Raw genomic sequence first — 60,589 nt, forward strand, 5'->3', positions numbered from 1 at the left:
GATATATGTTGTATATGTTATTTTTGTTGTCTAAACTCTCTTTTATAATATAGTAGAATTTACGCAATTTTTAAATATAATAAAAACAAAAAAAATAAGAGAAATAAATTAAAATGGACCCAATATATGTTATTTTTGTTGTCTAAACTCTCTTTTATAATATAGTAGAATTTACGCAATTTTTAAATATAATAAAAACAAAAAAAATAAGAGAAATAAATTAAAATGGACCCAATATATGTTATTTTTGTTGTCTAAACTCTCTTTTATAATATAGTAGAATTTACGCAATTTTTAAATATAATAAAAACAAAAAAAATAAGAGAAATAAATTAAAATGGACCCAATATATGTTATTTTTGTTGTCTAAACTCTCTTTTATAATATAGTAGAATTTACGCAATTTTTAAATATAATAAAAACAAAAAAAATAAGAGAAATAAATTAAAATGGACCCAATATATGTTATTTTTGTTGTCTAAACTCTCTTTTATAATATAGTAGAATTTACGCAATTTTTAAATATAATAAAAACAAAAAAAATAAGAGAAATAAATTAAAATGGACCCAATATATGTTATTTTTGTTGTCTAAACTCTCTTTTATAATATAGTAGAATTTACGCAATTTTTAAATATAATAAAAACAAAAAAAATAAGAGAAATAAATTAAAATGGACCCAATATATGTTATTTTTGTTGTCTAAACTCTCTTTTATAATATAGTAGAATTTACGCAATTTTTAAATATAATAAAAACAAAAAAAATAAGAGAAATAAATTAAAATGGACCCAATATATGTTATTTTTGTTGTCTAAACTCTCTTTTATAATATAGTAGAAATACTTTAAGAACATACGCAAAATCCTATCATGAAGATCAAATAAATATCAAGAGGTTCAAATTATCCTATGTTCAAGATACATCCTATTAATAGTCGTTGAATCATGAAGAAAATCCAAGGAGAATAATTAAGGAAACAAACACATTTGTATCCACTTTGTTTTATCAATAAAATTATATTTCTTCATATTTTATTTGTGATTGCAATTTATTTTATATCATTCTAAAATTTTATTGCAAATACATGTAAACTAGTTTTTATAACGAACAACAATATGCTAGTCTAATTTTACAAATGGAGTTTACCGAAGATGGTGTGAATGTTTTAGTTGTTTTCAATAAAACTCTCGACTCAAGCAAAATATATTTAAAAAATAAGTATATTAGCGAAGAAGCTATTCGGAAAATAACGAAGAAAATAATAGTAACAACAACTAAATAATATGATAACTAAACCAAATGAAACATTTGAATGATTACTAAAATTGAGGAATAAGATAATATGAGAGTAGTGATAATAATATTGAAAAAAGAACGAGACCAATGCTCGACTTACTAATCTTTTACTCTAATATTCGACCTTTGTATTTTCATATCTAGGTTCATGTGTTTGGTAAGTTGCAGATGAGCATCCGTCGTGTTTGAACACATCTCCGCTATAAGTCTTCAATCTATTTTTACCTCTTCTTACACCCAGTATAATCAACCTCTCACTCTTTTTCATTAAGCAATGTATGCATCTTCTCTTCCCCCAGACCATCTCAAACTCGTCTCCCTCATCTTGTCAACCACGAAGGTCGCTCTCATCTTGTCTCGGGTAACTTCGTTCCTAATCTTATTTTTTCTAATATGTCCACACATCCATCTCAACATCTTTATTTTCACTACTTTCATCTCCTGAATATGTGATTTCTTGACCGGCCCACACTTTGAACCATAAAAGTAATTGATATGACCATCACTTTATAAAACTTACATTTTTAATGTTTGATTGTACATTCTTATCACACAAGACACCGGAAGCGAGCTCCCATTTCATCCATCCTGCTCCAATACGATATGTAACATCATTGTTAATCTCTCAATTTTTTCGGATTATGAGTAACTAATTTTTATAACTAGATCAAATTACTTAATGTAGTGGTTTTGCTCCTTATTACTTTTTTCAATGATATTTTTACATAATTATAAAATATAATAAGATTATGTTAGTATATAGCAAATATATGTATCTGTGTATTTAAAAATTGTAGTTATTACTCCTCCCCAACCTCACTCATTTGTCGTCGCTAAAATAGTTGACCATTGAAAAATTGACATTGCTTCATTGGAGATCGTCATTTTCACATATATTTTACATATTGTTTACATACAATTAGTCTCTCATACAAATATTTGATGTCTTCACATAAAAATATATATAACTAATCACTTATACATCCAACTTTTACTTTGGCAGAAAACTTGTGTTTTTAATTTCTCTACTTCTAAAGTCTTTATACTAAATTATTTAATTAAATTTATGGTGGCACTTATAATTACATTAATTAACTTGGCTCTAGAGAGTTTGAAAACCTTAGTCCCTACTCAATTGATTATTGTACCATCCCAATGGATTCTCATGATCCCATTCACAAACTACTTAATTCAATATTTCATCCTAGCTAGAATAAGGTATAAATAAACTAACATGTTGCTAGAATATTAGGTTTATGGTCACAATTGATCACACGTGCATCCAAGTTCTGCTTTTGAAAACATACACATATGAAATAACATCAAATGATTAAAAGTTGTCTGTAAGTGTTTTAAAATGAATAAGTCAAAATGAGTTAAATTAATATAAATGAATAAATTATTAATTTTACTTCAGCTGAAATGAATTACGTTAAAATTGACTAAATGATACGTCATCTCCCAAGATATCCAACTTTAATCAAATTTAATTTATTATTTTCTTATAATTTGTTCAATTATAAAAAAAAAATTTATTTATTATAACTATAACTAACATATTTAAACGAAAAAAGGTTTAATTTATCTTTTTACAAGTTTTCTAGTGGATCAATTCATATTGATCTGTAGTAAAAGTATGATATGTTTGAATAAGTTAAACGAATCATATTATTATGAGTTCACTACATGCACTTAAAAGCTATCAAATGCATTGTAGCTAAACGTGAAATTTTTCGTTGTCAAACACTTTAGTCACATAATTTTTTCTTGTAGCATTCGTAGCAAGATGTAACGTGGCTAAAAGTTAGCTATAGACTTTACATGGTATGTGGCTAAGGACTAATGCTTATAATTACAAAAAAAATTGTGTTGTAGCTGTGATAATAAAAAATTCTTGCTACAAAATATGTACATGTAGAAAATAATTTTACTCTTTTGCCACAACTAATAAAATCTATAGCAATTTTATATTGTAGACACAATGTACTCTATTGTGGCAAAAGACTTGATTTATTTGCTATTAAAATTCAAAATTTGTGGCTATTTTATATTTTAAACTTGTCATTACAATACTTGTATTTAGCTACGCGTTAAAAAATCTTTAGCTATAAAACTAAAGTATTTGCCACAAATATTTTTGCTCAAGGCTAAGAATTCATTCCTTTTTCCGTAAAATACATAAATTTAAGTAAATATTTTTTAATTTGCTATGAAAGGTGAGAATCTATTGCCATATTTTTGGTAATATATATTGATTTAGCCATTACTAAAAATATTCATTGCTATAAATTAAAGAATACTGCCATTAGAGCCTGTCAATATGGGCTAGGCCCGTTGGGTCGGTCTAGCCTAACCCGAGATTTGATAGGATTGGGCTACGATTTTTGGAGCCCATTTAAGAAAAGAGCTTTTTAGCCCAACCTGAATAAGTCTGCCGATTTGTGGGGCTTGAAAAATATGGATATGGCCGGCCCGTGGGCCAAATAAAAATTAATTAAAAAAATAAAAATAAAATAGAGATTTAAAAATAACAAGAGTCTAAACTCAAAATCAATTTAAAGTTTGAAATATTACAATTTAAATACAAATTATGTTTATAAAATACGTATTACGTAAGATAAAAATTCCCTAAAATTTCTAGGAATCACTACATAGGTCATAGCCTAAGGAATATTGTCATAGTTTTTTGTGTTTTATTATGATCATTGGGAAATAATTTGGTTTATATTTTTATTTAGCTACTTATGCTTTTACTTGAAATCAAACTTAATAAATATTATAATAATAATTTTATTTGTGGATTTGATTAACAAGTAGAAACACCAACACCATGTAATGTTATCTTGTCAATATTTATGATAATATTTTTAAATTATAATTTAATTTAAAAAATTATAAAAAATATATTTTTACGTAAAGAGGGCTGGCCCTGCAATCCGTAGCCCAAGTACTTGTGGGCTGGGCCGACCATTTTCTAGCCCACACCAAAAATGGGTTAGCCCAGCCTGACCAGTCAAATTTTAAAGCATGTATGAGCTAGCCCGGATGGAGTGGATCAGCCATATTGACAGCTCTAACTGCCATAAACATTATTAGTAACAAGAATTTTTATAATTTAGCCAAAAGAAAATTTAAAATTGATTTCAACAATTTCATTACTACAAATTAAAGAATTTTTCGAAAGCTTTATTAGTTAGAAAAGTTACATAATGTAGCCACAAATCCATTTTGAGATTTCAAAATAATTATCAAGTTACATTTAATTGCATTTTACAATTTTGAGAACAATTACAAAATGTTAATCAAGCACTAGAAACATGAAAGTTTATTGAGAACACACAAGATTGATCAATCTCACACTGACTTATACACTAAACAAATTGCTATAACTTTGATGAATATTGAACTGTATATAAAAAAAATAAAATTAAAAATGACATTTTATTATAGAAAAATATGTTCATATATAATCTATGCAATAGGTAATAATCTAATAAATTGGACCAAGTCTTTGTTACGTACAATATTGTTAATCAAGCACTAGAAACATGAAAGTTCATTGAGAACATAAAAGATTGATAAATCTCATACTGACTTATCGACTAAACAAATTGCTATAACTTTGATGAATATTGAACTGTATATAAAAATAATAATTTAAAAATGACATTTTATTATAGAAAAATATGTTCATATATAATCTATGCAATAGGTAATAATCTAATAAAAAAAATTGTTCATCAAGTTGTAGATTCAGATATTGATTATTGAATAGTATCACTAATCACGATATGCTAATATTAAATATATGGTCTTCAAATGGATAGTTCAATTGCTAAGAAGTAAAAAGTCATGGCACATTATAGGCGAATAAGAAATATAAATTTTATGAGTTTAATATTTTTAAGGTTTTTAATATTTAACTTGATGTGTTTTTAAAATTTTAAGGTTATATCTACAATTTGATAGATTTTTTAAAAATTTTGAGCATAATAATATTATCTGCAACAAAAAATAATAATTCAAACAAGCCTAATATTGATATTTTATAGCTACTTCAACGAAACATCATATCACAAATTCAAATCTCAAACATTTTACAGGTCGTTGTCCAATTATGTTTTTTAACTTCATTATTAATTATGTGAAATGATTAATTTAAAAGTACATCAATTACATGAATTCTCAAAATTCCTTCTTTTTTCTTCTTCTCAAATAATAATGGAATCTTAGCTCATGTTTGTCCATATCAAAATAGTGTTTGATTATATATTGGAGTGACTTTTTCAAAAGGAAAAAAATATGATGAGTTTTAAATTTGAAAAAAAATATAGTTTAGATCAGTCTTTCAAGTGATTTTTTTAAAAAATCCCAAAATTTGGTAAAAAAAAAAATGAATCTTGAGTCTAACTCAATCTTAAAAGCTAGCTCATAAGGTAAAGATTGTTAAACACCATATTAGGAGACCACGGACCCCAATGTCCACTGATGTGGGACTTAACACTCTCCCACATGTAGGATTGAACATCTTAAACATGGACAATATAAGATTGGAGTCCAACATCGGGTGAAATAATGAATTGGATTGGACCTGACTCTAATACCATGTAAGGAAATAAATTTTGAGCCTAACTCGGACTCAAAAGCTAGTTCATGAGGAGAGGATTGCCCCGAGACTCTAATGCCCACCGTCCACCGATGTGAGAATCAACACTCCCCCACACTGCTTTTTAGACAAAAGGACAAAAATATGTCAAAGTAGTAAATTAGAATCGCTAACTTATGGCTATAAGCCCATTCAAACAAGTTCTAACTCAACCTCAATAATTAGCTCACAATTTTTATTTTTATTTTTATCAAAACCATATAAAGAGACCAAGGATCTTATTTCCCACTAATCTAGAGCTCAACAAAAATTTAATTGTTTTTCAAGATAAATTCATATCCAAATATAATTCAATTTCCAAATATATTTTTTTAGGATATATCAAGTTTTATGAGGCAAACATATAATAGAGGCCAGACCTTTGTGTGACAGGCCCATAGAGAAGTATGTACTTTAGTGGGCATTGATTTGGGCCCAAATCACTGGCCATCCTGAAGTACTACAAAAAGGCCATAAAGCAAAGAGAATATCTTTAGTTAATATTGTTCTTGACATATGTGATATTTGATGTGACCTTCACTGTTAAAATGCTTAATTCCTCTATAAATCCATTTTAATATCTTATCATTTTTAGCCAATCGATTAAAAAAATTCTATCTGTTATGTATTGTACTCGTCGTTGAAATATATTCTACGTATAACAATTGGATAATAAATGTAAACGGTATATACATCGATTATATACATATCGTACAATGATTATTCATTGGTTATATGCTGCACATTAACCAAAATTTATAAAGACTAAAGACTAAAAAAATGTTTTTTTACTGTGAACTTTGTTGAATCGCCATGTAGTATAAGAAATAGTAATTCAAAATATATATAGTTATAAAGTCCAAACCAACTCAGCTAGTATGGGTTGATCCACATAATAGATGGAGAGGTTATAACTTGAGTTCATAGAATTTAACAATTTTTTATTACTCTATTTTAAAAAAAAATAGAAATGTTAGATGAAGATGTTCTGAGTTCAAAAAATCATCAATTAAGTTCCATGTTTTCCATAAATCACTTTAATTTAATAATCTTGAAACATACCCTCATGTAAGTTGCATCATTTTTTGGAATGAGAACCAATAGGTGATATTTATTATGCATCTGCTCGTTAAAGGGGAGCTTTGGAGCAACGATAAAGTTGTTTCCGTATGACTTATAAGTCACGAGTTTGAGCGTCAGAAGCAACCACTAATACTTACAATTGACCTACTTACATTAGGGTAAGTTTACATCACTTTCTTTGAGGTACGACCCTTCTTCAGATCCCACTAACGTAGGATGCTTTGTGCATTTTTTGAGGTGACGGCTATATTATGTAAAGGTTCCTATATTTTACTTATCTATCCGATGGACTGTTATCTAAAGATGGGCTAATATATTAACTTAGAAGCAAAGATCTAAAAGTTCTCATTTATATCATGGCCCCAAAAATAAATAAATTAAAGAAGTGAATTAGTTGCATGGTAAACATCAAGCCCCTCAAAAGAAAATATAATATCTGCTAATTACACCTTGTTTGGACGGTTGTTACTTGTTGTATTGTATTGTATTACATTGTTAGTTTGAGTATAATGTTTGTTTTGACTATTACTTAAATTTTATTGTATTGTATCGTTTAAATCAATCGTCAAGTAACAACGAAAGCTAAAAGACCCGTTTTGTGTAACAACCAATTTAGTGTGATCGCGTTGTTACCTTAATATTTTCTTCTCATTATGTCTTTATTTATTATTTAATAATTTTGTTTTGACCTTTACCCTACCTTTTCTTAATAGTTTTACCTCGTACCCTAATTTTCTTATAGGTTTATCATTCAAATTATGAATGCATGACAATCTATAACGTCAACGAAGAACGATACAGTCTATCTAAGTGTTGTATTCATTAAAACAATACAATACGACACAATATAATAATACGATATGAAACATTACGAAACAATAGGTAACAACCCTCCAAACAAAATGTAAAAAAGACCAATCAAGTTATGAAAAGTCACCCAACCTATACTATATATAAACCTTGCACTTTACATTTGTGGTCCCTCAACTTTCTAATTTTGGTCATTATCAACATCTTTGCCTTGTTTTTTCCTCCTCTAAATGCTCTTAAGCTACTCAATCTCTAATCCAAGTAGACAACATGTTAATTAATACATCTTCTTACCAAACAAAAACTTATATATATGTGTCATTAATTAGTTAATGATGTTCAAATTAATCAAAATGGAGACTAGCACTATAGTATTTAGTATGAGTGTACTTGTTGTTTTATTGGGCTTGGTTGGATCCGACCCGGATCCACTCCAAGATTATTGTGTTGCTGATACCAAAAAAGGGACAAGAGAAAATTTCTATAATGGTGTGCCATGTATCAATCCACAAAATGTAGATATTTCCCATTTTGCAACATCAACATTGTCCAAGGCTGGTAAAATTGGCATAGTATTTGGTTTCAATGTGACACTTACTTCAATTTTCAATTTGCCAGGTACGTAGGGGTGTTAAATGGGTGGGTTGAGGTCAAAATAAACATAATTAATATGTGTAGGTCAAAAGTTACTTAAACTGAAATAAATTGGGTCAAAATGGGTTAAACAATAGGTTAAAACTAAACTCGTACAACTCTTTTCAAGATATTTTTTTTGTTTGTTTTTATATAATTTGTTTAATCATCCAGTATTTGCCTTTTTATGGTTTTATTTACAATCGGACCTTTCTGTAACAATGTCGTTTGTCTGGATCGATTTTTTTTTTATTGTTGTAGTGAAATATTGTTATATGAAACGTATAATATAATATAACATGAAAATCGATTCCAAAAGAGAATTGACCACTATAATGAAATGTTGTTATAGAAAGGTTAGAATATATCTAACAAAAAAATAAGAAGTTGCGGATGTGTTATGTATATGTATGTATACTACATGTATATTTTATGTATATTTAGTATAAGTGTACATAATTTATACACTTGTGCATATTTTGTAAACTAAATAGTTGAATGGTTCAAGCTCGTAATCATCTCAAATATTTTGATAAAGTTGCTCATGGATCAATTTGAGTTATATATCAGTCCCAATTTTCGATAGACTGAATTTGACGAATCAAAATGGGATAAATAAGTACGTGAACATGTTCTTAAACGAATCGGACAAGTCATACATTCCTGACCAGGTCAAATTACTTAAACAGATTGAACGTCTAATCATATATTCATGAGCGAATTTTGTAATCACTACAGGTATGAACACTCAAGGACTCACTATGGCAAGAATAGACATTGGTCCCAATAGCCTTGTGTCCCCTCATTCCCACCCTCGAGCCTCAGAAGTGGCTATTTTACTAAAGGGTTCACTTTTAGTTGGATTTATTAACACATCAAATCACTTATTTACCCAAAAATTAAGACCAGGAGATTCTTTTGTTTTTCCAAAAGGTATGATCCATTTTCTTTATAATACTGACTCTAAGGTGCAAGCATTGGCCTTGTCTGGGCTGAGTAGCCAGAACCCTGGTGTCCAAATGGCTTCCCCGGCCGCGTTCGCGACAGGCCCAACTCTGCCAGATGAAATATCTAAAAAGTTATTTCAGATCAACGATCAGGATGTTACGAGAATCAGGACGAGCCTTGGAGGATGATTATGTTTTTTGATATGGTTATTGTTGAGTATATATATATGGTTATTTTTTCTTTCAATAATTTTATTTATTATTGGAGTAAATTAAAGTTTGCTTAGGGTTATTTCAATTAATTTGTAGGAAAAAAAAAAGGTTGTAGGTTTGGGTGTATAATGACGTGCCAACTGTCACATGTGTGTTGTACTAATTTTATTAAACAAATTTACCAGCCTTTGTCAAATGGTTCCTGGTGACTGTATAGTGCATTGTCTACTTATTTAGATAACTACATTGTAAATTATGTGAGATTTAATTCGTAATATGTGTCGACTTATTTAGTTTTATAATAGTTCAGCTAAAGCCTAAATTAAATGGCATGTTTATATGTCTTATGTCAAACAATAACAAAATTTTATCTATGTAATGTATTGACTATAAGTTTAAGCCATAAAATCTATTATATTGACATTTAGATAAACTGTTTGTATCATAACCTTTGAAGTTTGAAGTGTGACTTTTTCCGAATCTTACGTGAACACGAAATAATTCGCATTGTACTTGCCTTTTATATACAAGCATTAAATCAGAACATAGCCAGAGGACAGACAAATCCACACTATAAATTTATTGGTCACCACACATTCCAGCAATCAGAGTATAATTTTTAAAGTGCAAATTGCATTATAAATGCCAATTATATTATTCGAATCTGATACCTGCAAATATATTATATGCTCAATAATTTAATTTATTTTTTGTTGAAATTATACAAAGCATGTGAAGAGACGTCAACTTGAGAATTTATTTAATTGACAATTAAATAAAGTAAGTAATATGCAATTACCCAAGTCTCTAAGCTTTCACATGAGGGTATCAATGTTTTCTTTTTATCTATCGATCGATATTCGATAGTCATATTGAAATTTGAATAAATTTAAATTCATATATTGTAGAGTCTATTTATAGAGTTGATGTTTCTAATAAATTTTTTATTGTCAGACTTTAAAGTACAATGAACGACTCTCGTAAATCTATGTTTTTGAAATTACAAAATCATGTTACTAAGATAATGGACTCTTGAATTCATACACATGAACAAGTTGGAAGAAAAAAATCTATACATAATTATTATAATACACTTAGTAATATATATTTTTAAAAACACTTATCGTTTATCCAAGAGAAATTAGACTTTGTGTGTTTAGTAGGGTAGAAAATTTTTTAGAAAATATTTCTTACAAAATAAAGAATTTTCTGAAATATATTTGATAATTAGTGGATGTAAGAATTTTTTTTAAAAGATATTCTATTGGTTGCAAATTATGTGATATTTTTTTTATTACACTTTATTATATAAAAATAATTAACTTGAGATTTTTCATTTTACCTATAATGAGATAATTTATAATCATACAAATGGCTATACTTTGGTTTAGATCACAGTTTTTTTTTTTAAATACTTAACTTTTTCCTTAAACTCTATCAAACAATGTCATATAAATTGAAACAAAAATAATATTTACTAAACATTGTTCGTAATTTTTGCAAATTGTGTAGTATTTTGATAAAATATCTGAATATCAAAATATTTCATAATAATATCTATATATTGGTTGGAATATTGATATGAAATTAACAAATTGAGTAAATTGTGAAGGAAAAGACAATTTTGAGGAAATCATTTTTGCCTTTTAAGTTTTAGCTGAGGTAATCCAAAGCATCAAAAAATGACACGTTTTCAAAATAATATTTTTCGTCAAACTAAATACACCATTAACCTTACTATATCAATCTCGCAACAAAATAAATTTGGCATAAATTGAAAAAAAGAGAAAATATACACGACACGTTTCTTTTGCATCATGTTGTATTACATATACTCTGATTTTTAAAAATAAAGATTTTTTTCCACCATGAATCAACGAAAAAATTATATTGTAAATATGATTTTTTTATCCATTTTCCATCAAATCAGCTCAATAAAAAAAACACATGATGAATATTAAATTCTCATTAAAATACTGAAAAGCTTCATAATTTTTCTGTATGAAGATACTAATATCTTTTTCTTTTCTGATTGATTCAATCAATGAAAATGGAAATGGCTTATTTTTTAGTGAAACTTTCAATAGAAAAATAGTGATACTTTCCTAATATTTTACATAAAAACACCAATTAAATACTTATAGGGCAAGGAAATATTTATAAAACCAACCAAACTAATGAATTGGTCATATTGTGTCATTGTGTGTATACAAATGGTGGGTACTAAGTAAACATTCACACTAATTAGGACATCATCTTTGGCACGATTTCTTTTTATTTTTGGTTGTCCATTATAGAAACCAAAACAAATATATTGTACATCAATGTTTGAAGTCAATGGTCATCAAAAGGCCAAAAAAAAAAAAAAACCTCCAGCTAATTTCCATGTGCTACACTTTGATATTCACATTATAATTTTTTGAGCCCCACAAATCATATGCATACAAATTAAGTTAGAAGAACAAGTTGAGCAAGGCAAGTACTCCCTTGATCCAATTTATGTTTTGATTGTCTAACTCGACACAAAATTTAAGAAGAAATAAAAGGGTACAAAATAAGGCAAGAATTCAGAAATTTATAATAATTGTCTTCTTCTACATGTTGGATCTTTTACTATTCAATGTTTTTCCTAAAAGTATGTTAATCACTATGTTATTCGTCATGAGAGAGAAGAAAAACGACGAGTTGTATTTGAACTTTGAATAAATGTCTCAGAAATAAGGAGTATGTCCACGTATTTCAATGAGAATATTAAAAAAAAACCTAATTTATAAATATTTGTGTGATTGCAATCAAGAACGATGATAGCTCTTCAATTATGATTTCAACCAAATCTAATAGTTTTGATTATATTATTAATAAAAAATTATTCAATATATACAAGTTACTATGTATTAATTTGAAATTCAATTATTTAAAGAATTAGAATCTTGAACCGTAGATTGGAATCAAAATGGTATATATCTCAAGCATATCTCTATTGTAAGGAACCTCCAAATGAGAAAAATTGATTGAAAACAACTTTGATGCCAAGTAACAACTAAAGTTGGACACCTCCCTTTTTTAACACTTAATTATTTTCCTTTTGCCGTTATAAATCATTGTCAACATCCCTAATTAGTCTTAATCAATCATTCTCTTCTATAAATAATTAAAAAAATAAAGCTCCTAATCACATTATTTATTTAGTTATTTATTTTTAGACTTCACAAAAGAAGAAACATAAACACCTACTACAATTATTAACATTACCTAATCAAGAGAACCAAAAGCTAAATAAGCTTTTGTTGTTAAGATACCTTTTTTCAGATAAAGTAACATAAAATACAACACCAATAAAGTTTAGATGAGTCGTGGAAGATTGGAATCCAACGAAGTATTTTTTCCATTCGTTTTTACTTGTCTACAATTTTAAAAATAATTTTGTTATTTTTATTATCACTTTTAACGTATTGAAAAAATAAATTATTTTCTTGTTTTAACCTTAATGTTAATTAATTATTCTCCAAATTACTTACCAAGACGTGATATTCACATAAATTAATATGGACGTTATGGTAAAATACACAAGCATATCAATCATTTTTTAAGGAACGTAAAGTCTAAAGTAGACAAGTAAAACTGAACAAAATGAGCAACTTAGTAAATTTTCCTTATTTTTTGGTAGTTTGGATTACTTTTACTTGTCACTTTTAACATATTAAAAAAAAAAATTATTTTTCGTATTTTACTTTCAACAATAATTGCTTATTTCTCAAATCATTTTTCAAGACATAAGATTATATATTAATTAATGTGAATATTGTAATCAAATATTTATATTAATCATTATTTCTTAAAAGACCGTGTAAATCTAAAATGACAAGTAAATAGCCACGAAAGAAGCATTAAAAAGCAAATGTACACCATGAATTAGTAGAGATACGCGTAATTCAACTCAACAAATACTCTTGGTTTGGCTGAAATATAGAGATGCTAAGATTATGCTAATTATTAATAAGTCAATAGTCCAATGACTAGTAGAACATATTTCAAATATTAATCAGTTTGGTCTAGCTATTTTTTTTTAGTTTCAACATTGGAGCTACAATTATATTTGAATCACGCATTAATTGTTTCGTACTCAAGACTCGCAAAATTTTAATCAAGAATGAAACAGTCTCACCACCACAGCACAATCCATGTCAATGGTCTAGCTACATTATTAACCTATCTCTATTATTTATGAAGTATGCAAATGGAAAATAAAAAATACACTAGACCACGATTGCAATAGAATGATATGTAAAATTTCTTTTTTCTTCGAGACTTTCACAAGCGAATTCAAATTTAGTCCAACTCAATACAAATATCAAACACATAGTGGATACATAATACACAACAAACTAAATTTGTCTCAAAAATTGTTCCAAGTCAATGGAACTAGTAATAAAATTTCGTGTAATCAACTTTAATCTCTAAACAAATCACATTAATTTTTCACTATCTCTCTCTCTCATTTTTTTATTTTTTTTCCAACTAATCAATCTGTACAAGGCTATCAAAGAATCACTTAAATCAACCTTGTCAAAAAAAAAAAAATCAAATGAAATAATTGGAGTAACCAAAAAGTATATTACTACTAGAATAATCCAAATTATGATGTTGATAAAGTCTCATTTTACTCCTTTGATAATTGGGCCTTGATTTGGGCTTGGGCTTATACAAATCATAAGGCTCCCAAAGATAATCCAATGGACAAGGCCTTTTTTCATCAAGCCTGGCCCATGGTTTTCCTTTACCAGACCAATGTAACAAGCTTACTGGGCCTGGATGTAATGATCTACACGAGCCCATTACATTGTCGCCGCCGAGCCCATGTTGATTCCACCGGTGATTAATGGGCTCGACGAGCCCACCAAAAACAAGCAGAAACGGCGGCAATGAACCCAGTTCGTAAATTCTTCTTTGTCTCTGTAACTCCATCCATTTCTCTATCTTTTTCCGGTAATCACCTTCTCTCCATTTCTGCAAATCCATTACCATCACACCGGTGTTGAAGTAACACGGGTTTCGTGACCCGAATACCCGGGGTAAATCCGGGTCGGACCAGAAAGAATCGGTGAAGTATTTTGTGAAATTTGCATGGCAGTATTCCGGTGCTCCGATAATCCGGGAACCGGAAAGAGGGGTTTTCCATAGCTTTTCGATATCATCGACGAGGATGATATCGGAATCGAGGTAAATGACCCGGGTTACCGACGGGTCAAGCATATCACCGAGGTAATTCCGGGCGTAGTTTAATGGGTTTTCAAGTGCGTGACGGATCGAAGATGAAATGAGATTTAGAACTGTATCTTCTCTGAATATATAGACTTTGAAGTTGAGTGAAGGGAAGATAGATCGGACTAGCTGGGTTAAAACCCGTGGACTAGACGGGTCAAACTCAGCAGCGATGAAATGGAAGAAGATATGTTCAGGGCAAGATGAATGACGGAGAACTGAGTGTATAGCCGCCATAGATCCTCTGAGATATTCTGAATCAAGCGTCATCGCTACATGAACCATATTTTGAGTTTCCGCCGTCACCGGACATTGAACGCCGTTTCTATACTCCGGCGCTTCTGTAAATCGTCTCTCCTCAGGAAAACTACGAATCCCTAGACACCCAATTGGGGAAAACGAAAACCCAAGCATCAATAACAAACAAAATGCTGTAATCGATTGAAAACTAGAAAAATCAAACCCAAAATAACCCATTTTCATCTGGGTTTTTCTTGAGAAAATACTTCTCTTCACTATATAATGAAAGTTATTGAGCTTCCATTAAAGTGAAGAAAGGAATACAAGAAGGAGAAGAAGAAGGAGAAGAAGAGTTCTGGAAGAGGAAAGGTCAATTAATTACCAAATATATACAAATTTTGAACATCCAGATTAGTTCAATAATGGGATAATTAGACCAGAACTCACTAATTATTACTCAAAGAATCAGTAATAATTAATTAATTACCATAAATATATAGATAGAAAACGGACAAAAAAATAAAAAGTAGTGGGATTTTATAATTGACAAAATTTAATTATTTATAGAAGGCATGGGATTTGGTTTTATATAATATAGAACCTGCATACTCGATGCTTTTATTTACACTCGCGGTTAAAGTGTGCGTGTAATTCTATTGAATCGATCGCGGACTAAATTATATCGGGATTATTGATTTTCCTCACTTGAGAGATGGAATGAAAAAATCTCCAAGTTTGATGTGATCTCCGTTATTAAGGTTGGGATTAAATTATATTAATATAAATTTATCCTACGATTAACTTTATATCATTAGTCAAACATAATATAAATTAATCTTAAATATAATTAGGTGATATTTCACTTTATTTCGTGTATCAAACGATATTTATGCCTTACAACTTGTTTTGAATGATTATTAATGTTTTATTTTGATTGTTGTTCAATATTATGCTGAATTGTTGAATTTATTGTTAGATTTATCATTATGTAATAATGAAAATCTTTTTTACATGGCGATTAATTTAGGGTGATCGGTTATTATCTTCTTCTTTTCTTTTTTTCAATTTGTTAGTATTTAATATCTATTATATTTCATTATTTGCTAAATTTTTCTCAATCTTTTACAATAAATTTATCACTACTCTAATAATTTTTTATATAAATTTATCTTTTAAATTATTGTTGTATAATTTTATGTGATGATCGAAAATAATATAATTTATTTATATATTACAGTCATCAAAATAATAAAATATAATACTTCATGAAACGGTATGTTAACCGTCTAAAATAAGGTGTTAATGTAAAAGGGACCTTAACGGGAAATTACCTAATACTAATATGTAAAGATTATGGGTTAATGAAAAAAAGTAAAGGGTTTTGGTAGTTGGTAAGTATTCTCATCATTTAAAGTTGTTTATTATATGTACTTATTTTTAGTTCTTTTATTATTTTTTTAAAAAGAGTTTTTTTTTGGTAATTCTTAATTTAGGGTTTTTACGTCACATGTTAAATACTATAAAATTAAATAATATTTTGATATATTTAACATATATTTAATTTAAAATTATAAAAAAAATAAAAATTCAAACTTCGTATCACATCAAACAGAAGGAGCATGAGTTGCTCAATACAATCATTAACCTAAAGTCAAATCTTAATAAATATCATAAATTTTTTAGATAAAAATCATGTATTTTTATTTTGAAATTCACTCTTTTAACTTTTTTTTATATACAAAGTTATAAAGATAATGTATGAATTTGTCATAAACAAAAATAAAATCAAAGCCAACATTGTAGTACATGCTCATTAGTGAAAGATAGAAACTTAACTAATCTACGGACTGATCATTTAAAACAATCAAATTTAAAATCTAAAAAAAAAACATTTTTATTTATGATGATAGAAAAATTATATATTGTATATCGTTAAATAGCATTTTCTAGTTTTTTTAAAAAATGTTTATAAATTTTCTTGCATAATGACATAGGAATAGACTCCTTTCTCCAAATTATATCAAGTTTTTATTTTAATATTTCAAGTTATAACAAAAACTCTCTTATAACCATTAAAAAAAACTACTATATGTATTATAAAGTCACATTTAATATTTTTTCAAAAAGTTATTATTCCCTTATATAGTGTGTTGTAAATCTTGTTTCAATTTTTTATATTTTTAGTTAAAACTATAATTTTATTTGATATTTTATAACTTTGAACTAAATTACCTAAGGTTTATTATCAAGTTTTTAGTTTAATAGTTCAAGTTATAACAAAAACTCTATTATGATCATTAGAAGAAAAAAAAACTGCTATATGTATTATAATAAGTCACGTTTAATATTTTCAAAAGGTCATTATTCCCTTATTTAGTGTGTTGTAAATCTTATTTCAATTTTTAATTTTTTTAGTTAAAACTATAATTTTATTTGATAATTTATAACTTTGAACTACATTACCTAATGTTTATCATTTACCAATAAGATTTTTGAGAGTAAAAACTAATGTATTCTATTACAACAAATCGATAACATTTTATTAATTTTAAAGAATATTTTTTAAAATTATATAATAGGATACTTACATATATGACTAACATACTGGCTCTTGGTATATGTAACAACAAAAATATAAAAATAACTAATTATTTAATAAAAACAAGTTTTTCAAGGTCTTTTATTTTTTGAAGGCCTAAAGCACATTCTTTAATGACTTTATTCTTGAGCCACCAATGGAAGGGAGTAGTATATTGTGGTATTAGTTATCTCTGAATTCAGTTATTGGATTTGCTTAGTGAAAATATTTGTATGTCACGTAGTTTTTAAAAAAAATATGATTTTCGATTGGATTTAAAATGGTAGTTAGAAGACAAAACTCCATGTTAGGTTCGATTATAGTTTTTCATTGTTTAGCCTCTAAATTAGATTAGACTAATATTTATTTGCATCATATATCAACTTGATAAGTGAATGAAATATGTCTTAAAATATATTTATAATAATTTACGATTGATACATATACTTCAATTTGTAGCTCAATTATAATAAAGTAGGATAATTTTGTATGAACATCAGACGGATAAAACTTTACTTCACGTATAGGTATTTATTTTCTAGCATATATCTTGGTATAGTGATTTTAGACTAAAATAATTCTGAATAATTATTAATAAGAAAACCAACTATAATAAATGTTAGCATAATTTATATGGATATAATTCTAAGATGTCACTATTAAATTTTTGAAACAAAAAAAAACCATACAAGCTTTAGAAGGACTTTTTTTTACATATAAAAGTTAATTAGATACGTATATCATTTTAAGAGATCACTTGAATTCAATCTTACAAAGGACATTTTGCAATTTTAAGGTATCCTCTTCTATATTATATATTTAATTTAATTTTTACATGTTTATTAAAAAATTATAAATAAAAAAGATGTTTTTACTAATTTATCCTTTTAACTCCTTTTAAAAATAAAATTATGTGGTTACCTGTCAATACCAAATTAACAATAGAGGAACTTTCGAAAAACTTTACAATATTTATATTTTCTTAAAAAAACATTATAAGAAAAAATAAGAAAAATTAATTGATTTTATCTTTGTTTTATAAATGAGCAAATAAATTGAGACATGTAATATAAAATAGAGGAAATAACAAGTTTCTAATTCAAACCTCTAGTTTTGCAAAAAAGTTGTTTTTATGTTTACTTGTTTGTGAATTAATTTGAGTTAAAAGATTCTTGACTTGCCTAATTTTTCAAACTAATTTGGCTGCCATACATTCTTTACGTGGATAACACGTCTTAGTTATTTTTATTTATTAATTTACATTTATAACTTTCGTCGTCATTATTATTATTAGCTTTGCACAAATAAAAGAGAAAAACGTAACTTATAGTCTTATATCATAAACACATTAAATTATTCTTTTTTAGCAAATTATAACTCATAATATTTAAATTTGAACGGGCGAACAATTAATGTGTCTAATTGAAACTGAAGTTTTAATAGAATCTTATATTAGAATTGTTTTTATTGATTATATAATCTTATTATTATTACATCAAATTAAATTTTCGATAAAAAATCATAAACTTCAGTTCCACCATATATAATATTTTTGTCGTGGATTCCAATATCATATGATTAATAATAAAAACAAAATTAGAATATTTGATGTGTATTATATAAAAGAGATTTTTACCCTACACAACAATTCAATGAACCAACAATTATAAATTTATAATAAGCCAAAATGAGTACAAATTATTAAAAGACTAGGTGAGTGAAATTATTTCAGCTGGCTGGCTAAAAAGTAAAAATATTAATATTTCATTATGTAATTATGAAAAATTAAATAAAAATTGGAGAGTGGAGAGAGTGGGGAAGAAAAGAAAGGAATATAGGGAACTTAAAGGACCAGCTGGATGACAGCTGGGAGTGAATAATGTGAGTTGTAATTTGATGTTGACATCACACACTTTACATATACTGTGATTCATAACGATGGTTTCTTATTGGTGAGAGTTCGATTTTTGATTTTGTAATTTAAGTTTTCGAGACGTGAAAATAATTACTCATTAGTATTCACATTAGGATAAACAGTATACATCACATCTTTTGAGATGCAGATCTTATTTGGAGTATTACGTATTTTTCCTTTGAATCGTAAAAACAATCACTAATATTATTTGTATTAAAATAAGTCATCTATATGGCATTTTTTTGAAGTTTAGATCTTATTTAGAGTATAAAGTATTTCTTTTTTAAATAGTAAAAGTAATCACTAATATTATTTACTTTAAAATAAGGCATTTACATCGCATTTTTCACGTCGGGAAGTCCAACATTGGGGTAAAACGCTCCTTAACAAAGGCGACTCTACACCAAGGAGCCTCGAACCCACGACCTCTTGGTTAAGGATGAAGGAGTACTTACCACTCCACCACAATCCTTGGTGGTTCTTTATCATAATATATTCTAAATAGGATATATATTTTTATATTTTAAAATAATTTATTTTAAATTTTTTGTTTTATCCTAAATAATATTCTGAGTTCAAAATATTACAGCACATAGTGGTGTCACTTAGGACAGTTTTTCCATACAGTCTGTTGAGGTAATGTCGCAAGTGTTATTTATACAATTTCAATTTTTGGGAATTTTGATACGATTAAATATTCTTTTTGTTCTATTTCATATATTATTATTTTTAGAAAATGATATAATTTAATTTTGTCTTAAATAATATTTATTTATTTCTTGTCCAACTAAATACTACTATTACATTAAAATGAATACACTATTATATATTTTTGGTAGATGGATATGTGGACGGTGCTCTTGTGACCATTTTTAAGTCTGATAATGGAGTACATGTTTTAATACATGATGCTAGACTTAAAATAGTTTTTTTTTTTTTTAAAGAAAAGTAATAATGAGATAAAAGAAAGAAAACAATGTCTTTAAAATTTTGTATAAAAGAAATTGTTTTTACAAAATAATTTTGTATCATTGTTTATTGATTTTATGTTTTTTTTATCCTGTAAAAAGAAATGATCTCATCGATAGTGAAACTATTTATTGCAAGCGAATTCATCTGAATTTGTTCGTTGAAAAACTATACTATGTAAATATATATAAAAGGAAAAAAAGGTTTTTTAGTTTCCCCTTGCTAGAATTTAGGACACCACCTCTAAAACTTAGGGGAAAAGGAGGAAAGAAAAAATCAAATGCTCATATTATTTGGACAATATATATGAGAATAAATAAACCTTTAAATTTCAATGCATATAACTAACACTTTGTTTGGATAATTGTTACCCATTGTATTGTATTGTATCGTTACTATACCTACAATGTTTGTTTTGATTGTTACTTAAAATGTATTGTATTGTATTGTATTGTTAAATTTCGTTGTTACGTAACAATGAAAATCCCTATTTTATGGAACAACCGATTTGGTGTGTTTCCATTGTTACTTAATTTCTTTTTCCAATTATATATTTACATAATATTTCAAAATACTATTTTACCCTTTACCTTATATTATTTAATTCTTTGTCAAACCTCCTACCCTAGAATAATTAAGGATATTTTAGTAAATTTATAAATTACAATACAGTACGATACAATCAAAACCAAAACAATTAAAATGTTATTAAACAATACAAACAATACAATCTAGCCAAACATTGTATCTACCATACAGTACAGTACAATAGAGTACAATACATTATGAAACAATGGGTAACAATGATCCAAACAGAGTGTAAAGGACCAAAATTGAAACATGTCACACATTAATTTAACATATTGTAGTAATTATTAATTTCCCTTTTTGACAAATATATCCACCTGATTTTGTCTAGATGTTTTTTTAGGTGGATCCTCTTTTTTCTATTTAATAAATAAAAAAATAAAGAGACATGGCAACCTCTAAATCTAATTTTACTAGATCTATATTTATTAATTTATTTATTCTACAACTAGAACTTTCTATTACACTACTAAATACTAAAATAGTCAAGATTATTTTTGAAGTCAATATTTCATGATGTTCTCTTTAAACAATATTTTTTTTTAATCAAATATGATGAGAGTTTAATAAATTATCAAACATAGTAAGATTTCCTGAAATGTGTATTGCAATAATTTTTGAAATTTGTTCTGTATCAATGTACAATAATTCACTCTGATATGATTATTAGCTTTGTATTAGTTATATAACTATTCACTCTGATATGATTATTAGCTTTGTATTAGAATCCTAATATTTAATTGTGTTGAACAGGCAGAAATTTCACTGCACGATTATGTATATTATTAAAGAAATAAATACCATATAATAAAAGAGGAAGTTGGAATTACAGAGAAGGTATATAATTTTATAATGGGTTGCTTCAGATTTTGGGTACCAACATGTTATTATTAGATTATATAACCACTACTTTTAACAAGTTTTGTTATGTTCAAGACATCGTTTAACGAATTATTTTAACTAAAATCATAGTAATAATATTAATTAATCAACATGGGGCACATGAAATAGTTGAAACTTTTCACTATTTCAAAATTTAGCAACTAAAAAAGAATTATAAAAAAAGAAAAAAGTCAGTCACTTTGCTTGGTCATATATCTAGGCACGAAGTTAGGTCATGTATAGAATATACGGTATATTAGTAATGTTAAAGATTAATTATATCGGTATTAATTTTTATCGTTTGATTGGTTTTATCAAATGAAAGAGATGTGTCAAATTTGTTCTTCGGTTTAATTTAAGCCATAGAAAACTAATTTAAAAGAAAGAGAATTATCCAAATCTTACGAGAAGTCTCATAGATCCCTTCATCTCAGGGTATTTTCACCCACAACGATTGTCTGATTTTTTGAGGTCCCATGAATACAAAGTCCTTATAAATATCTTTACACGTCTAAATATATCTGATTATATAACTGATTAATATCTCACGTACACGTACCACAACATAATTTACATCCATCGCTAAGTAGTGGGAAATGTCTTGAAGAAATCAGACGAAAATAACTAAATAAATGTGTTATACAGAGCTCTTTTCCGACAAAATTGTATAGTTTTACGATTTCACCAAAATGTTGTTAAACAAATTGTAGATACCATCAAAACACTAGAAAAGAAAATATTAAGTTAATATATACTCTAAGACTGAAAATATCACAAAAACCCCTTTAAAAAGGGAATAGTTTCTTAATTACATAATTCTAAAATGAAAACTAAAAAACTTATACTAAGATTTATTTATCCTTTTTCTGGATGTGGTACATTTTTGTTATCCTACATGTAACATATTAGTTATATAACTATTCACTCTGATATGATTATTAGCTTTGTATTAGTTATATAACTATTCACTCTGATATGATTATTAGCTTTGTATTAGTTATATAACTATTCACTCTGATATGATTATTAGCTTTGTATTAGAATCCTAATATTTAATTGTGTTGAACAGGCAGAAATTTCACTGCACGATTATGTATATTATTAAAGAAATAAATACCATATAATAAAAGAGGAAGTTGGAATTACAGAGAAGGTATATAATTTTATAATGGGTTGCTTCAGATTTTGGGTACCAACATGTTATTATTAGATTATATAACCACTACTTTTAACAAGTTTTGTTATGTTCAAGACATCGTTTAACGAATTATTTTAACTAAAATCATAGTAATAATATTAATTAATCAACATGGGGCACATGAAATAGTTGAAACTTTTCACTATTTCAAAATTTAGCAACTAAAAAAGAATTATAAAAAAAGAAAAAAGTCAGTCACTTTGCTTGGTCATATATCTAGGCACGAAGTTAGGTCATGTATAGAATATACGGTATATTAGTAATGTTAAAGATTAATTATATCGGTATTAATTTTTATCGTTTGATTGGTTTTATCAAATGAAAGAGATGTGTCAAATTTGTTCTTCGGTTTAATTTAAGCCATAGAAAACTAATTTAAAAGAAAGAGAATTATCCAAATCTTACGAGAAGTCTCATAGATCCCTTCATCTCAGGGTATTTTCACCCACAACGATTGTCTGATTTTTTGAGGTCCCATGAATACAAAGTCCTTATAAATATCTTTACACGTCTAAATATATCTGATTATATAACTGATTAATATCTCACGTACACGTACCACAACATAATTTACATCCATCGCTAAGTAGTGGGAAATGTCTTGAAGAAATCAGACGAAAATAACTAAATAAATGTGTTATACAGAGCTCTTTTCCGACAAAATTGTATAGTTTTACGATTTCACCAAAATGTTGTTAAACAAATTGTAGATACCATCAAAACACTAGAAAAGAAAATATTAAGTTAATATATACTCTAAGACTGAAAATATCACAAAAACCCCTTTAAAAAGGGAATAGTTTCTTAATTACATAATTCTAAAATGAAAACTAAAAAACTTATACTAAGATTTATTTATCCTTTTTCTGGATGTGGTACATTTTTGTTATCCTACATGTAACATAAAGTTCTCTTTTATATATATATATATATATATATATATATATATTAATTATTCGGATATTAATTACTCATTTCATTTTCAATTCCCATACAAATCTCCTCCTAACTATCAAATGCTACATAACTTATACAGAAACTAATACATAAATAAGTTGCTTCTTTACTAGTTACCAAACGACCGCTGAAGGTAATGTATTAGGTGGATATAATCCTTTATAAACTCTTTTTATTCAATCTTGGAAACCTGAGCAGTATAAATTACAAACAGAGTACACAGAAAAATGATGGGTCGGTGAATTGGGTTTTGGAGAAGAGCAGTTGATAGAATAGTGAGCAAAGCATAGGATGCTCTGAACATGTGTCATTGCCTTACTTTTTTTTTACCAAAACTGTGAGAAGCAGACCTGTGGATAACACAGTACTCTCTCCGTTTTAATTTGATACAAAATTTAACAAAAAGAATTTAAAGCTTACGAGATTTTAAATATATCACGTAAAAAAATAATAACAACAATAATATATCAAATGAGATATGGAGAAAGTAGAATATACATACCTTACCACTATCTTATGAAGGTAGAAAAGTTATTTCGAAAGACAAGTAAGATAAACTAATCTAATCCATTGTAAAAAATTTACAAAGCACACAGATTTTGATGGATGATGAAATGGTGATGCAAATGATATTTTAAATTGAGTGAAATGGGTATAGTTATTTATTGGTGGACAGATAGATACCTGTCAGTGTTCAGACGTTTTTGTTTGGCTGCATTTAAATATGCTGCCCCACGAGGGGAATATATATTGAAATGCTTAAAAGTTTAAAGTGAGCTGGGAAAATTGCTTTTTTTTTTCACTCTTTATCCAGTGTCTAGTACCTAGCATTCAGCTAATTTTTTGTCTCCTAATTCCCATATTTGTACCTTTAATACCTACTCTATATACTATTGGTGACTTGTGAGTCATTAAGATACATTTTTTCTTAAAAAGTTTAGTCAGACACTTGAATGAAATTTACCTATATTCACCATCTTAACCCTTCCTATAACTTTTGTATGTGATTTATGACTTCTAGCATTGTGTGACATAATTTTCAAGTTGAATGAATGAGTTTCGAAAAAGATAAGTTCATTGTGAAAGTACAAGCAAGATATGTATAGTGAGTGTTCTTATCTTGATACTTTGAAAAAGTTTTGAACAAAATCGGGGATGAATGTTTATTTCAAGAGTTCATCCTTCTACATGTGTATTGATGCAACCACCCAATGTGAACACGTTTTTCGCAATCTATAGTGAGTGATGCAATTGGGTAAAATGGTGATAACGTCTATATACCTAGTATAATCTCACAAGTAGAGTAAGGGGAAGTTAGAATGTACCCCGACCTCATCCCTACCTCAAGGAGGTCGAGACACTATTTCTGCAAGACCCTCGGCTCAAGTAATGAGGTAAAATAGTGATATGAATGTAAAAACTACTCAAGCTGATCAAAACACCGTGTAGTAGTGCTACACTCGAATTTATTACCATCTAAGATGGAAAAATAGAGGAAAACGGGAAATACACGAGAATTATGCTTACAGTTACAGAAAGGAAACATTAACTAGGGGGGAATTTCCTACATTTAAGACAAACCATTTCAGTCACTATGCTTGATGAAGCCCAATCATTTTACCATCACAATTATTTGTTGTACTTATAGCTTTATCTCGTGTGCGTATAAAAAGGAGATCAAAAAATGCAAACGTGGCCCTCAGGGAAGTGTAGCTCTGAGTTCCTTCCTATCTGCTCCATAGGCCTGAAAAATAACACACACTGATCAGTTGAAGCCATCTAACATTCTACACCTAGAGTATTTCACCCAGAATATAATTGCTCCTTAACGAGACATATTCTGGTTGTAGCCTTGCAAGTTGTTCTTCCGTTCACTGTTCGGATAGTTGTATTGTTTCAAGTGATATTATGTATAAAAATAGGAGCTGCAAAGAACTAGGATTACCTCTTCAAACTTAACCACTCTTTCCATAGTTCAATATCCTAAAGCTCACTTTTTGATGAAGGTGTTTCATTAAAAAGCAGAAGATGCATAGTTACAAGGAACAAAAATAAAAGGAATTGCTAGCCCAAAAACACTGACTCCATCTAAAACAAGAGTGCTAACAAACTCCAAAAAATGTCCAGTAGTAATTACTAGGGAGTGGGGACAACTTTGTCCCGCAAAATGGATTGAGTAAGCATTTAGCTTTAAGTGGGTGATTTGGAGTTGAGATGCCATATATATGCTTTGAATACTTTCCAAGGGAATACAACAAAAATCACTTAAGTGATCATGCAACAAGCTACTGCAATCACTAAACTAAAGAATTACAGAACACTAAAGCCAACGTCTGAAATTTGACCAAATGAAGCATAGTAGAAGGAACCAGCTGCTATTTATGTAGCTGGATGGGACGGGACGGGTCTCTCAGGAAAAAGTTTAGATAACTTCTGATAGTTAATAGACTAATTAATAAAGGAAAAGGTTCCTGTGATTTAGTTATTAGATAGCCCTGGACCACATAATCCTTACACCTCATATAATTAAATTAACATATTGCTACAATATCGTCTCAACTTCTTTTATAAGTAATTAAGCAACAATCACCATATCAGTATCTAGTATGGAGAGTAATGGAGGGATCCTACCACATGATCTGATTGGGACACACTGTGCAAACAAACCTTAATAAAATTCCAAATATCTCTTGGTATTCAAGAACAAAATTTATTTGGCACTTGCTTAATTGCACATTGTCCTATCTGCATCCTTCTAACTATACACAGCTAACATTACAAATGAAAAATCAAACACTTCGTAACATTGAAGATCTACGAACAGCGAAACAGCACACTTCCACTGGTACTCTCAACTAACTAGATGGTTGATCCACAAAAATATAGAGAGAGTTTCAAGTTTGAAGCATCTCCTACTGTTCATACCATAAAACTTAGATTAGCAGTCCCAATAGTTTGTAATTCTTCTTTAGTCTCACCGTGTTCTTCATGCCATTAACATGCTCACACACAACATTTACCAGAGAAATGGAAAGCAGCGAGAATAACCTAACCACATTCCTATTGACTCTATCACACTATAGAAACAGTGATTAAAATATTATCAAGCGCACAGCATGCTGCGCTACTACTACAGTTATCAAGAGTTTACCTTCCCAATATTCTGTCAACTCAATGGCAAGGCCAACAACAACTGTTGACAGAATAACTGCAATTGGGCTAGTCTCCATAAAGATCAAAAGAGTTCTTCCTTTGTTTGGGAATTATTTTATATTTTTGAAAGAAAAAAAAAAGCAAAAGTTTTTACTGAGGTCCTCACAGGCCAGCCACTCTTATAAAAGATAAAATCGTGTCAAACTCCCAAGTCGCTGTACCTCATTTAGTATCCAGCTACAGAAGAGGCACAACACAATGGCAATTTGACAAGAACGGGGTACTTTAGCACATGGCAACTCTGGATACCTAAATGAATAAATGTGTTTATCACTAGTGGAAGTACTCTCAGAAGAATACCAAGCAAGGACCAGTGACTAAAAAAAATTCAAGCCGAGGATGCTTACTCTGGTTACCAAGAGTGTATCTCTTCTCAATATACTGTCAAATGGAAAGTAATGCCAAAGCGACTATTGACACAAAAACTGATCCCTTTGTGTGAGGTGGTCTCCATAAAGCTTGCAAAGTAATACTTCCTTGGTTCAGGGATTTTATTTTTAAAAGTCATTAGTTTTTACCAAGGTTTCCTCTTTATTCAATGATTGGATTCCATCATCAACCCCATCAACTTAACTCCATGGGCCACTCTAATAAAAGAGAAGATCATCTGAGAGTGAGACTCACAGTCACCCTAGCTCCTTGTTTAAGCAATTATAAAAGAGGCACAACACAATGAACTACAAGAACAGGGTATGCTAAAGCACATGACATCTATGGGTATACGAATAAATGTGTTCACTGCTAGTCAAAGTGCTCTCAGCAGAATACTAGGTCCAGACCATATTTACTGAAGTTTATTTCAAGGATGGATTTCCATTCATAATAATTTTCACAAAATAATGCGCCATCTTGTTGGTATGTTGGGGATTGGGAGTAGAATTCAGTTGCAACTGATTTCGTAAGTGCTATATAACGTTTTCTAAAGAAAATTTGCAAGTATAACTCAATTTATAGACAATACACTCTTCAGTAAATAATATAAAGAGATGAACTAATGAATTGGAACAATTGCATACCTCAACTCCAAACCCTTTCACATATACATTGGTGAAGAGCTCAGAAGGGTCAGGCATGGGGCTCTCCTGGAATACAGTATAAGCAGTTACTAATCAGTTAAGAAAGTAGTTCCGTAATTAGAATCACTAAAGAATAGAAGATAAAGCACCGCCCTCACCTTTGCTTTAGCAATAGCTTCATCTACAACTTTTCTATTTTCTTTCTCAATATCCTGGAGAGAAGGAACAAAAACCAACAAAAGATTTGAGCAGTCCTTTCAAGATCAACGCCACGCTAAACATAGTTTCCCTGGGTACAAGCTTTAGAAAGTAGTCTTTACCTTCAGCTCTGCCTCAGTGGCTATATTATGGGCTAATATGAGGCTCCTGATTCTTTCAACAGGATCACGTTCCTGTAAAGTTAATGATAATCTTATTAAGATTTTATCTGCAACATTCACAGGCTTAGATGTATTAGAAAGTCTAGGATGTATTGACCTGTCTAACACCACTAATCTCATCACGAGTGCGGTAGGTGCTTCCAGGATCAGACATAGAGTGACCATGGTACCTATAGGTGTCCATTTCAAGAATCTGAACCAGATTGAAAGAACATTAAAATGTTAAGTGTTAACATAATTGCTACCAATTAAAAATTCCTGAAATTTGTCTTATGTAGAAAAATTCATCACAATGAACTTGTGGATTCTATTAAACAATCATATAAAAAGATAAATAAGGACATATTTAGATAATAGTAACGCCAGTTGCAATTTCATTCTAGTATCACTTTTATTTCTTCTCCTCTTCTTTCCTCCTGTCAATATTTCTAGGCCAAAGCTCACTCTTCTTAACAGTTTCTATAAAATTATTAGAGTACATAATTGACACGAGGCATCTAAAACATTATGGTTTACAGCATACAAGGCATGTACAAATAAGAAATTACATAACAAAAAGAACTACTGCCAACTACTACTGAAAATTAATCTGGAACGAGGCATGATATGTGCCTTACCAGAAAAGAGAGAGAGAAGGGAAAAGGCATGATATGTGCTTACAATTGGTCCATTCTTGAGGGCGTGTTGCTTAGCAAATGTGCATGCTTGTTTAACGGCAAAGACATCCATACCATCTACCTGTTTAACATAAAAAAAAAAAAGAACACGAGTCACAAAACATCAATATTTTATTTCCTACATCACTAAGTGAAACTTAATAATTGATCCTCATATAATAATCTCTATTTCTGCTCCATCTTTGTGGCAGGAGAAGCTCTCTCTTCTCTTTGTTTTTTCCATCTTCTCCTTTTCTTGCTAGGCCTGCCTGCGGTAAAACTAATACAATCTTCTACATAATCTAGCACTACCTCGATCGTAGTAGAAGGACCATCTAGGTAAATATAACACGTGCATCATACACCACTTAGACATTCTAGGTCTCCTAGATGTGTGCCATGCTCATGCAGCACTGCATCCACGACCTCACAAAATAGCATACGAAGTGAAGGATACCCTTTTCCTGTCAAAAGTCAAAAGGCATCCTTCGTCTCTTTCTTTTCTCTTCCTTTTAGACAAGTCAAAACAACTTATATATATTCAGGAGACTTCTCTGGTATTTTTTTAATGACTGAGACTTCTCTAGTATTTGCAAGGTTATTTTCACTTAATTCAGTGGACATACATTGTTTTCTGGAGTTTAACGTCTTGGCTACAATCAAAAACCTATCTTCAAAAATTCTAGGAAATGATTCTTTTGCTTGCTCAAGTATGCAGCAGATGCAGAATCCTTAGAACCAATGCACCAAAAGCAGGAGCTTAATGGGCAAGGACAAGGTATAACAGTTGTAAGCTACCTTTAATTCACCATGGAAAGATACTAAAGTTTAAACAGACTTAAGAGAGTCTGTGACAGAAAACATCCCTAAGTATCCCCACGAGTAAAGGTACATCCTTAAAATATCCACGTGAACAAAAAAATCCCTATTATCTTCCAAAATTCACAATTTTCATCCATCCATTAAACGAAGTTAGAAAAATTAACAGAACCTAGAAAACACATGAGTGACACGTGGGATTAGAGCCATCTCAATTCCCAAAACTTCTTTGTTATTCTGCTAACCAATCATCATCTAGAAAAACAAGTGGACATCTTTTCGGACTTTGAGACTCCTTCCTGCCTTCGTTTCTTTCTCGTGTGTGGTTTCCAATTGACGTAAGGTTTAAGTCATGATGAGTTGATTTCAAATCTGTGAAGTTGTTCTAAGCAAAGACAGTGATAAAGAAGGTTCTTTCAACGCCTAATCGAGAAATAGACTGCTTTGTCCCGAGTATAAAGATGAGTTGATTCAAACTTCAAAATGCAAGTCACTAATTTAGGAAGAAACATTGGAATCTGGGATAAAGTGGAAAAAGACTATAAAGAACGTTAGATATCTATCTTCAAAGGTGGATATAGCTATAAGAACAGATACATTTTAAATTTGGAGCAAAAGGTTACAGCTAGAACACCAGAAGTTGGTTAAACGTATCCAAAAACAAAACAGGACTTCTAATGTATATGGCTATATGCCATTGAGGCTGACAACGAATTTCCTGGACAGAATTAATCAGGGAAGGGACTAATCTTTTTCCATAAGCTGCCTGGCTGAGGAATATAACTCTTTCTTTTGAGATAAGTTGAGAACCAAGTTGGTCAAATGAGGAGATAGGCATTGAGGCAAAGTGATAGAAAATTTGCACAATTCTCATTAAACTTAATAGGTGACCGGAATAACAGTCATGATTTTTTTGTTTTGTTTTCGAAGAGCCAAAGCAGAATTGGATTTGTTTAATGGCATCTTTTTATATTATCAGCTGAAAGTTTAACGTTACAACAGAAATTCCTAAGGAAGATGGAGGACCCTAAGCATTAGTATGAAACTGTCATTATTGACACTACATTTGTTGTCTCCTACTGACTTGAAAATTGATGGATCCACTGGTTCAGTCGTCTGAAAGTCCGAAACTAATGCAAAGGCAAGAACAAGTTTATCATAAAGCAATCACCATTATTTACGACAAATTGACACCTCCTCTATAAGTATAAACTTGAAAAGATTAAACTTCAATACATGGCCTTGACTATGCAAGATGGCAGACAAGTGTGGCTTCAGAAAGAGATTATTTGGTGGTGAAAGGATGTCAAAACGAGTTTCATTTGATTCAAAGTCTGATTGAGACTGGTGCAAGTCACCTGAAATTTGAGTTTCCTCAGTTTTCTAACTTTGAATATTAGAAGGATGAAAGTTGTTAATCTTGGAAAACAATAATGATGTCTTTTGTTGACATGGATATTTAAGGATTCACCTTTAACCTGTGGGCATGCTTAAGGGATGTCAGAAACTCAATTTTAGTTTATTCTAGATTTAATAATAAATGTTTACTTGAGTATTACACTATTACTAGCACATTCACCTAACTATCAGCTTCCAAAATAAAAGAGAGCACAAATCAAGATCATATAATTCCTCCCTATAAGCTTCAACAAAAAGGAGATGCACATTACCCTCAGACCAGGAACATAATCTCCTCTCTTGTAATAAGCTGGACTTTTTGCAGCCCTCCATTCTGCTGTCCCCATTCCATCTACATCAGCAAAACAGCATTTGAAGTGACAACGCATTACATACTTAACAAAGAAGGCGATGAATCTTAATTTTTTCAGTATCAAATGCCAATTGTAGTCTATAATTTGTAAGTCATTAGGTATGGGGACATTCTATCCATCAGAATATTACAGAAAAACACTCAAACACTCGCAACATATACACAATTTTGACAATGAAGGCAAGAACTTATGGAAGCAAGTGTACTTATCAATCAAATGTGTATTGCTACTTAAAATAATTATAAAAACTCGGACTTTTTAAGTATTACTACTACTAATTGAAAGAGAATTTCGTTTCTTACAGTGGTTATTCTCACAAACTAGAATTGCAGGAAGATCCCATAATGCAGCCATATTCAAAGCCTCAAACAATTGCCCTTGATTAGCAGCACCATCACCATACATGGCAAAAGTCACATAATCCTCTTTTTTATACTTCTGTGCAAATGCCAATCCAATCCCTAAAGGAACCTGAGCACCAACAATACCATGACCTCCATAAAATCCACTTTCCTTCTTATAAAAATGCATCGAACCACCTTTACCTCTCGAACAACCATCTCTCCTTCCCATAAGCTCCGCAAACGCCTCCACTAAAGTTCCACCACGACCGAGAAAGATACAATGATCTCTATAAGCAGTAATAATACAGTCCTTTTTGGTAATTGCAGCTTCCATACCAACAGCAACAGCTTCCTGTCCGTCATACAGATGGCAAAATCCACGGATGAGTTTTGCTTTGTAGAGAGAATCAGCAGCGATCTCCATCCGACGCATCTCCGTCATGTCCTTGAAGAAAGTCATGAGTTCCTTAGGGCTTGTCTCGACGGAGCGGGAAGGAGGATCGATGTTGTGGCTGGTGAAAGGGAGACTTGTCTCCACGGTGATTGTGGCGGTGGAGTCCGATGATAGGCGGCGCGTGGCGCACACCGCCGCCGATAACGGCTTCATGATGTGGTTAATGGCTCGGCTTGTTGATAGAGCCATCTTTCGATCTGTATTGAGTGAATCTGTCAAAAGAAAAAAAGCAAAGAAGAGAGAGTTTGGTGAGGTGCTAAAATGGAGAGGGAAAGAAGGAAAGTGGAAATTTTATATATTATTTAGTTAAAAATAGAAATAAGCATATTTGCATGTTTAGTCCTTCGGTTATTGATAAATTTAACTTTTAGCTCTTATATTAGACTATATACTTTTGCTTCTTTATTATAGGACATTTTATACTAATATTTAAACTATTTTTTAGGAATATTTCATCTTCCTAAAATGTGGAATAGCAAATACGATTTTAACAAATTCATCTTACCGTTGAGAAATAACGTCTTTTTCCTACTAAGAGAAAATTGCAAAAAATCGGCCATATGGTTTGACGAAGCAAATAGGAGAACATTTTTATCATGTGGTCAGCGATTCAGTAAGAAGGGTTAGGGAGTGATATTTTGTGAACCTCATAATTTCAAAAGAATTTTAAGCGAGAACAAAAATGATCAGCTAGCCCTCTTTCTTTACAAAAAAAGGATACATGCCCCCTTCCTTACCGTCAAGTAGAGAAAAGATTTCATCACAAATTGAAATTGTATAATAATCACATTCCAATATACAATAATCGATCTCATACCAAACAAGAATAGAGGTATTCATGACCAAAGGAACACCATAACCAAGAAGTTGAATACCTAACATAACAATAGAAATAAGAATTTGTGAGAATTTAATGCTTGAAAGGATTAAAAGTACATATATTAATTAGTTGAAGGTTAATTATGTTTAATTAATAACTAAAAGGATTAAAATCAAAATTTATCTATATTTGAGGGACTAAACACAAAATTTCCTCTTAAAGAAAAAAAGAAGGAAGAATCTGACTATTCGAATGTCCCATAAGTTGTTTTCTATTTATCTTATTCTCTTTTTATTTATGTTTTTCAATTAACACTTCGAATGTCCCATAAGTTGTTATGTGTTGATTTTGGTGCATTTTTATTTTTCTTAGTTCGTTTTTAATTCTAGTATTAATTTTTAAAATGTGATTTAATTTTTTATTCCACTTATTGTAGTTAAGTCAAAAGTAAACTATTGTATGCAAACAATTAAAATATTAGTCGTTGCATTACGTTCTTTATAAAAAAAATTGAGATTTTAACCCATTTAAATTCTAAAAGAAAGGAGAAAGGAATCCTTCTGTCTTACTTTGATGAACAGAGCTATTAGCTATATGTTGCTGATAGGAGGTGACATATATCTCGTCGAAATTAGAATTAGTCGAGTGCATGAAAATTGACCTAAATATCACGATCATCAAAAAAATATTCTTCTTTCTAATTTATTAACCAAAGAATTCACATAAATTCAATATTTTTTATATTAGAATACGAAGATACATGTAAAAATGATATATCCCATTTTATTCGTTCAGATAGAAACATTAGAAAAAATAAAGGCATAATACATAAACATGACATTTAACTTAGCATCAACTAGCAATTATGACATTTAACTTTGGGTGTTCATAAATAGGCACTTAAAATTGTATAAAATTGAACAAATAGACACATGACACTCTACGTGACAATTTTGTGTCCTACGTGTATTATGTCATGTAGGACACATGTATCTATTTGCTCAATTTTATACAAGTTTAAGTGTCTACTTGTGCATACTCAAAGCTGGAAGGCATAGTCATCCGCTGAACTAAGTTAAGGATTGCCAAAAATAAATGAGCTTCAATTTTGCTTCTCCAATGATTTGATTCATAGTTTCTCTCAAAAACACATGTTGATTTTTTTGTGACGCAGTCATTAATGACTATGATAGCTCTACCCAAAATACTCTAGTAACTATACTATATAATGATGTGCTCAATAGATTTTTATTAATTATTTCAGTATTTTTGTTTTATTTTTCATGCACCATATAAATGTATATAAAGTGGCCCTTTTATGAAATATAAAAAAGCTCGAAATATTAGACTGGACTTTTTTTTTTATCCACCTACCGATGGGTAGGCGTTAAAGGCTGCGTAGTCTATTGTTGCCAATGCCAATTGCCAACCAACGATTGCACCAAACTCAAAAGTTTTATTCCGAGTAACAAAATTTAACTCAATCTGTTTAATCCGTTCATCTATTCACATTTAAATGTGTTAATATTAATTCAATTCATTTTAATTTATTGAAAATTTAATTGATATGTAAATTATTATTTTTACCCTCCCTAGGAGCTTCCACCCTTTTTTGCTCATTTGGTGACTCGAACTCGCAACCTTCGGGTTGGAAGTGAGGGGTGCTTACCATCCAAGCAACTCCCTCTCGTCATTGATATGTAACTCAATTGACTCGTAATGAATTTTTTTAATTTGATATATTATATATATAAAAATACTTTATTGTTCCATTAATTTATTTAATTGACTTGGTTATATAGAAGAATTACCTTGTATGTTTCAAATAGCAGGGAAAAAGGAAAAATATGAAGGGTTATTTACTTTCTTCATATGGATTGTGTTAACGCTTTCTAATTGAATTTTTATTTATTAGATATTCTCAAAAAGTAACAATGAGTTATTCACTGGAAAGTTGGTATTTTTTTTGTTGTGTGGTTTTTGTGTTAGTATACTCAAAATTAAACGATTTTTATGCCAGAAAAGATAATTAAATGACCTTTGTAGGAAGAAAAAAAGTGATTGTTATGTGAACTTGTAGAATTACTTGATATGTTGTTGTTTTGGTACTATTCTTAGCCTAAAAACTACATTAAGCATTAGTAGTTAAATTAAGATTTCCAAAATATAATTAATGAGATTAGTTTAGTAATAGAAATGTGTAATACATATGTTCTTAAATGAAGTGTTAAGTCAATACAAGTCTAATAAAATGAAATGAAGGAGATAGTTAAGACTTAAAGGCTATTTTTTTTCCTGAGAATTACCTAAAAATGCAAAATTGGAAATCTAATTATGGTTATAAGGGATATTTCTACTCAATTGCCTAACACAATACTTAAGTTTTTAAAACTATTACAACTCCTTGATTTTAAATTTCAATCGTTGCCATTTTCCTTAAAGAGAGCAAAATATTCATGTCTCAGCCGAAAGTGATCTATTTTCTTCATTTTATGATATGTTTGATATTTCCAAATATTGTTTATACAGTTGGTAAATTACTATACATATATCTATTGTTCATATATATGGGACATTCTCACACTTCTCTTTTTATTTCCCACTTGGTGTTCGGAGCCCGCATTAGAGCCTCAGCTAAATTCAAATTGCGCACTCCTAGCCCATCATTCGGAATGACTCTCCCAACAAAATTTTCTCCATACTCAATATTCAAACCTGAGACATTCAGTTAATGGTAGAGTAGTCCCACCACTACACCACACTCGGATATTCTCATACTTAGAAAGGCTATATGATCTGTACTCATACTATCTTTTTTATATATTATAAGCATAGATGTTGATGGTTTAGCTTCTTGACATTTTAGATATTGACACATTCATCAAATAAATATGTACAATGAATTTCTACAAGCTAAGGAGGATGTCCTGATGAAATATATATGGACTATTGACTAACCACAATGATTTAAGAGCCAAGAGGGAAAAAGACCAATTTGTAAGCTTCTTAAATTTTCATATGATTTAAAACACAATAAAATTCAAATCTATTGAAAGTTGTGGTGCATCTTGGATCCACTCAAAGTGAATACGATCACTAATTGTTTACACAAATTAATCATTTTCATATTTTAATTCATTCTCACTAATAACGTACATAAAGTAAACATAAATAACTATAAATAATTATAAGTCATAATAAATGTGCTGAATAATGTAAATGCAGAATAATACAATTGAAATACCACAAAGATCTCATAATAAGAACTTCTAAAATTGAAAGATAAATACATAAATATGAAATAACTCACTATAAAAATAGAAAGTTAGATGAAAGAAATAAAATTAAAGTTCAAAACTGTGAATCAACAAACAATTCACCTTGATAATTACTGCTCATAGGAAACATCCAGGAACATTCATATTTTAATATTATGGGAACGGATTGATTAAGTACTACTTATCGTTTTCCTACCAATGAACATATTAAGCAAAATTTTATCAGGTGGAGTTTGGAGATGATAGAATATACATAATTTTTCTCACTATCTCATGGAGATAGAAATATTATTTCTGATAGACCCTCGACTCAAGTGCATCAAGACTCCAGAAACAAGCTTTCATTTTATCCATACCTTCCCAATCTGGTGAATTTGACATCATCGTGTCCCAATTACCCTGAAGTACAAACTTGAAACTATTTTGCTTGAAAATAGTCTGTGGTCTAACTTTCACATCCGCTTTACCCTGTGTAACACTAAATTTCTAGTCAAAATATTCCATTTTGATCTTGTTCAATCATAATCCTTTAGACTCCAGAGTCTATCTCCAAACCTCAAACCTAGCATTAACTTTATCTCGTATCTCATTCATCAATATTATGTCATCCGCAAATAACATATACCGTAAAGCTTCCTCCTAAATAAATCACATCAACTCATTCATCACCAACGCAAATAGGAAATGACTAAGAACTGATTCTATCATATATGTTCTTTATTATCCTAATAATATATACATTGTGACACCCTCACACTTTGTCATAAGGACTATGTGTCAAATTGAAATATTATTGTTGTATTCGAAATGATTACTGTTCCTTGATATTTTTCTATACGATGCCGTTTTACGGCACGTAACCTTTAGGAATAAAAATCATCTTTTACTCTCTTATACAAATTATACAATTGACAATTCTCTCCCGCCATGACCACACTCCCTATCCTCTTCCCTTCACTTTCTCCTTCAAACTCCATAATCAGTCGCTCTCCATTTCCACTTCTTCACATACAAACCCTACGATTCTGCTCCGTCAAGTCAATCCAGAAGAATCCGTTCACTTCTACATCTAGAATCTTCTACAAGTTTCCGAGCTCAATTTTTCCGGCGGAGTCTCAAGACGAAGATGAAGATGAAGACGAAGATGACGAAGATGATGATGATGAAGAAGCAGCGGAAGAGTACGACGACGTTTATGCGGAGGTTTCGGATGGAGGCGAAGACAGCGAAGATGAACTGGAAAGTTCCGTTAGTAGTGAAATATTTAACATTGAGGAATCGAGAAGGCAGAGAGTTGAGAAACTGAGGAATGAAGTTAGAGAGTTTGGTGATGGAATTATTGATGTGAATGAACTTGCTTCTATTTACTCTTTTCGAATTGACAAATTTCAGGTTAGTTTTTGTTTTATTTTTTCCTTGCTTAAAGTAGAAATAATCAATTTTGTTTTTATTTTCATTTTCTAATTATGTTGATATTTTGTGCGAAATTTTGTAGCGATTGTCGATTCAAGCTTTTTTGAGAGGTTCATCTGTTGTGGTGTCTGCGCCTACAAGTAGCGGCAAAACTTTGATTGCTGAAGCTGCTGCAGTTGCTACAGTAGCTAGAGGAAGGAGACTATTCTATACTACTCCTCTAAAGGCTTTATCTAATCAGAAATTTCGAGAATTTTGGTACGGATGTTTCTAAGATATACTCCCTATCTTCTGCTATATCATGTTTTATATGATTTGCCTCTTGTCAAAATTTATCATGTTTCCCACTATAGAGTATTTATGTTTATTTTGTGGTACTTTACAGTGAGACATTTGGTGAAAGTAATGTGGGGCTTCTCACTGGAGATTCAGCTGTTAATAGAGATGCTCAGATTTTAATTATGACAACTGAGATTTTGCGCAATATGCTATACCAGAGGTACATTTCAATGGTTTTAACTTTGATATACTGTTGCATTTTAGTTACTAGAAACTGAGTTTAATAGCATGCTGATTGCTTGAAAAGAGAAAAAGCTTTTTGCATGTGACAATCTGCTTAGCTTTCTTGTATAGAAATTTCAAAGACTCAAACAAAGTTGGCTATGTATCTATAAAACTGTTATTGAGTTCTAGATTTATAATTTGTGCAATATGTCTTCTAAGCAAGCAGTCAACAAAGAAAGCATGGCTTCACTTAAAAGTTGGAAAATAGAGTTTGAAGGATAAAGAAACTGTCAGACTTTGCTTCTACTTATTTACTTGTTTTATTCATTCCTAAATTTACTATGGCATTACACTTCACTCTGCAGCGTAGGGATTGCTTCCTCAGATGGTGGTCTTCTTCATGTTGATGTAATTGTTTTGGATGAAGTTCACTATTTAAGTGACATATCTCGGGGTACTGTTTGGGAAGAAATAGTATGTGTCTTTTGAATGTGCAATTCTTTACATCTCAATTTGTCAGCAGCCTCAGTACCAATTTTCTATATTTACTCCCCTCTTTCTGTGTTTAAGGTTATTTATTGCCCAAAGGAAGTTCAACTTATATGTCTTTCAGCGACTGTTGCTAATCCAGATGAGTTGGCTGGATGGATTGGTCAGGTATTGCAGTGAACAAATTCTGATTGCACCAAAAGTTATATTCATCTATATCTATTGCTTATATATACACTGAAGCCTATCTGTTAAATGCTTCTCCGGTCCTTTAATTTTGTTGCTGTCTCCAAGTTGTACTATTCAGATTGAAGTTCTTTTGGGCTGGAGTGTCCTTTTCTTCTTCATTCATAGTAGTAGAAGCTAAAGATGAATTTGTCCTCATAGTGAAAGTTAGAGGGTGTTTGGATTTTAAGCTAAGTAGCTTTTGGTTTTTAAGCTCTTTTTTTTTAATTTAGGAGGTGTTTGGGAAAGACAAAAAATGCTTATAAGCACTTACTCTTAGGCCAAAAATTTCTAAAATAAGCTAAAAACCACAAGTTGGGTATGGCCATCTTATGGCTTTTAGCTTTTAGCTTATAAGCTACTTATAAAAGCCAATCCAAACACCCCACTTAATCTAATGACAAGAAAGAACAGATTGTGTATTCATTTCTCTAATTTGACGATCTTTCAAGATTCATGGTAGGACGGAGTTGGTAACATCAACCAAGCGTCCAGTTCCATTGACTTGGCACTTCTCCACAAAGACAGCTCTATTACCTCTTCTTGATGACAAAGGAACAAGCATGAATAGGTAGGATTTTCCCCTTAACTCTTTCATTGATCTTCTCGTCTTATGTTTATCAGTGGCAATGTCATGCATAATGTTTTGTCTCTGGAACTTATAGCACTCACTGAATTTGCACTTGATTTCCTTTGTAACATTGGAATGACTTGTAGCATGTATTGCTTTACTTGTGATAATATTTTTCAAAGGTCATAATAAATGCATGATTCAAAAATCAATATCTTGGTAAACTACTGATTCCCAGGTACTAGTTCATTCAGTTTAAGAGTTAGAGCCCCTGTTCTCTCTTTTCACAGCATATAACTAAATAACTTATTTGTTGTTGAAGCATGCCACATACATTCTGAAGTTCAAAAGATTGTATCTACAAATTTTCCAAGAACTATATTTCAGCTACATATGATGGATTGGCTGAAAAAGAAAAAACCTGTGGCGGCATGTTGAAAAACAAATCATAGTGGTGTGAAATGTTTTCGATAGTATTTGGAGGACAAGTATGAATTACTTACCCAAGAAGGTGCTGAAGTTGTCATTTTTAATTACCTTGGTCTGACTGTGCAGAAAACTGTCACTCAACTACTTACAGTATGATGAATCCGGCAGTGAACTATACAGGGAGGAGGGATCTAAAAGAAGAAAATTAAGAAGACGTGAAAATGATGTTCGTCCTCTTTCAAAGAATGATATAAGTAATATTCGACGCTCACAGGTATGCATAGAAGCTTATTCAGTCTGAACTTTGTTTTACAATGTTATTGCCCCTTTTTTTAGATAATTTGTTGCAGCATTATCGTGTTTACCAAAATTATTAAAAGATTGTCATTTTCATAGAAAACTGTTAATATAACTTATATCCTGAAATTTTCCTGACAAATAACTGATAGATATTACTATCTTCAAAAAGTTTAGTTACAAAGTCATATTCTCAGGTACCTCAAATTATAGACACACTGTGGCATCTAAAGGCAAGGGATATGCTTCCAGCAGTTTGGTTCATCTTTAGCAGGAAAGGATGTGATGCAGCTGTCCAATATCTTGAAGACTGCAGGTTACTGGATGAGTGTGAAACGAGTGAAGTTGAACTGGCACTCAAGAGGTTCCGTATTCAATACCCTGATGCTGTGCGTGTGTCTGCAGTGAAAGGCCTCCGCCGAGGAGTGGCTGCACATCATGCTGGCTGTCTCCCCCTTTGGAAATCATTCATTGAAGAGTTATTTCAGCGAGGTCTAGTTAAGGTTGTCTTTGCTACCGAAACACTTGCTGCTGGCATCAATATGCCTGCTAGAACAGCTGTCATTTCATCTCTCACCAAAAGGGGCGATAGTGGACGAATCCAGTTAAGCTCAAATGAATTATTCCAAATGGCTGGGCGTGCTGGTCGTAGAGGTATTGATGAAAAGGGTCACGTGGTTCTTGTTCAGACTCCTTATGAAGGGCCTGAGGAGTGCTGCAAAGTTCTTTTTTCTGGGCTTCAACCTCTTGTCTCACAATTTACCGCCTCGTATGGAATGGTGCTTAATCTCGTAGCAGTACGTACTTCAACCTGAGCCTCCTTGACTCATTTTATTTTTAATTTCACGATATTATGTCTTCTTATTCTCCAGGGGGCCAAAGTTACCCGTAGATCAACTGGGTTAGATGAGATAAAAGTCACACGAGCAGGACGGACTTTGGAAGAAGCAAGGAAGTTAATTGAACAGAGTTTTGGTAATTATGTTGGAAGCAATGTCATGCTTGCTGCAAAAGAGGAGCTTGCTAGAATAGAAAAGGAAATAGAGACACTTACTTCAGAAATCAGTGAGGAAGCGATTGCTAGAAAGAGCCAGAAGCTCTTAACGCAGTCAGCATATCAGGAGATTGCTGAACTCGAGGAAGAATTAAGAGTAATTTCATTACTGTTTCTCTTGATCTTTTATTGCCTCAAATTAGACAGTTTTTTTCCTGGCAAATGAACATTCTTTTTCATTGCTTATCAGATAAAAAAGTTTACTTTCTGACCTGAAAAGCCTGTAGAGTGCCAGTTTGTATGGTGAAAATACTTCTACCTAATTATTCAGTATAAACTATTAGCTTTCTTTTTTTAAATATTCTTTCAAGGTTCTCTGCCTAAAGGTAGGGTAAGGTCTGTGTACACCCCACCTTCCCTAGTACTTACTTGTGGGATCACACTGGGTATGTTGTTGTTATTTGTCTAAAGGATGGCTTTCTAGTTACACTGGCCTGTATGCTTCAGTTTCTGGAAGCACGATAATTGAAAAAGGATCTTATTCATTGAGTGTCATTTCTAGTTGGCGTCCTGTTGAAAAGTAATCTAGTTTTCAGCATGTCCTACGCTGTTTTCAACCACGATTTCCTCCAGCTCTAGTAATTTTAAAAGCATACTGAAAACATTCTAATGGTGGTCACTGTGCCTACCTTTTCCAGGCTGAAAAGCATCTTCGAACTGAACTCCGAAGAAAAATGGAGCTGGAAAGAGTGTCCTCATTGAAACCTTTGTTAAAGGAGATAGGAGATGGACACCTTCCATTCATGTCTTTGCACTACACCGACAGTGACGGGGTACAACATTTAGTTGCTGCTGTTTATCTGGGGAAGGTTGATACTTTGAATACTGAAAAGCTTAAAAGTATGGTAAGCATTTTATGTGACCCTTTTTTTTTAGTTTAATACTAGTTAGTATGGAAGCCTTTGTGTCATCAACAAGTACAATGCTTGACGCTTACTTCTGCCTCCAAAGATGCAATTAGCTTGTATATTCAGCATTTGATCTGTAAACGTCTTGTTGCATACAGTAGAAAGCTTTGTTGTAGGTGCTTTGCTCAATTGCAACTAGTAGAAAGCTTTGTTAAGACCTTAATGCAGTTCTTGCTCTTTGTTGTTAAAGCTAATAGGCGACATGTTTACTATATTATATAATTCCCTGCAGTTTGCCATGTTTGTAAAGCTTTTGATTTTTCTACCATGTTCTCCTATTCTGACTTGAGTGTGGGGGATCATGTTGCCATCATATTATCTAATCTTAACTCTTTGTCTAAGATCAACCGGTCAATCAATCAATCAACTATTCCTATCACAAACTAGTTGGAGTTTATCTTAGACTCTATGGTGCTAAATATCTTGTTGTTGAAAGAGTCCCGCTTTCTCTCTTTCATATCTTCCAAGTCATTTGGTTTATGTCTTGTGTATTATAGTGCACAAGGCATAAACCAATGGTCATTATTATAGTGCATTCTGTTAGAAAAGGATTAAGAATAGTATTGTATATAGTGTCCTACGTGGAATAGGATTGTAATGTTGTGTCGATAAGATACTCTCATGAGATATTGTTACAAAATTTGTGAAATCAAGTGATCAGCTTGCATATATTTTCACCAAGTTCCTCTGCGGTTCTCGTATTAGTTACATCTGTAACAAGCTCGGACCATATGACTTGTATGCACCAGCTTGAATGGGAGTGTTGTAGGATAGTTTAAAGTGTCCTACATGGAAAAGGACTGTAATGTAGTGTCTATTAATAGGCTAAGTGTAATAATGTAGAATACACAATTCAATAATATTTTTCTCCTATATTTCTCACATATTCCATATAAGATTTTTATGGTTGGAGTTGCTATGCAAATTTCTAGTCCTCTTAAAGCTGTTTGTGATTATACTACTGCAGTTTCCTATTAAAGATTTTTTTTTTCTTCGGTTACCTACTGTACAGTAGTGGGAATGTGTAATCCTTCTTCTTTTCAGGTGTGGGACAATGAGGCCTTTGCATTAAAGACAGCAGTGGAAAATTTTGAACTTGGTGATAATGGAGGTGAAGATGTTAAACCGTCTTATCATGTGGCTCTTGGTTCAGATAACTCTTGGTATCTTTTCACAGAGAAGTGGATTAGAACGGTTTACAGAACAGGCTTTCCAAATGCTGCCTTAACTCTTGCTGACGCCTTGCCTCGTGAAATTATGGCCGAGCTTCTTGATAAGGCAGATATGCAGTGGCAAAAGTTAGCTGTGTCTGAACTTGGAGGTCTATGGTGTATGGAAGGTTCTTTGGAGACATGGTCTTGGAGTTTAAATGTTCCAGTCTTGAGTAGTCTATCTGAAGATGATGAGGTACCCTGTCAATCAACTTCATTTTCGGGTGTGATTGTTTTTCTTTTGTTGAATGGTTTTTATCTAATATGGGCATTTCCTCCTCAAGTTGATAATTGTTACATTTGTTAGCATCTGCTTTTGCATTTCATGTTTATTTTGGGTCCGCGGGGTGGGGGTAAGGGTGGATGTGGGAAGGAGGGACGATGGAGAAACAGTCGAATACGTTGATCTTCCATTTAGCATAATCGTTTATTAAAAAGTAAAATTTTCTTGTTCTTGGCCAATAGATATTCGTATCTGGAGTCATAAGGACCTCATATATATTTATTCCTGTGTTTAGGATTGCTCACTATAAAGAGTATGCAAGAATAATTGTCTTTTGCTTTACTGATGGTATTTGCATATTTAGTGTTCTCCATTTCGAGATTTCGCCCACGTGTAGTACTCTGGTTAGAGTTGTTACTGTGTATACAGCAATTAGTTTTTCTTGGTGAATTGCCATTGGAAGTAAGGACAACCTGTGGTTCTTTTGGCTGAACTTTTTAATGTTTGGAATTAGGACCGCTGTTTATATTGTTCCTTGTGTTACTCTCATCATTATTTATTTTGCAAGTTCCAGTGATAAGAACTAATGAACACTAACATAGACTTGCTAGTCCCGAAGATCAGCTGCCATGGGTGATTATGTGACATACAGCCACCGTTGAAAACAATTATCTCATAAATCTTTTTGCTGATGTATTATCAGGTCTTGCAATTATCTCAAGCATACAATGATGCAGTAGAATGCTACAAGAGCCAAAGGAATAAGGTCTCTCGTTGGAAAAAAAGGATAGCTCGTACAGAGGGCTTTAAACAGTATCAGAAGATAATTGACTCAGCTAAGTTCACTGAGGAAAAGATTCGCCGGTTGAAGGTTAGGTCGAAGCGTTTGATTGGTCGTATAGAGCAGATTGAGCCAACTGGTTGGAAGGAATTTCTGCAGGTATATTACTGCTTATCTTCTTGTCACATGCCATTGATTATACTCTCTGTAGTTGTGCAACTTTTCATCCTTAGCCAATTATGTCTGCTACAGGATCCTCATATTGGACATGATTGAATATTCAGGCTCTTCTATTGTATAAAATCTGTTTTATCCTCAAGCGTGCGTACTATTCTCCTATGTTCTTAAACACCATGCTTTAAGACCATCTTTGACCCAAATAGAAAGAGAAGAAATTATCATAGTATTATTTTTAAGAACTTATTCTTGTTGGTCTCCTTCATCATTTTCTGGGGATTTGCTTGGACATTAACTTTTTGATTGGAAGTTTAGAAATGTTTGCTTATTATCAGGAAAGAATGAATAGTTTACTTCAGTGAACTGTGTATTTCTGTAGTCTTTGGGGAAATCTTTTGGGAAGCAGCATTCTCTTTTGCAAACCTCCACTCTAAAATTATACGACACTTCCCATTTTGGTACTTCTGAAATGTTGACGCCAATAAATTTTTGTACAATTTTTATAATTTCAAGAATTCAGATTCATTAAAGTAATCCCTACTTTAAACTTTTGATGTGGTGATTTCTCTATCAAACTAAATTTCATTTTTCTTCCACTATCATGACTATGCTATAGAAAGTCAAATTAAGATCTCAAACTCCATATCTAGTCAAAAAGGGTCATATGAAATGAAATGGGTGGTCTGCATTATAAAGGAAAAGGATTGAGAGGACATTTTTGTGATGTTGCCTAGCTGGATAACTGAACTAGTAATTCTTTGTTGATATTTTTTTTCAAAATAGAATATACTCTGGAAACTGCATTAAGCATCCATGACTCATTGTTATTTTACTTGGTCTGGTGACTTTCTTGAGACAGTTTTCCTGTTGAGATTGAATCCCTTATTTAGGTTGTTTTTTTACCAAAAAGCAGAGAACTAACTCATCCTCAATGTCTGGCAGGTCAGCAATGTTATACATGAAAGTAGAGCATTGGATATCAATACACACGTCATATTCCCCCTAGGTGAAACTGCAGCTGCAATTCGAGGAGAAAATGAACTTTGGCTTGCGATGGTTCTTCGAAATAAATTGTTGCTGAACTTAAAACCTGCACAGCTTGCTGCAGTTCTTGGTAGTCTAGTTTCTGAAGGCATTAGGCTTCGGCCCTGGAAAAATAACAGGTAGAATCTTTGTCCTCAAGGTAGAGAGTACTATCAGTCTGGTATCAACTCCATATTTTCTGGGAGCTCCTTTATATTTTTGTGTGACTGCGTAGGTTCATCTAGCTCTTGCATACGCCTTCCCATATGAATTTTCCTCCACCTTGTGAATAAAGGACTTGTCTTATTAAGAAAATGGCGGCTACTGCTGTTCTTTGTCTTTAGCATTTCCCTTCCCTCCTGTCCTTCCTTGTATATCCTGGGTAGAGGGATCCACAATAAGTTGCTTTTATCTTTCCCCCTGAGAAGGCATAAAGCAGGATAGTGTCACATTAGAGTTAAAAAGGAAAAGATGGGTTATACACAAAAAGAAGAGAGTGCAGAGGTTTGGCAAAGTTGGTTTCCAAACTAAGAACCTAAACCTGCCTATGATCTTAATGGGGCCTGATTCAGCATAGGCTTCAATACCCCCATATGAACTTGCACAGACTGCAGGTCGTAGTTGATCTGTTCATATCCCCGATGAGGCTGTCGTTTCATTAATGTCAAGTATTTCTTATGAATTTGATGCTGTCTTGAAAGATTATATTAAGTAGGAGTTTGAATATCCAGCTGAAATCTAGTGTGGCAAATTCTCAGAGTAAAAACTACTTATTTTGATTTCCTTGTAGAAATAATTCCATTTGCTGAGATCTGATTTGAAGTTTCATGCAATATAATCTAATTAATAGTGTAGAAATGGTTGGAAAAAAACAGTACCCAGAGCCATCTTAAGGAAGAGACAGTATTTCACTTTTACTACACTCTAGTTTGAATTACACTTGCTTCTCTCTGTTGTGTAACTTGTGTCCTGGTGATTTCCAGAATTTTTGTTGGATAAGAAGGTGAACCGTATTTTAGATGCCATGTTTTTTAACTTGTGCTTGACCTCAAAACTATCTGGAGTTTGGAGATTGGTTGCTCTATGAAGGAGAATATTTTTTGGGTTTTTGAAATAAAGAGGTTCTTATCTGTTGTACCATTTAAAAATTTAGGTGCAATTCCTCTGAGACAACTGCTTGCGGCTTCATTTAATCCAGAATATAATGCTGAGTTCTTGCCAGTGCTCTATATTCCTTTTGGTCCACTAAGTATTTTAAAAAAGAATTGCAGAAATCAAAGCAATTGTTTAGTGAACTTCTAGTATTAGTTCATCATAGTTGGCTTCTACTTGATCGCCAATGTTTTATAAACGTCCGTGCTGAAAAGGAAAACTCTGATAAACATCTTCTGTCTGCAGTTTCGTTTATGAGCCCTCTACCACTGTCTTGAATATCATAGACTTACTGGAAGAACAAAAAAGCTCACTTCTAGAGCTTCAGGAAAAGCATGGAGTAAATGTGAGTTTTCAAGTTGGATTGGAGCCCGCTTTACGATTTGTTCCAAGTTGGCTTTGCACTTTATTAATGTGAAACAAATTATTCACAGATTCCTTGCTGCTTGGATAGCCAATTCACTGGCATGGTTGAAGCCTGGGCATCTGGTCTTACATGGAAAGAGATTATGATGGACTGTGCAATGGATGAAGGAGATTTGGCTCGCCTTCTACGGAGAACGATTGATTTGTTAGCTCAGGTATGCATGTTATTAAAGACTATCCATCTCTTGCTCGCTCTATTTTAAGGAATCCATATTGCACTAGTGCTTGCATTTTCTTGGGCCGCCATTTGCATTCAATCTTCTCTCTCTCTCTCTCTCTCTTCTTTGCAATTAAATAATGGGAAAAGGGTCAAAAATACCCCTCAACTTTGGTTTATTAGTTGACTATACCCCTGCCGTTAAAACAAAGTTATTTATGCCCTTGCCGTTACCAATTTCACCATTTATACCCCTCAATTGACGGAAATCCCCAAATTGACTCAAATTAACCAATTTTACTTAAATTACCCAATTCTAACCCGATCCGACCCGACCCACTTAATAATATAACCCATTTTTTTTCTATCTTGTTCATCGTCATCTTTAATGTTGGGTTCCTTTTCAAAAACAAGTTGTAAACAATACATTTGAAAACACCCATCAAACAATTAGCAAAAACCACCTGCTCCATCCACGAACTCCAGCGAAGAGCGGCCGCCGCCAGTCCCCTCCCTTTTCCCCTTTTAGTTTCACCGCCAGTCCCCTCCCTTTTCCCCTTTTACGTTTTGCAGCCAGTCCCCTCCCTTTTCCCCTTTTACATTTTCTTCTATGGTATGTGTTTTTGGCTCCAACTCCGGTGAACAATGACCATGAACTCCGGCGAGGCCACCACAACCTCTCTCCCAACGCCAAAATCAGCAAACCCATTTCTCGAACCAGTTAACAACACCAACACAGCTCCACGACCAAGCTTCACCCCATTTTCCGATGACCCTCTATTTTCTTTCCATTCTTATATTTTATGATGATTTATTTTTCTTTACTTTTTTCACTCTATTCTCTGTGTTTCAGATTTGGTTAGGGAGTTCAAGCTCCAATAATTTTTCATTCATATTCGTTGTTCAAGTTTGTGTATGCTATTACACTTTGTTGTTGATTATTTTAATTTTTGGTTTGATATTATTGTATTTTTGGGCATTGTTACAGCTTTTGCTTGTTAATTTGATATTATGTTAGACTTTTTTTTTTTTTTTTTAAAGTTGAAGATTAACAGAAATGAAGATGAACAAAAATGGGTTTATATTATTTGGTGGTTCGGGTCGGATCGGGTTAGAATTGGGTAATTTAAGTAAAATTGGTTAATTTGAGTCAATTTGGGAATTTCTGTCAATTGAGGGGTATAAATGGTGAAATTGGTAACGGCAAGGGCATAAATAACTTTGTTTTAACGGCAGGGGTATAGTCAACTAATATACCAAAGTTGAGGGGTATTTTTGACCCTTTTCCCTTAAATAATTACTATTCAAGTTGAGAACTGAGTATTACAAAGTTTAATGGGCACACCCTAGGCACCAACCTATATTATTAAAGAAAGACCGACGATCCTAACTTAAGCTAAATTTCCTATTTTCAGTGATTATGTAACTCCTTGTTTTCTGTTTTTCATTTCATTTTATTTTTTTTAGTTTTTTTTCCTGTTTCATTTTGCTACTCTGCATGATTACAGGTTCCCAAATTGCCTGATATAGATCCACTGCTGCAAATCAATGCCAAGAGTGCCTCTAACGTAATGGACCGGCCACCAATAAGTGAATTAGCAGGATGATATTCAAACAAAAATTCATCATCTCCTTAAGAAGTCAATCTCAAAGGCAGGTAACAATAGCCACTGTTCCTTGAGAAAAATAGAACTTGATCAATTTAGTTTCTGTCGATGAGGCTTCAAGTTAGTGAATTTCTCAGTTGTCACCTGCATATCGATTGATGGTTCATCCATGATCTTAATGATTCACTCAGCTTAAAGTTCCTATCAACTCCCAACTCTTAACTATTCTCTTTTACCTTTGCAAAGTAGATTCATATTCGTCTTCTTTCCGTGATACTGATTTATCTCACTGTCCTGAATTTTACTGGTCTAGAACCATTTTCAGAACGGGTTTGAGTTTAACTGAGCCAGGCTCTACCGTTGCTATAAAGAGATTGGTCATAGCAAGAATCTAGCGACAGCATCTTGATAGAAAATCAATATTTTCCCATCAGAAGTAATCTCTAGTAAGGAGTATCAACACTTGGTCCAATGAACGCGGTGTGGAAATGAAGTATAGATTCAATGTAAAAGAGAATGATTTTCTCAGTAGAAATAGAAACACATGGCACAGGAATGAAGAATCCTACATTTGATGCAGAGGAGGCTATGCCCCTAAATTACACATTGAAGTTGATTGTCCTCCGATTTGCTTGGAGGATTGTCCTTTTTTACTTTTTTTCTGGGAGTAGCAACATAGACTTAGACAGAATGGTACATGACTCGCTTTTTACAAAATGCGATCGTTATAGTATATTCCATAACAAGAAGCAATTTGTTACTTGTAGATTTTAGCCAAAATATATATCACTCTGTTAATGGTACGGTTCAAATGGTTATTTTTTACCAATTCCATATAAAGCTTCATGATTGTTTCCACTTGAATTCACCCCACCATTCAACGTCAAAATTTTGATATTTTTTTTAATCTAAGCTTACTGTAAAAAATATAAACTTTTGTTTTGTTTTGTTGGATGTTTTTAATAAGCAAAATTTGAAAACCTACCTAATTTTTTTTTTGTATTGATTATTAATATATCAACCTAAGAGTTTTCTTGGAAAAATATAACTATCAGTTCGATTGATTTTTATAATTGACACCCATATCCAGAATTCATACCGGGGCTCAAATTAATTCTGATTTCCATCACATAAGGTTATAAGTATTTCCTAGCATGATTTTTTTTCAAACTCAGGGTAGAGGAATTTTATCCATCTCTATCATTTATTTTTTTGGTTTCTCACGTGATGTTTGATGTTCAATATTTGTATTAAAGTGTCAACTAATCTCGATTTGTATTGCATGAGGCCCATTTAAGTGGAAACATTCCCTAACACGATTTTTTTCATACTCGGAGCTTTAATCCCAAACCTCTTCATAAAGGTGAAATCCTATCTATCCCAATGATCCAATAGAGATCATGAGTTTCACCATCATTTGTTATTGTAGTCGGCCTAGCCCACACAAGCTTTGGAATTTGACGAGTTGAACTAATCCACTATGATGACGGGTCATAAAATGATCAATCCAACCCAACCCTATGCAGGTCCTGAGCTATGTTGTATCAGTCCACCTTTCCTAAAATATATTTCTTTTATATTTTTTAGAAGTTTCGAGCAAAGTCTTGAACAAATATTTTTTAAGGGTTCGAGAAAAAATTCTGATATGTTTTATGAAAAAAAAATCTTGATATATTTTGTAAACTGAAAACTCTTATCACTTTTTTTGTTAATATGTTTCTTATTACGTATATATACACAAGTGTTTCTCTCAAAAAAGAATCCAATCTGCATGACAAATGATACTTGAGATATAAGTAAGCATTTCAAATGTGTTCCATTTAAATAAGCTGAATAAATGAAACACAAGATGAAGAAAGATTTTATTTTGCCATCTATTACACCTAATTGAAGATTTTCCGTACAAGACTCAACCATTGACCCTTTGTATAGACATAATACTCCCTCCATCCCAAAATATTCGTCACGTTTCACTTATCGAGAGTCGAGCCAAAATGATTTTTTTGCCAATCAGAAAAAAAAAAGGTATGTACGCAGCAAAGGGATTTACTAAAATGTAACAAGAAACAGATCATGGAATTGATAATTTGAGTGTTTTTACTATAGAGAAGGAAAAAATATATACATCAATCTGAGAAAAATTTAGAATGACACATCCTACAAATTTTCCGAGCTGTTAGCTGGATCATTTATTCAATAGGAAAAGTTAGAAAAACCTATGGTATGACTGTCCAAAATTTGAATTTCCACAAATACGAGCACGAAACAAAAATCACAAGTAATAAAGTCACCTTCGAGAGCCATGTAAAATGTGTGAAATTCTACCTTTGGACTTCATTTCTCCATTTTGTGTGGTCATAGAACTATAACTATGACTAATTGAAGCTGTAGATTACCTTTCTATGCAAAATGCGCATGTTCAACTGAAAGCAATCTGCGGAAACGTTGTATTTTATTGGACCTGTTCAAACACTCTGAATGGCCATTAGACAAAAGATTCTCCTTTAATATTCTTCGCCTTTTTCTTGAACGTATCAAGAAATCTTCAGTGTCTAAGACGTAAGAGACCTAGGCATCCAAAGCCACAAAAACAAAGTTAGCAAGAGAGACGAGGTTCGTAAGTATGTGGACTTCTGAGGGTAGCTAGAGTACCTTTGATGAGCTGCATGCTATCTTACATTCTAGACCATTAAAAAATTTAAGTCCTTCCATAGCCTCGGATGTAAAAGTTTCATCTCTAACTCCTGACTTCCGTTTATTTCTGCAAAATACAAGCATGCATGCATGCATTAATGTATGTTATAAAAAAGGTCAAGAAAGTACTCTTCTATTGATATAGTACCTTGTCAAGAACACCCCAGGGTTCTCCTTCTGAGGAATAACAGAGAGGAGTTCATTGCTCATATAAGCTGCAAAATTTGGGTCCATTGTAACAGCAGACATCTCAGGCTTATCATAAACATAGTCCATGAGTTGTATGGATAGACGTGTTGTTTTAGATGACTGCAATGGAGGTAGTTTATCAATGCTACATTTGAATAAAGGGAATGATAGGTTTTATATCAGTCACATAACATAAAAAGAAGCAAAGATGTTGCAAAGACTTACACATGCTATTCTGTATATGGTCTCGTCATGAAGAAGGGCACGCACATTTTCATGGTAAACTACATCTGAAAATGTGCTAGAATTTCTTGAGATTTCATATGTATATAGTTGGAGAAGTTTACCTTCCAACTCATCAGTTGCAATTGTCTGAAGCTGCATGCGATGCAGAAACTTAGAATTGTACAAGACAGCTGCATACACCAAACAAAGAGAATGACAAACACATGCACTTACCTGTTTGACAATTTTGTATATCAGCTTGTCTAAGGTGAAGAGAAGATATGACTGAGCCCCAATAATAGCTCGGCAGTCATCCTCGAACTTTGCATTGTCAGAGGAACCATCAAGCAGGTTATAAAGTGCACTCCTGAATCTGTAACATTAAAGAGGAGCTTAGTCTAATTAAGTACAGATTAATCAAAATCCACTGGAATAGGAAACAAATCACTCAAGTGACCTGGAATATGATTCAGTGGGGTTGATCGCATTCGAGACTCTCCATCTGTGTTCAGCTGATGAAGAATGTGATTTTGCTTTCTGTAGTCTTTCATACAATGTCTGTAGTTAAGAGAAGAAACATTAATGTTGCATCATGTGAAGAATTTATATTTCATGATATTAAATAGCCATACCTGGTGAAGTCTGAACAGCACATAAAATGAATCATTTCCATAAAATATACGTGATTCCTTCTCCCTGACATGAAATATAGAAGGAACGTGCTTGGTTAGAGGCCTGGATGTATGTAGAAGGCGTTCTGAAAATGGCATAACAGCACCATCTCCTTCAGCATCATGGGCATCAGCAGTACCTTCCACCTCTCCTTCACTCTCTACCTTGTTATCATTCACATCATTGTCCCCATCTTCTTCACGCTCTTCATGAGAACCTTCTCCATTAGCAGACTCACTACCTGAAACATCACAATTTTCAGAAGCATTCTCACTGTCATCTGATGTCCCATGAGCACTCGCTTCCCCTTCTTCATCAGCATCATTCTCACGTCCTCTGTCTCCACCACAAATTTTTTCTTCTCCATGTCCACTTTGGTACAGCTTACTACTTGAACTTCCCTTTAAACTATGCGATACATTTTGACCACCTTCACTCGATGGTGTAGAATTATCCTCAAAATCACCATTTGGAGTTAATTCACCCTCTTCTCGCTCAAGTTTACATTTTCCTACGGATTCTTCAAGACATTTCTCAACTTTGATACCTTCTGCCTTTGGGTCCACGAACCCTCCGTCCTAAAATCATGTAGGAGAAAGAGAAAAAGGATAGCTTAGAGATGGGGGGCAACAACGAATATACTGAAAGCTTAAATAGATATTTTCCTTCTTGTTTTTTCTTAAATGTCTTGTTTTCCAAGATTCCGCTTTATTTGATCCAAGGAGAGCTTTTATAATTTATTTATTTTTACTGTATTAGCATGATATTGAAGTTTACAGAAACTGAGATTTCGGTCAACTGCTAAAGAAAGAATACTCTGCTGAGCTTAGAATTTTCCAATTGGAAAGCAGTTATAAAGAGACGGAGCTTACATCACTATTAGGGACTTAGGGCATCTTCATTGATCCGTGTTGGGTATCTAAATGGGTAAATCTGGGCTGCTATTCTCTGAAGGATTACTTCGGGCACAGCCCAAATCACCAAGCAAAATACATATTACCCAACCTGTTAAATTTTGGGTTAATTCTGCCACCCTTAACTGCCTGACAAGGGAGCAAGAGGCATATATACACAGTTCACCGCAGGATCTTAAAAATTCTTTCTTTTGGATTCACGTCAGGATATTTTGCTAGTGGTTGATCTAAAGACTGACTAAATTTTATTTCCTAATTGTTCGGCTTTCTTAGATAGGAACAGAAAAGAGATTGAGAAAGGAGAACAAGTTACAGTGAGGGCACGCCTGGGGAGAGAGGGGGGAGAGGAAGGTTACAATGATCTAAAAGTTAAAACATAATACCTTTGAGTCATTAGACGATACTATCTCAGGTTCACGTTTGATTGTGGAACCACTAGGTCTGGAAGTGCCTGCACCATGCCCTAATAATGGAAAGAGTACATCAACTTTTCAAATACTAAGTCCCATGGAGAGGTGTAGAAAACACAAATGAAAGAGAAATACAGAGTAGGCAGCAGCCTATGAACCTGAAGCAGTTTCTATACAGACTCTTCCATGGCTTTCCCCCACAGTAGTGCTGTTTGAAAGCACTAGCTGGTCGGCACAAAAAGACTCTCTGCTGAGACCAGATGCCCCATCTGCCATATTTAGATTAGCATCTGACTTTCCATGATGAAGGAGGTTCTTTGAAGTTACGATTTTCAGCATTACACCATTTACATTGGGAGAGCTATCATCCTTAAACCCATTTTCACCATCTGCTATCTGAACTCTGGAAGAAATTACATGCTCAGATGTAGGCAGTTCATCTCCATTCCTGGAACTGCTTTGTCTGCAATTCATGCCCGAGCCACTAGCAGGGCTACCAACCCTTTTCCCTTCAATTGCTGTTTTATCTTTAGCATTAAGATTTTTTGCCTTTTCAACATCTACACCATCCACTTCACCCTGAGGCTGACGAGGAACACCAAATATTGGTTCCAGGAAGGTGGTCCAAATCTTCATGACTTTATCCAACTGTTCTCTTGTACAAACTTCTATACATGAATACTTGATGATTTGATAAAGGTCTTCGTGGATGTCAGAATCAGGATACTCGAACTCCAGATGTGTGATAATTGGTTGCCCATTTCCAGCAGCAACAGATAGCAGCACATCATCTTCTTTGCATTTATTTTCACTAATTTCTTTGATCTCAGCCAGCAGTGCTGTGGGGAAGAAAAACATCAGTTCCGTGAGAAATAAGCACTTGTGGCAAGAACAAAGTTCACACAGAAACATTTCCATATAATGGCACTATGATCTCTCAAATGATCTTTTTCTACATAACAATTCAAGATGTGCTTCTACTGCTGGGACAAAATAACAGATGCTTGAAAATTCTGTAATCAACTCAAGAAGTAGCATTATTGGGGTAAGGAACTACTTAAATCTCCGAATTTCTTGGTCAATAATGCTTCCGTTTTCATTTCAATACTTCAACTAGTTATTAGAATGAACTAGTTCAAAATCAGCAAAGTCATCTTACATTACCTTTAGTGCTCAAGCTTTTTGTGTCCTGCTGCTTGAAATAAAAGCTACGATGATCCAGTGATTTGTGATAGTTCTTAGCATAAATCTCAGCCCAAACTTTATTAAAATCAGAACGACACCTCGCCCACTCCTCTTGTTTCTGCTTTAAGCGAGTAAGTATAACTGGAAGGGCAAGTGGTGCATTCTTCCTCAACACATCCATAACATCAAGCCCATGGTCACCGTAAAGACGTTCAATGCACCTTAGATTCAGAGCTATACCAAAACAGTGCATAAGCATTTATGATAACAACAATTTAAATGGCAATATCAGCATTATTTATTGGTCTCTTACCAGTAAAATGTTCTTCAATACGGATATGACTATCACTCGAAATAGTATTATCATTGATCTTGTTGAGCAATTCTTCAACGCGTCTTGTTGTTGCATTGACAGACTCTAAAAGCATATCCAGCTCAAACCTATTATCATGAAAACATCACCAATTGCAAATGAGAATTAAGGAGAACTATACAATAATTGGTAGGCGGAGAAGAGATCCCTTCATCTCACATATACTAGATAAAATGAAGGTTAAGACTTTAAGACCACATGCATCAAGACAACTTCCAACCTGTCATCTTCGCATCGGAACAAGCTTTCTTCATACTGGTTTTTGCGCATATGTTTAAAAGAGTAATCCTCACTTCCTGATGTTACGGATACCCAGTGATCATTTAATACTTCGGCACCAATATCTGTTTTCTGACTCGCTAAAGGAATTGGATACTGCAGTAAGATAAGATCCATGCACCATTGTGCAAAAGATTTAGAAGACAATAATACATGTATTTAAAAAAATAGAGTAATTTTATACAATAGATCTGTACATTCTTTGGAAGAAGCCGATAACTTGGGGAGCAACTGTCACAGTTAGAGAGATCAAGTTCATGTATAGGTTTTGCTGCGTATTTATCCTTGCTTGTATACAGGGACATCTTCTGCCCTTGTGCATCTCTAGTAGCATAGGCAATGGGTCTTTCAGGTCTATCTCTTTCTCTTGTCTCATGAACTCTATTCCTTTCTTCCCACTCGCAATCTCGGTCTTTGTCCCTGTCTTCTACTTTCTCAGACTTGGGATTGGGTTCATCACTCCATAAGGACTCTGCAGTGGATTGAGATAAGTCAGAGATCTAGAGGATACGCAGGGGACACAGACCCATTGTATTCATTGTCATATCTTCAAAACTAAATCTAACATCATTCTTACGTGTTTTGCTCAGAATAGCAGCAAGATATCCATCTGCAGAAAAGCTCCAAATTAGATAAAAACCTTATTAAGATCTGGAAAAGAAAACTCAAACAGCAGTAGCCCAGAAATGCAAGTGTAACAGAAATGTAAGCACGAATCATTAGCTTATTACCTGTCCTCTCACAATGAGAAATAAATTCATCAAATCCGTCCATGAGATCTGGATGTTTCTGAAGTAAGCTGCTAACCTAATAGGAACAATTCACTCCAATTACTAATTTTACTGATACTAAAGAAGCATTATAAACAAGAAACTGAATCATGTAATTGACAAGCAAGCATACAGTCAAGCCAAACCCAAAGGCATGCCAGTGGAACCACATTCTCATTAGAAAAGATTCATAAGTATGTGTATAGGCAACATATTATACTTCCGTGAATTTTCATCATTTTTCTTTATGAGGAGGGGGGGGATTCAAAGTATTTATGCAATTGATAGTTGATGACAGTCTAGAGACCTCAGATGTATGTGAAGATATATGAACATTGGGATTCATTGTCCTAAAAACAAAAGAATGACACGTATACACAAGATTTCTCACTACAGACGAAGGTAGTGAGAAATCACTTCAAGGATATTAATATTCTTAACCAGGATAAATAAACCCAATAATTTAACCAAGCTCATTGAAAAGCAATTTCAAAGAATGAAGAACGATACCCCGGATTGTAATTGTGTTCTTGTAACTCCTTCCTTGCAATAGAAATTAAGGCACTTAAAAAATTGTTTTCGATCTCCCATATCCTGTAACCTTTCCTTAACCCGCTCACAGTAAGCAAAGCCATGGTCCTGCATACCTGCTCCAACATAAGCAGATTACGAATGAATTGAACTTAAAAATCTAATGAAGCTAATAAAAAAGAAACTTAGAATATGTTTATAGGAAGTGAAACATACATCCAGCAAATTTAGCAGACCAAATTGTTATATACCATACAACAATGTGCAAAGTCCCATAATCATAACTTTCTCAACTTTTAGACTACATGCTTACAAAATATATTTCAAGTAATTTCTATATAAGTTGATCACTTTTAAAAGTGGGAACAAGAAATTTATATCAATAGGCAAACTTACTGGGTTCAAACTGGTCAACAGCAACATCTCTATGAACAGATTTTCTGTCCAGCTCTCTATCCTCATACTGTCGTTCCCTTCTTTCCCTTTCAGTTCTCATCGTTGTTTCTTCATATTCTGGATCAGACCGATCAACAGCATTCTCCCGGACAACTAGTGAAGTAGCCTTCTAAACAGAGCCAAAAAAATTACCCTGATTTATCTGCCAATATTCAACGACATCGGACTCTAGAAAATCATCATCAAGAAACTACCTTCTCGACATGCATGTGCCTTGCTGCAGTCATTGAAGAGCTTTTCTCATCATAACGCATGATAGGGGCCCTATGAGCTTGAGCATTACGAGCTCGGGCTGCTGCCATGGCATCAGGTAAAAAGTGGGTGAACTCTTCAAGCAAATCAGCATGGCCACGGAAAAGGTAGGAGACCTGCAAAAACATAAAGTCGCCATACGAACTCAGTACTGACATTTGAAAGCAATCAATTCCCAGAATAAATTAGAAAAGATGCATGCTTTGCTTTTGTACTCATATACAAGAAACTGTCAAGCACTGGCGAGTAACATACCTCATTATAAACTTCTGCAATAGCCTTGTTTTCCTTTCTATACATATTCAAAATATCAAGAAACGACTTATATACGAAATCATCGCCTTGAAATCTAGTCTGCAAGCAGCTCATTAGTCAAATGAGAAAAGCAATTTTAATTCAGAAAGCAACATTCATCAGTTGCGTGATGATTTACCTTTATCTTGTTTACAAAACTGATTGCTTCTTCAAATTCAACTGGCTTTTTCACTGGAGCTTCATCCTCTGGATTAGTGATCTCATATCCCTTGGGCAAAAATGTATTGAAACCCAAAATTAAGGTTCGATGCCCTTTGAATAAATCCTTCACCCTCGCTATGACACCAGAAGTATCAATTCTACAAACAAACATCCCCAAGGAAAACCTTAAAAATGACTAATCAAGCACCAAATATTGCTAAATCAATGGCAATTAACCTATCAGGATTACTTTTCGGGGAAGTAGGGAGAGGAAGTAACACAAAATTCTACCTTTGAGACTTGAAATCTTTCATGACATCAAGAAACTCATCATACTTGTCCCTTCTGTCCTGAAAGATTTCCTTCACTGACTTTAGATAGGAAAGCGCATCGTTTGTTGTTAGCTTGTTCGCACTACTTCCCCCCATCATTGGAGATTGCCCAGAACTGCAGTATCAAAAATAACAATACATGACAAAAGAACACATCTTTCTACAAGCTTGAGCACTTCATACAATCACATTAGTTACAATATCAATACTTAATCTGTACATATTCTAAAATAAACCAATCTCAAGCTAAAAAACAAAATCTGGAAACTTACTATTTTGCAACTAAACTAAAAAAAATACTACTCTGTTCAGCTCGAATTATAGGTCACCAAATTATGCGTTAAAATTTTCAAAATATAACCTAATAACCTCAAAATTAAACACAAACTAATCCACAAAATTACATATTTAGCAGTTGATTATAATAAAACTTACGGTTCACCACGAGACGAAACAACAATAGGGCGTTTGAGTTGAGAACTCATCTCTACAACAACACATCTTCATATCTCTTCACCATTGTAGAAATTAAAACAAAAAATCAACGCTTTTATTTAGCTCTCCAAATCCTCCAATTAAACAAAACAATACAAAATCCTGAAACAAAAATACACATAATTACAGATCTAAACAAATTAACCACAATAATCAACTAATAATCCCTTAAACTCAACATAGATCACCTCAAAATTCTAATCAAAATCTACTAAATTACATTACTTGAAATTTAAGAAAAGCATAAAAATAATGACAAAAAAGCGAAAGAATTATTACAGAGATCTTCAAACGAGTCCGTTAATGGCGGTTGAAAAATTCTCTCCAATGGAAGAAACCAAAACACTTCCAAAAACAAAAAAACTGTGTAGAAGTGATGAATATGTAGTTTTTTTTTCAATTCTTTATTGCTTTATGGCTATGGCTATGCTATGGTTGTAATTGATTTAATTTATTTTTGTAAATTTTTTTTTGCTAATTATTTTGAAGATTTTTTTTTATATATAATATGGAGGAAAAAAATTCTTTGTGATACATACAACAACAATATGAGAGGAGAAAAAAAAAAAAAGAGAAGAGTTTATAATATTTGTATAAGTCTTAGCTGGTTTTTTTTTTTTGTTGTTGATATATAAGAGGATGGATATATAATTATTTTTTTGAAAAAAATATATTAATACAGAGAAAGCTAGAAGGAGAAGAAAAGAAAGGGGGGGGGGGAGGGGGGGGCAATTTGCA

At 32.2% G+C, this 60,589-nt stretch overlaps 5 protein-coding genes across 7 annotated transcripts; 2 read left to right on the forward strand and 3 right to left on the reverse strand.

Moving 5' to 3' along the window:
- The first annotated feature begins 8,190 nt into the window (after positions 1 to 8,190).
- On the forward strand, positions 8,191 to 9,726 carry LOC102583112 (germin-like protein subfamily 1 member 1). The gene is made up of 2 exons (XM_006357152.2): positions 8,191 to 8,455; positions 9,209 to 9,726. The coding sequence occupies exons 1-2, from the start codon at positions 8,191 to 8,193 to the stop codon at positions 9,604 to 9,606; spliced, it is 663 nt and encodes a 220-aa protein (XP_006357214.1). The 3' UTR covers positions 9,607 to 9,726.
- A 4,221-nt stretch (positions 9,727 to 13,947) lies between these two features.
- Positions 13,948 to 15,613, reverse strand: LOC102583441 (probable galacturonosyltransferase-like 9). The gene has a single exon (XM_006357153.2). It carries the CDS (start codon positions 15,373 to 15,375, stop codon positions 14,212 to 14,214), a length of 1,164 nt encoding a protein of 387 aa, XP_006357215.1. The 5' UTR covers positions 15,376 to 15,613; the 3' UTR covers positions 13,948 to 14,211.
- Positions 15,614 to 25,649: 10,036 nt separating this feature from the next.
- PDHE1-A (pyruvate dehydrogenase E1 component subunit alpha, mitochondrial-like) lies at positions 25,650 to 33,121 on the reverse strand. The gene is given in 8 exon segments (NM_001288457.1): positions 25,650 to 25,963; positions 28,449 to 28,514; positions 28,607 to 28,660; positions 28,769 to 28,840; positions 28,926 to 29,021; positions 29,489 to 29,566; positions 31,974 to 32,053; positions 32,378 to 33,121. Coding segments are annotated over 8 exon segments (1,176 nt in total). The 5' UTR covers positions 33,063 to 33,121; the 3' UTR covers positions 25,650 to 25,918.
- A 4,777-nt stretch (positions 33,122 to 37,898) lies between these two features.
- Positions 37,899 to 50,462, forward strand: LOC102584107 (DEAD-box ATP-dependent RNA helicase ISE2, chloroplastic). Of its 2 annotated transcripts, none has more exons than XR_368099.2 (17): positions 37,899 to 38,363; positions 38,467 to 38,642; positions 38,770 to 38,883; positions 39,254 to 39,362; positions 39,459 to 39,545; positions 40,055 to 40,173; positions 40,729 to 40,876; positions 41,097 to 41,696; positions 41,772 to 42,050; positions 42,592 to 42,798; positions 43,906 to 44,268; positions 44,999 to 45,235; positions 46,196 to 46,416; positions 47,675 to 47,774; positions 47,863 to 48,009; positions 49,520 to 49,668; positions 49,932 to 50,462. XR_368099.2 is itself a non-coding variant. In XM_006357155.2 (17 exons), exons 1-16 carry the CDS (start codon positions 37,899 to 37,901, stop codon positions 49,616 to 49,618), a joined length of 3,471 nt encoding a protein of 1,156 aa, XP_006357217.1. In that variant the 3' UTR covers positions 49,619 to 49,664; positions 49,932 to 50,462. The 2 variants fall into 2 exon arrangements, 1 of the variants encoding a protein (XP_006357217.1); XM_006357155.2 differs by having other exon boundaries at positions 49,520 to 49,664.
- A 1,211-nt stretch (positions 50,463 to 51,673) lies between these two features.
- Positions 51,674 to 60,349, reverse strand: LOC102584539 (paired amphipathic helix protein Sin3-like 4). 2 transcript variants are annotated; one of them, XM_015313319.1, is made up of 23 exons: positions 60,131 to 60,349; positions 59,792 to 59,953; positions 59,316 to 59,471; positions 59,002 to 59,182; positions 58,824 to 58,922; positions 58,511 to 58,684; positions 58,257 to 58,422; positions 57,840 to 57,976; positions 57,291 to 57,366; positions 57,137 to 57,169; positions 56,757 to 57,031; positions 56,501 to 56,655; positions 56,221 to 56,348; positions 55,887 to 56,141; positions 54,881 to 55,561; positions 54,696 to 54,775; positions 53,359 to 53,976; positions 53,184 to 53,284; positions 52,961 to 53,099; positions 52,727 to 52,879; positions 52,461 to 52,621; positions 52,271 to 52,379; positions 51,674 to 52,186 (listed from the first exon to the last, which is right to left on the reverse strand). In XM_015313319.1, the coding sequence occupies exons 2-23, from the start codon at positions 59,839 to 59,841 to the stop codon at positions 52,019 to 52,021; spliced, it is 4,095 nt and encodes a 1,364-aa protein (XP_015168805.1). In that variant the 5' UTR covers positions 59,842 to 59,953; positions 60,131 to 60,349; the 3' UTR covers positions 51,674 to 52,018. The 2 variants fall into 2 exon arrangements, with proteins under 2 accessions (XP_015168805.1, XP_006357220.1); XM_006357158.2 differs by having other exon boundaries at positions 58,257 to 58,425.
- Between the last annotated feature and the right edge of the window lie 240 nt (positions 60,350 to 60,589).

This window comes from Solanum tuberosum, unplaced genomic scaffold (genome assembly GCF_000226075.1).
Source record: "Solanum tuberosum cultivar DM 1-3 516 R44 unplaced genomic scaffold, SolTub_3.0 scf00243, whole genome shotgun sequence".
In the NCBI taxonomy this organism is placed as follows: Eukaryota; Viridiplantae; Streptophyta; class Magnoliopsida; order Solanales; family Solanaceae; genus Solanum; species Solanum tuberosum.

Bases quoted from the DNA above. Each gene is read 5' to 3' on its own strand.
- LOC102583441 (XM_006357153.2), bottom strand. From the start codon at position 15,375: ATGAAAATGGGTTATTTTGGGTTTGATTTTTCTAGTTTTCAATCGATT.
- LOC102584107 (XM_006357155.2), top strand. From the start codon at position 37,899: ATGACCACACTCCCTATCCTCTTCCCTTCACTTTCTCCTTCAAACTCC. The intron at 42,799-43,905 runs GTAAGCATTTTA...TCTTCTTTTCAG, and splicing joins CTGAAAAGCTTAAAAGTATG to GTGTGGGACAATGAGGCCTT. The intron at 47,775-47,862 runs GTGAGTTTTCAA...AATTATTCACAG, and splicing joins AGGAAAAGCATGGAGTAAAT to ATTCCTTGCTGCTTGGATAG.
- LOC102584539 (XM_006357158.2), bottom strand. From the start codon at position 59,841: ATGAGTTCTCAACTCAAACGCCCTATTGTTGTTTCGTCTCGTGGTGAA. The intron at 57,977-58,256 runs GTAAGTTTGCCT...ATGTTGGAGCAG, and splicing joins TGTTGACCAGTTTGAACCCA to GTATGCAGGACCATGGCTTT. The intron at 56,142-56,220 runs GTAAGAGACCAA...GTTTTGGTATAG, and splicing joins TATTGAAGAACATTTTACTG to CTCTGAATCTAAGGTGCATT.
- LOC102583112 (XM_006357152.2), top strand. From the start codon at position 8,191: ATGGAGACTAGCACTATAGTATTTAGTATGAGTGTACTTGTTGTTTTA. The intron at 8,456-9,208 runs GTACGTAGGGGT...TAATCACTACAG, and splicing joins TTCAATTTTCAATTTGCCAG to GTATGAACACTCAAGGACTC.